General features: G+C 47.7%; 2 protein-coding genes across 2 annotated transcripts; one reads left to right on the top strand and one right to left on the bottom strand.

Annotated features, from left to right (window-relative positions):
* The first annotated feature begins 4,228 nt into the window (after positions 1 to 4,228).
* PPP2R5B (protein phosphatase 2 regulatory subunit B'beta) lies at positions 4,229 to 42,369 on the top strand. The gene is made up of 13 exons (XM_072984466.2): positions 4,229 to 5,907; positions 17,952 to 18,148; positions 21,165 to 21,266; positions 21,500 to 21,592; positions 26,739 to 26,869; positions 27,684 to 27,743; positions 30,659 to 30,767; positions 31,615 to 31,668; positions 33,341 to 33,391; positions 34,731 to 34,850; positions 35,964 to 36,091; positions 37,515 to 37,616; positions 38,861 to 42,369. The coding sequence occupies exons 1-13, from the start codon at positions 5,709 to 5,711 to the stop codon at positions 39,006 to 39,008; spliced, it is 1,494 nt and encodes a 497-aa protein (XP_072840567.1). The 5' UTR covers positions 4,229 to 5,708; the 3' UTR covers positions 39,009 to 42,369.
* A 1,887-nt stretch (positions 42,370 to 44,256) lies between these two features.
* Positions 44,257 to 51,446, bottom strand: GPHA2 (glycoprotein hormone subunit alpha 2). Its single transcript, XM_020814136.3, has 4 exons — positions 51,316 to 51,446; positions 46,955 to 47,063; positions 45,744 to 45,928; positions 44,257 to 44,556 (listed from the first exon to the last, which is right to left on the bottom strand). Exons 2-4 carry the CDS (start codon positions 47,049 to 47,051, stop codon positions 44,455 to 44,457), a joined length of 384 nt encoding a protein of 127 aa, XP_020669795.3. The 5' UTR covers positions 47,052 to 47,063; positions 51,316 to 51,446; the 3' UTR covers positions 44,257 to 44,454.
* Positions 51,447 to 70,548: the final 19,102 nt, after the last annotated feature.

Below are 70,548 nucleotides of genomic sequence, written 5' to 3' on the forward strand. Positions count from 1 at the left end.
GCAGTGGGCTCTTTAAAGTTCCTATAAGCTGAGAGAGCTGGGGAGGGCAGCCTCTCCCCAGGGAATATGCCACAGCACTGTTGCAAAAGGTGCCACCTTTAAACAAGGTGTGTGCTTTCTGCGTGTCTTATCTACATACTTCCGGAAAGCTTCCGGGAATGTGGTTCCACTTGTAAATAAAGCAAGCACAGAGAGCATGAAAGCAGCACTTCTTTGCTATGGTAGCAAGTGTGATGATGGGCACAGGAAGGGACCTGCAGAAGGAATGGGGATGGAACATAACCTGCCTACAGGCTGCATATGGCCCACAGAAGCCAACTTTTTTCCTTGCCATTATTTCCTACTTTCTTTCTTTTTTTTAACCCTGCTGCTGGCTGATGCCAGGTGGATTCACGGGTGAGGGTAGCATGGATCCCAGGCAGGAGGGAGTGGAGAGAAGCCAGTAGGAGCTTGTCCTGCACACTGAAGGTCTGCCACACTTCCAAAACGAAAGATGCTCTGTAATGCCGTCTCGCCCACTCCCGCAATTCACAGGTCTTTGAAACTGATTTGATGCCACGTGGGAGGCCAGCGATTCACAGGGATGGTGAATCCATTCCAGGTTTTAGCCCCAGAATTGCTGGACACTATCCAAGCTGTTAAACCCTAGGTTCAGGGTTAATCACGCTGGTCAGCACCCTTAAAGTTCACAGTAAAACAAGGAGTGAATTAGTAGCTGCTACTGGCAAAAGCAAAGTTGCCAGCCTCTGTGGCGGAGAAGCCTGCGACGGCCGGGTCATTTCACTGCTAAAGTGAGAGGAACTGGGGCTCACACCTCTTCCAGAATTAGAACAGATTTGGAATCCCTAAATATTCAGGGAGCTAGTTGTGCCTTAGTCCATAACAAAGGGAAATCAGGACTAACATTGCAACGTGCTCCATTTCGCTCCTCCCCCAATAACTTATCACAGAGCCAGAAACACATGCACACACGCACACATACCTATACATGGATCTCAGGGCTGACACAAGATATCAGCTGCCTGATGCAAATGGCACGCGCCCTCCACACAGAGATGCCAGGCAGCCTGTCGGATGCACCCAAGTGGTATTCCACCCACTGCCACATCAGGGCGGCCGCCCAGTTTACCTTCCCATCTTTTGTACCACCGGAAGCCGAGGCTCCCTATGATGAAACTGAAAGGCCACAGCAGCCACCGCTGGCCTGTTAGGCAAATGAGGTTCCGCCAATTTGGATTTATGGAAAGGGGGCATATTCAGATATGGCTGGTCAATGGGGGGGGGAGGCTACAGAATAGAACCACACAAAAAGCAGAGGTGACCAAGTTGTCTGTCGGGGAGAGGAAAGAAGGGGGATTGCTACCACCTGAAAATGGGGTTTACTTTTTTGTGGCCTCATTGCTTCCAGCTTAACAGCTATGGCTACTCCATTTGGCTTCTGACTTGATGTCTTTAATCAACCAACTGAAACAATTTCCAGTTGTGTCAATATGAAGGCCACCCTAGGACACTAATTGCAAAAGGGACGGACATCTGTGAACTTCACACAGGATAGAGGCATTTTACATGTGTGTTTTTCCCCCAAAAGTGGGGCTGTTAGTATTTTTTAAAATGGATAATTGAAATGTGTTGGTTTTTCTTGTTTTTCCTGTTCTAGCAAGCTCGGAGGCCCTTCAGAGTGAAACCTGATGACCGCCCGCAGGCCCTTTGCTGCCATTACCTCTGAAAACAGCACGCATACAACTGAGCGCTCTCCTTCACTGCCCTGTCTGTTGTGTTTGTAATTTGGATTACAACACATTTAATTATCCTCTTTTTTTTGCAGTCCAAAAATGGAGTAACATTTCCAGATTCCTGTCTTGTCCTAGAAGGACACCCCTCTTGTGTGCGATTTCTCTTTTTTAAGGCTTCCACTTTGAAGACCAGTGGTTGATTGACATTAAACTTACAATGTCAAAAAGCACAAGCGCTACACTTGGTGAAGAAATCCATAATCTCAAAAAAAACATGCACAGAGGAACTGCTGGATAACTCAGCGATTGAATTCTGTGGCTGCAGAGCCACAGGTCGGGAGCTGGATTCCCCCACTGGGCCTCCTTAAAACAGGTTGGATTTGATGATCCATAGGGTCCCTTTCAGTTCTGAGACAATGATGATGATTTTAGGACCTTCTGGGTAGCCTAACCAAAACTATGGCCACAGTATGGATTTTGGGGAAAGTCTCCAAAGTCATTGGGAACTAAGACCAAGACTTATCTACAGTCCTACATTTCTGATCACCATGTACGGGTGTGTAAGCTGGACCGCTAGAAAGGGAGAGGGATGATCTGTTTGAACTGAGATGCTGGAAGAGAGCTTTTCAGATACCCCAAGGCTGCCAGAAAGATCATCCTGGTGGGTCCAAGGTCAAATCAAGCCTGAACTATCTCTGCAGGCAAAAAAATGTTGCACCGGAGGCTGTTCGGTTTTGGCCACGTGATAAGATGCCAGGATTCTCTGGAAAAGGCAATGATTTGGGGAAAGACGGGAAAGGGAGCAGCAAAAGAGGAAGACAAAATACGAGATGAACTGACTCCCTAAAGGAAGCCACAGGCTTTGAAGTTTACAAGAGCTGAGTGGGTTGGTTGAGGACCGGACCTTCTGGGGAATCTCTCCTTCAGAGTGCCATTAGCAGGTGACTTGAGAGTACAAAGCAACAACTGCTGGACGGGTTGATTTCTCTACACTTTTACATGGTGGCCAACTCATCATCACCCTTTGGAAGCCCATTGAAGGCACCAGGGCCAGTCGAGTTGCCCCTTCAACAGGTGCCTAGAGAGATGGCACCAACTGCACAACCCTAACAGCCCCCGTCCAGGTTAAAATGCTCTATTACTTCAGGTGAGACCCCCTGCGGTTCCCTAGCTGAGTGGGGGGGGGGGTTGGAGCCACTGTTATCCATTCCAATTAACCATTTGCACCACAACCAGCTCTTCTCTTTAAGCCTCGCTGAACATCTAAGCGGGATCCGGCTGCCTGTCTCTCTCTCTCTCTCTCTGCCCTTCACCTGGGCAAGGCAAAGCAGCCCGAGTCCCAGCTCACAGGGCTTGGGTGTCGCTTCAAACTCCTTCCTTCTTTCCTTCCTTCCTTCTATCCATCATCTGCTCCTTCCTTCCTTCCTTCCTTCCTTCCTTCCTTCCTCCGTTCCTCTGATTGGGGAAGAAAAAAGAAAGAAAGAAAGACGAGGCGCTGGCATATAAACGGATTAGTCAGCGGCTGTTTACTTCTCCTCTTCTCCCCCGGCTTTACCAAAGACGCGCTCCGCTAAGCTCCCCGGGCAGAAGGAAGGCGCGCGCGCGCCCTCAGCACCCGGGCAGCTTTAAACCTGTCGGGAGCGCGGGCGCGCAGCTCCGATTCATTAATCCCCCTGACTATATTTACCTCCCTCGGATGGCGCGGCGTGGCCAGTAGTAGCACCTTTTTTGCGCGCGCGCCCCGAGGAGATGCGACTCGTTTCAATCCACCTGTGTTTTATTCTCTCTCTTTCTCTCTTTAAGGTCAAGTTCAATGTCAATCGGTCTTCAAGGTGGGCGCCTTCCACGCCAATGCACATCGCGCCCAAGAGGGGCGTCTTTCTAGGGCACGACAGGGCGTTGATGGGTTGGCATTATCAATTAATGTGTTGCAAATCCCGTTCATTTTTTCCCCCAAGCTATGGGGCAGGACGTTTTGCATCGGGCGGCCTGGAAAGCGAGCTGTACTTAGCCTGGAATCGTCGTGCAAGGGGGCAAACACTGGAGCACGTCTGAACCCAACGCGGGGGTGGTGGGGGGTTAGTGCAAGTGCAAATTTGGGGGCGACGGTGGAGGAACAATGAGTCAGTCAGCTAGCCAGGCTTGCATTGCCCGAGATCCAGGGCCCGCCAAGAGCGCCTCCATCCCCATCGCTAGACAGCCGGCCGGCGGGCCAGCCTCCCTGCTCTCCTGTCTCCGCCGCATTTCCTTTCCTTCCTTCTCCCCCCCCCGCTCCCCCCGTTCCCCGCGCTGCTCCGAAGGGGCCGGCGGAGATGACATCACCCCCTCCTCCCCCCCTCCCCTCCCCTCCTTCTCTAACACGGATGACGCAGGTTCTATTTTTAAGGGGCCAATCGGGAGGCCCCGAACGGCGGCGGGGGTCACGTGGGCGGCTCGGGGAAGGTTACTTCGTGTGAGCCCGGACGAAAAGGGAGAGGGAGCCACATCAAAGGGAAGGGAAGGAGGGAGGGAAGGAGGGCGGGGGGAAGAGGAGGAAGAGGAGGAGGCAGAGGCGAAGGCAGGCGAGCGCGCGCGCCCCCCCTCCCCTCCCCTCCCCGAGGAGGAGCCGGTGCGGGGACGGGTCGCGTCCGGCGCGAGGAAAGGTGCGCGCTCCCTGCCTGCCTGCCTGCTGCTGCTGCAAAGAGGGCTTTCCTCTCCTTGCCTCGCCTCGCCTTGCCCGGGTTGGCAGGGGCTGGAGCAGGTGCAACAGGAGCCCGAGGGGGAGGAGGAGGAGGAAGGAGGAAGGCTCTCTCGGCTCGGCGTCGGTGGTGGCTGCTGCTGCTGCTCCTCAGGAGGAGGAAGGAGGAGGACGGGGGGTGCGTACCTGCAGGCACCTGCCGCCGGGCCCGCCGCCAGCCCCGCTACCTACCTACCTAGGCAAAGGCCCGGCGCCCCTCCGGAGAGGCAGCCTCCCTCCCCCCCCAACCCTCCCCGGCGCCTGCCTTGGCTGCTCCCTCGGGCGCCCCATGGGAAGCGGTCGGGCGGGCAGGAGGAGCCGCCGCCACCGCCGCCGCCACCGCCGGCCTCCTTGCTCCCGGGATGATGGCTTCGCCCGCGCCCTCCTCGCCTTGCCCTAGTCCGGCCTGAACGGAGGAGGAGGAGGAGGAGGAGGAAGGCCCCGCCGTCACTGCGCGGAGCAGACCGCCCGAGGATCGGGGCCAGATTCCCTCCCCCAGGCCGGCCACCCCACCTACCCCCCCCCACGGACTCGCCCGTTGCGGGGCTAAGGACCCGGCCCTCGCCTTTCCGTCGGCTTGGCCCCGCCCGGGTCTCCTCCGCCACCCTCTGCCCTTCAAGCTGCTGCAAAGTTTTTTTGGGGGGGGAGGCTGAACCCCTCTGTTCAAGGGAGGGCCCCCCCCACCAGCACCTGTGGATTTTATTCTCTGACTGATGGGGGAGCCTCTGTCCCAGAAAGGCACCCGGGCCTCTTCCTGGTGAGCCAGGGGGGAGCTGTGCCCTCCTCCTCAGCCCCCATCATCCTCAGTGGGCCTGGAAGCAAGCCTTGGGGCCTGGATATTTGTGGGGGGAGGCCCTCCCTCTCCTTTTCGCTCCAAGAGGGCCGCCTCGGTGGAACTGACCGCTTTCTTGACCCATTGGGTACATGTGTTGGTTGGGATTCCTTCTGATACGGACGCTGAGCAGGCCACCGGTAGTCCTGGATGTACGTACAGCGCCTTTGGAGCTCTGAAGCATCCTCGCCGGCGCCGACGTGAAGGCCACCTTTCCGGAGAGGAGCTAGGAGCCCGAAGGTGGCCCACCCAACGAGGCCTCCCCCCTTGTCATGGGGTGGCTGCTGCTGCTGCTGCTGCTGCTGCACCCGACGAGGGGATTCTCCGGCACCGCTTTGGTGGGATATTAGGGGGAGTTGCCTCCTCCTCCTCCTCCTGGCCTCCCCCAGGTGAGGCGTCCACCTGAGCTCCACACCTGCTGCGGATCATGGAGACCAAGATCCCTCCTGCGGTGACCCCCACCAGCCCGTCCTCTCCGGGGCTGTCCCCGGTGCCCCCGCCCGATAAAGTGGACGGCTTCTCCCGCCGCTCCCTGCGCCGTTCCCGCCAGAGACGCTCCCACAGTTCTTCCCAGTTCCGGTACCAGAGCAACCAGCAAGAGCTCACGCCTCTTCCTCTGCTCAAAGGTAAGCCCTGAGGGGTGGGCCGGCCGGCTGGCTCACCTGGATCCTTATGAGTTCAAACATGCCTGGGTTTTTTTTTTCTCCTCCTCAAGAGAGCAGCAGGTTTGGTGTTTTTTTTGTGTTTTGTTTTAAGGTCCTGGAAGATGGTCTTCCTTCAGATTTCCTTTTCCTCCGATTTGGGACCATTGTCCTCCTGGTCACCTGTTGGGTCACCTGGCATCTTGGATCTTTGGGATCTGGAGTGAACCCCCCCCCCCCAATAACAAGGAAGGCCCGACTTTCAGAGTTTTCTGCTCCAGAAATACACAATCAGCCGTTGGCATCCCTGTGCAGAGCCAGTTTAAAAATATGACTAGAGTTGAGTTTGTCCTGTCCTAACCCAGGGTTGTGAGGATTTCCTTGAGGTGCCTTTGCTTTCCTCCTCACAGATCCTCTTTCTTGATCAAGCCTGTTTTGCTCAGGCTGCAGTGCTTGAATGACACACCAGTGCGATAAAACAGAATGAGAGGACTCTTGGTATGATGTGGCAGCAAAATAAATTTTTTTAAAAAGCAAAATGCTATTTTAGCTTGCATTAACAGAAGTTGATTCTCCAGATCCTAAGAAGTACTGTTCTATATATTCGCGAAGGCTTTCACGGCCAGGATCTAATGGTTGTGGTGGGTTTTTCGGGCTCTTTGGCCGTGTTCTGAAGGTTGTTCTTCCTAACACTTTGCCAGTCTCTGTGGCCAGCATCTTCGGAGGACAGAACTCTGTGCTCTGAATGCTGTCCTCTGAAGATGCCGGCCTCAGAGACGGGCGAAACGTTAGGAAGAACAACCTTCAGAACACGGCCAAAGAGCCCGAAAAACCCACCACAACCATAAGTACTGTTCTGTTCAGCACTCTTTAAGCTTCATTTGAGCGCTGTGTCCAATTCTTTAACAAGGATGCCTACAAACCGGAGCCGGTTACGAGGAAGGCAACAGGGGATGTTCAGGAAGCTGGAAACCAAGCCCTGGGAGGAAAGACAGAAAGAACTGGGCATGTTTAGCCTTGAGGGGGAAAAAAAAAGATGAAGTGGAGATAAGACCGGAATTTTCAAATACTGTACCCTAAAGATCGCCACACAGAGGAAGGGGCAGGAGGATCTGTTCTTGATCATCGCAGACTACAGGACATGATAATGGGCTCAAGTTACAGGAAACCAGGTTTCCATTGAGTATCAGGAAAAAAACCTCCGAACTGTTAGAACAGCATGATGATGGAACCAATTACCTTGAGAGGCAGTGAGTGCTCCAACACTGGAGGCATCCAAGAGAAAATCGGGATGCTATCTGTCAGATATACTGTACTTTGATTTGGATTCCTGCGCTGAGCAGGGGGTTGGATTCTGTGGTCTTATAGGCCAGTAGTACCCAACCTTGTGCTTCCAGATGTTCTTGGACTTCAACTCCCAGAAATCCTGGCCAGCAGAGGTGGTGGTGAAGGCTTCTGGGAGTTGTAGTCCAAGAACATCTGGAGGCCCAAGGCTGGGGACCACTGTTATAGGCCTCTTCCCACTCTGTTATTCCAGGATTCTGTGGCCACATTTTCTTATCATTTCTTTTCGTTTCTAATGCCAGGTAAGGATTCCAGGAACTGAGGATGAACCCATTAAGATAGCATTTTAAAGGGCGGTGAAGACAAATGAATGGTATTGTTATTGGTGTCCAGAAACACACACACCTCTGGACGTTTTTTGGGGGGACAACTTCATAGAGCAGCTCAACTGGAGCTGTAAACCTTCATTGCTGTAAACCTTCATTGTTATGAAGCATGCTTTGTGTGAAATCGTGGAAACTTGTTAAGCGATATCAGAAATGGGGTGGGGGCTTCTGATGTAGCTCAGTTTAACATGATGTTAACATGATCCAGGCCTAGTTGAAAGAGGAGTAAAAGCTTTTTTGTGTGAAGGTTTCTTCCTATTCCATTCATTAGTGTCGACCTTTCTGTGCCTGATTTTGGAGTTGTGAAGTCTACTCAGTCAATTACTCGTGAGAATTCACCAGACCTCTTTGGGTGTGAGTCACCGGTACCCCCGCCTGATAGGTGGCTTTCCGCTCTGGCATTGTCGGACTCTTAGGCCCAGCGACCTCCATGGTCTTGATTTCTGGTTCTTTGCCCTTTCTGAAAGACATGTTAACTTGACGAGTGGTTTTGTGAGTTCCACTGCCCCAGTGAGTTTGTGTGACAGAGCCGGGATTTGAACCGCCAGAGTCCTTGTCTGTTACTACACCACACTGGGCATCCGTTTTTCCTCCTACACATATAACAAAAACAGAATGGTTTTTCTTAATGAGGAAGAACCATAGCCTTTTCAGAGCGTAAGGCAGGGTGGATAAAAATAAATGATTTTTTTTTAAAAAAATCAAATAGGTTTAAAATCACAATTTAAATTTTTAAAAATAATTTTTAAAATATAAATTGTCAAAAAAATATATCCAGTATTGAAATAAATTTAAATTGTGAGATGAATCAATGTGATTTAAATAAAATCCTCCCTGGCGTGTAGTGTCATATTACATTCCTGGCATGTCCTGGGTTCCCTCCTCTTCCTCCTCCTCCTTTTTTTAATAGCAGGTGAAGAGAGAGGCCTGTCTCTGCACGAGAGGCGGAAGAGTTGGCAGCTCCTATGGAGAGCACTGAGTATAGTGGGGGAGCCCCTGATGAATGGCACCAGAATGAGGAAGCAGGAATCCTATCTTGCAAGCCGTTCCAGTTGAGAGAAAGGGCTACCTCTGGCGTGGCTTGTAAGACGGTCCAATTCCTGGCATTGCCAGTTAAAAAAGATGCCGAGGGCTCTTCTTGCTGAGGCCCCGGAGATACGGTTGCTCTCCTGTTAGACCACTCTACAGGCATTGGGATAATGGGCAGTATAATCTAGCATACCTGGAAGGCAGAGGATTAAAAAAAAAAAGACTGGAATAGGCAATACAGAGGTGGGTGAATCAAATTCATTCTCTTCCAGGGGTGGAAACAGTAGCTCACTGGTCGAGCGTCTTCTTAGGATGCAGAAGCTCCCAAGTTTATTCTTACTCCCTCTAGTTTAAGCAAGGTTCGAGTGGCAGGTGACAGGAAACCGGCTTCTCCATCTAAGATTCTGGAGCCAAGGGTTCCTAATCTTGGCTCCCCAGAAGTTCTTGGATTAACACTCCCCAAAACTAGGATTTCTTGGACTTGTAGTCCAAGAACCTCTGGGAATCCAAGGTTGGTTTATCTAGCCAGATTGGTTTGTTTGAGTTTTTTTGTCTCATCTATATTAGGGTAGCCCTAAGAGGGATGAGATGGTTGGACAGTGTCATCAAAGCGACCAACAGGAATTTGACCCAACTCCAGGAGGCAGTGGAAGACGGGAGGGCCTGGGGTGCTCTGGTCCATAGGGGTCACGAAGAGTCGGACACGACTTAACGACTAAACAACAACAAAGAGAGATGTGATACAATGAAGATACATGATACAGTGGTGCCCCGCATGATGATGATAATCTGTTCCACAGAAATCACGTTCTTGTGAAAACATCGTCTTGCGAAAACCGTTTCCCCATTGGAATGCATTGAAACCCATTTAATGTGTTCCAGTGGGGAAAAATCATCGTCGTTTTGCGAAGATCGCCCATAGAGAAGCCATTTTGCGAAGTGCTGATCAGCTGTTAAAATGGCTGTCCTGCGAAGCATTGGTCCCGAAAACACCCGTTTTGCAAAGCGCCGATCAGTGCCAAAATTGTCATCTTGCGAGAAATGGTTTGCGAGGCACGGACCCAAACATCGTCCAGCGAAAATCACCCATTGGAAACACTTTTGCGAATCGCTATAGTGTTCGCAAAACGTCATTGTCATGCGGATTTGTCGTTTTGCGAGGTCATCGTCTAGCGGGACACCGCTGTATATTAAAGAGTGGTTTTAACATTGCCAGGCCTGAAATGAGTTTCTGTGGCCCAGTGAAGATTTGAATCCAGAACTCCTGAGTCCCACCCTAGTGCTGTATCTTCTACACCACTCTGGCTCCCTTGTTTAGACCCAATATATGGCAGCTTCCCATATTCTTGTTATTAGAGGGGGGCATGCAGTGGGGAGAACAGTGGAGCCGGCCCTAACTGGATCATGAGAACAGAGCACTCTTCCAGTTACAGGTGTGTTGTGGGGGGGGGGGGAATAAGTCCTTGTAACCTGTTTTGAAACCCTTCTTCACCCCTCTGCTATTTTTAGAAAGTGTCAAATGTAGATGCAAAGAGCATGATTTGGCCAAAAATTGTGGGAGTCAGTGGGCAGGGCTTTTAAAAACGATACGTATCATTTTTTTAACTTGTATATTCAGAGTGGTTAGCACGAAACAATACTGAAAAAAAATGTGTGAAGAATCAGCAGTTAGCGAAACAACAGGGTTAAGACAAAGGGGGGGGGGGAGAGGCGGCTCTAATACAGTAATGATTGCAAGAAATTGAGACAGAATTTTGCTTCCCTGGTAAGTTAAACAACCGCACAGTTACCTTATGATTGAGTGAGGCATGTTTGCAGTTCCAGGAGTAAAATATCTGCTCGGGACTGAGACATATCCTGTGATTTTGTCTAGTACAGTGGGTAAAGGGCCACAATGGCACCTATCTCCCCCCACCCCATTTGAGGGCCAGTAGCTAGTATTGAGTGGAACAGGATCTGTGGACACTCCAGAGGTTTAATGATAGACAAGTCTTTGGTCTGCCATCATAGGACGAGGGGGGGCTTTGAGTTTCTGCGTGCGGGTGCAGGATTTCTCCAGACCTCGAGCTTTAATTTTTCTGAAGGATGAGAAGAACCTCTTATAGACAAGGCATCTCTCTCTCTCCCCCCCCCCATCAGCTCTTTATCTGCTTTGCTCCCTGAACTCCTAAGCTTTTCTCCTCTGCCTCCAGATGTGGCCAGATCCACTTTACAGCTGCCATGGTTACAGGTCCCTGGGGAGCCTTCCCCCCCCCCGAGCTGTTTCCTACTCCAAGGGGCACGAGGGGAGAGGCAAGAGGAGGCATTGCCAACATGGCTTGTAATGCCTCTGTCAGTGGCGCGGTTTCACTCGAGGCGGGGCTCTTACGAATGTAGGAAAAGTCCTGCTTAGATCTGTGCAAAGTTCCCTTGAGCTCAGCAATCTGTTTATCTCGTGGTCAGCCCGTTCCCCGTGGCAAGTATCCTAGCCTGGATCGCTTTTGCCCTTCTGGGCCCTGCCAGGCCACTAAGGAGAGACTATAGGGATGAAATGGGAAGGGCAAAAATTTTTTGTCAGAAAAAGGAACTTGTTAGCAAAACTGGCCTAGTTGGTTTGCTCTTGGAGGTGTCTCAGCATCATAACCCATTTTGTCCCCTGAACCAGAAAAATCCCACATGCCTCTCCCCACCAGTGGCAAAAAAATGCAGCAATAAATGAGTTCCGTGCTGTTCATTTACCTGCTGGTCAGTGTCTTCCAAGCTGTAAGGGCAGCTGCCTCACTCTGCCTAATGGTGGGGCTGGGCCTGCTGTCAGTATAAAGCTGGGGGTGTCCAGATAGGTAGGAGTCGTCTGAATGAGATGTATTCATTATTGGTAGATGGAGGGCCTGACTGTGCCCTGCCCACCTTCGGTTTCCCAAGGAGCTGAGAAATCTTAAGAAATTCCGCCATGCCTCTGATGAGCAACGAGGATTCAGTTGGAAGCTGCGTGTTGTTGCGTCATAGGTTTTCCGGGAAATTTTGGATCAGGAATGTTAGGACCTCTAAGTGGAGGGAAGGCTGATCGAGCTGTTTTGATCTGCATTTAGTGAGGAGCAAAAAGCACAAGCCGAAGAAGCACTTTTACAAAGTGCACCATGTCGGTTTCCCTCGGTGTATTAATAACGTCAAAGATACTGTTTCCCGTCAACAGCCACAGTATTGCAAAGGAAATATTTAATTGGCTACATTGGGACACTTTAGAAAATTTTAAGGCATCTTCTGCTCCACCTCCCTTTGCTGCCTCTAGTTGCGTGGAACTACAAGTCCCATAATAACACAGGTGGAGGGCGAGAAAGGATTCAAGAAAGTTCCCTTTCACTGTTCAGATTCTGTTTGCCCAGGAGGCATTATAAATGGTTAGCAGGCTGGTTTAGGAGCGCATGAAAAACAGTGTACATAAATGCATGTGTTTTCCAGAGATATTCAGCTCAGAAAAGTGAACAATATTTTAGATTGCCAGTGTGGGTCTAAACCAGGACTGTGGCTTAGTTCCCTTGACATGTTTTGAATTACAGTTCCCATAATCCTTGACCACAGGACATCCCATCTGGGTCTGATGGGCGTTTATTATTTAAGTGTATATCAAAGAGTAGTGTTCAAGATGGCCAACAATAACATTAAGTGAATCCTAATAAGCTTGAGACATAAGAATTAGGTTAAAAGCCCCATTAAAAGGAAATGAGCAGAGGAGAACACCACTTCAGCTATGTAGCCTGGCTTAAACGTCGGAGGGCCATCTGAGTTAAATAAATGGGAGCCAGGGTGTTTCTCTACGGGCGAAAGGACAACACGCAGCTTGGTCTTCTTCCAGCAGCAAGCTCTGGAGCCCGGAAGCAGTGTGCCTCTCTTAATGTAAAGATAGAGGGAAGGTCCCCCGTTTGAGGCATTTGTAAAGGTATAATGGGCTCTGTGATCACTGCAGATGGTGACAGCAGCCATGAAACTAAAATACGCCTGCTTCTTGGGAGGAAAGTGATGACAAACCTTGACAGCATCCTAAAAAGCAGAGACATCACCTTGCCAACAAAAGTCCACATAGTCAAAGCTATGATTTTTCCAGTAGCGATGTGTGGAATTGAGAGCTGGACCATAAAGAAGGCTGACCCCCGAAGAATTGATGCTTTTGAATTGTGGTGCTGGAGGAGACTCTTGAGAGTCCCCTGGACTGCAAGGGGAACAAAACCTATCCATTCTGAAGGAAATCAACCCTGAGTGCTCCCTGGAAGGACAGATCCTGAAGCTGAGGCTCCAATCCTTTGGCCATCTCATGAGAAGAGAAGACTCCCTGGAAAAGACCCTGATGTTGGGAAAGTGTGAAGGCAGGAGGAGAAGGGGACGACAGAGGATGATGAGATGGATGGACAGGGTCACAAAAGCCACCAACATGAATTTGATCAAACTCCGGGAGGCGGTGGAAGACAGGGGGGCCTGGCGTGCTCTGGTCCATGGGGTCACAAAGAGTCGGACACGACTAAACGACTAAACAACAATGGCAGTAAAGCATTCCCTCAGCTATTAGGGCCAAAACCTGGAACCAGAGGGTGGGTTGCTTCAGATATCACCCTTGGGATTTACCAGAGGTGGGGCAAACAAGTATTGGAGGCAGAGAAATTTCCCCCCTCCTAAGCTTTTTACTGAACGTAAAGCCACAGGCATTTTGTTTACTGGAGTTGAGCAGGGCTGCTGAGGACATGGCGTTTTGGAGATGGCTCATTTTTAGGGTCTCCCTAAGTCAGAAGCACATAACAACAACATGCGTTGAGCTATAACTCCTTGGCTCTTGCCGCCCCTCAGCCATCTGGAACCTAGTCTAACACACCGAGACTTGGCAGATTGGGTCCAGTGGCTCAGCGTGGATTGCCAGGCCCCGGGGCCAGGCATGTATGGTGTGCCCCCTAACGCATGGGCTACTCTACTCAGTTAGACAAATCCCCCCCCCTTGACACTTAACCTCTCAGAAGAAAACGAGGAGGACAGGAGAAAAGGCACATAGGAATGAAGCCACCGCCTCTCCCTGGGACCCCTGCTCCCCACCTTTCCTTCTTCATCTCAGTTACCTTTCGTCTTCCCAGCGGCCCCTCAGGTGCAAAGCCACCAGCTTCTCAGCAGTGGGCAGCCTCTGCAGCTTAGCAGCCGTCGCCAGCTGCAGAAGTTGGCACCTCCATGGTGGTTATCTTTATCCGGAGCTGCTTGCCAGCCTTTCTCCTTAGCTGGGTTGCCCTGGGATTTTGGGAACACCACGCCGGGGCTGCCAACAACTCCCAGATTCTCCCTGCCTGACCACTGGACTTGGCGTGACCACCTGGTGCCGCTTGCCCAGTTGGCACAATGGGATAATGCACCTCCACTGCCACGTCTTCTGGTCACCCACCCAAGAGGGCCATGACTCGTCTCCATGTTCCCCCTCCGGATTCAGCGCCCCAAAGAATTTGGCATCCAGGACAACAGCTCCTGTGTTCCCACCACCACCACAAATGCTACACCACTGGCTGGATCAGACCTTCCAAGGTGGTGGATGAAGTCCGCGTTCAGGAAGACTTGAGGGACGGAAGAAGTTTTGGTGGACACGTTGTGCAAAAGGCATCAGACAGATCGGCGAGTGAGAGGCGAAAAAACACAGGGCTTTATAAACTTGGCATATGTACGTATTTCTCCATTTAGACTTTCGTTCCCATTAGCTTCAGGCAAGGCTCTTCGTTAAGAGGATGCACTGATCTTGTTTGATTTCTAAAGCCAAGCAGGGTTGGGGGCGTTGACTCTCTGGAAAGGAAGGCCACTTGGAAGTCCAGTCTCCAGATAGGGCTAGGAAAGGATCGATTTAGGTGGGGCTAGGAAAGGATCCAAATGGAAAACGTTTCTGCTCGATGGACTGGCGGCCTCGCTCAGAATAAGGCCCGTTCCTTATGTTTCTGTGACAGGCATTAGCGCCCGGCAACATTGGGGAGTCCACAGGCCTTCTTGTCTTTCCTCCAAATCAACCGGGAGCATAATATCCTTTGCTGCTGAGTCTTATGAAGCTCACAATTATCCCACGGTCTTCCTGGAGCCAATTATCTTTAGTAAGCAGCCTTTGGGGGAGGCCTTTGCTCAGAAAAGGCTCTGGGTAAAGCACTTAAATTAAATTATTGTATCCATTCTGCTTGCCCAGTCTGATTCTGTAGTTTGAGCGTTCATTATGTTACAGAGTGATAGATTTCTTTTAAAAAAAATTAATGAGGTAGTTGTATAAAACTGGTCCTGCCACCGCCAGGTGGCTAATTACAACAAAATGGATGTTAACACCGCATGCCGCATCCACGCAAGTTGGTGACCACACTGGGGTTCAGTGATAAAGAATGGAATGTTTTTCCACTATAGCATTTTCCTCACTGGGGGTGGTGGTCAATGTGTTAGCCTGCATAATCAACCTGTAAACGACCCTGCTTTAAGCCAGAGGTCGTCGACCCCGGTCCACGGCCCGGTGCCGGTCTGTGGCCTGAGCCGGACTGGGTTGCAAAGACAGACATCCCCCCCGTACACACTCCCCTCCCCACAGCTGCTTTGTGCATGTGCGCACATGCCAGCACCGGCATGAAGAGATGGGCGTGCAGGCGCCCCTGCGCATGCACGAAGGGGTGGGGGAGTGCTCCCGCCGGCACTGGCAGGCACGTGGGCGCTCCCCCACCGCTTCGCGAATGCTCCCGAGAGCACGTGCGCACCTGTGGGGGGGAGTCCCCTCCTTCCTCAGAGGCTCAGCCAGTCCGCAGTCCCAAAAAAGGTTGGGGACCGCTGCTTTAAGCAGTATGGGATGGTGTATTAAGCAGCACGCTTTTGCTTCTTCTGAAAAATAGCAAGAGAGTCTTGTGCCCCGCCTTGCAGATTGCAAGAGGAATTGCAAGACCTTTAGTAGACAACTGAAAAATTAAATAATTAATGCTAGCTTTCGTGAATTAAATATCACTTCTTCAGGCATGCAACAGTAACAGGTGGACGGTGCAGAAACATTATAAATGAATATACCAAAAATTCATGGCAGAGGTTTTGCCAGGCATTCTCTTGAGGTGAGTTTAAAGCTGGTAGGGTTTGGGGCAGTGGTTTCATCCCTGGTGGGGTTTTTTTTTTTTTTTTTGCCAATCTTGTATTTACAGTGGTGCCCTGTATAGCGACGTTAATCCGTTCCAGGATTAACGTCGCTATCCGGATTCGTCGCTATGCGGGGGGGAAACCCATAGGAACGCATTATACTCCTATTGGGGAAAAACTCACCGGTAAGTGAAGATTCCCCCATCCGGCCGCCATTTTCGCTGCCCGGTAAGCGAGGGCAGGGCGCGAAAATGCTGCGGGCGGCCATTTTCTGCACCCGGTGGCCATTTTGGAACCGCCGATCAGCTGTTTTCTAAACATTGCAATGCGAAGATCAGTAAGCGAAACGCTTACCGATCATCGCAATGCGATGTTTAGCCTATCTACACATCGCAATGCGATCGCATTAGCGATCACAAAAAACGTGTCGCTATGTGCATTCATCATTAAACAGTGCGCTCATTAAGCAAGGCGCCATTGTATTCTGTGCTGAGTTGCTTCTAACTTAATGGCGATGCTATGAAAAGGTTAGCAGCTCAGATCTTGCTTCCTTCAGTGAATCCATTCCTTTCATATTAGGCCAGGTGGCATCTAAAAGGCTAACAAATTTACCATGTTTGTGTGGGCCGTGATACGTTAGATGCAACTTTAGGTTTGTGTGTCTACACATAGAGTTCCCCTCATTTAAACTTTTTGTGGAAGATGAGAAGTTCTGATTTAAGTTCTTGATGTAACTCCTGCATCTCCTTTGAAATTCCTTTCTTCCCAATGGCTGGCTGTTCTGAGGGGAATTACAGCTAGCAAACCCCAGGAGTAGCTGGCCCAACGGGGCCTGCTGCTGACGCAGGATTTGCACTCCGAGTTTTAGTCTGAACTTTACAGAATCTGTTCAAGATGCTGAACCTGTTTGGGGGACTGGTTTCAGCCCTTAGGGAGATCTCCTGTAAATTTCAGGGTAACCGCTGGAGTGGATATACTGCCCCACTGGCCCTCACGAATGTGTAGTCTCCAGCTCCCCCCCCCCCGACCAAAGTTAATAAGGCATTTGCCACAGTTTGTATTTTCTATATGTAATTTACCTCTGTTCATGTTTGTCCCCTCTCCCTTCCAGTAGATACTGGGTGTGTATCTGAAATTCTGAAGAAGGCTTTGATGCATCAGATGAAATGACCTGCCACCGTTTCTAGCATTTTAATTTGTTTTTAATGTTTACCTGTATTTCGTATCTTTCCATAATTTAGAATCGTGCAATGCTCTGATACAAACAGAGGGGAAAAAAGGCTTATGGAAGTTCCTGCAGGGACGAATGTGATTGGCTTTTAGTGGCAAACAGACTCTCTTTTTTTTTTTGCCTTTTGATGCAAGAGACTAACAGGGCCGTGGCGGCTGATGCTCCTCTGGAGAGCATTAGAAGGTCGGAACAGGACATCTTGCCATCCTCTTTTGTCCTTGAGGATTTTTTTAAAAAGCTGCACCGCCTCCTTTGCAGAGCAATATGTGGTTTGGTTTGTTGACTGTGTGTGTGTGTCTAGCCACTTTCCCCGACTGGGCTGACGTGGAGTTAGGTCTTGCTTGGGTCTTGCTTCATTCCCAGTCTTTGGAGCTTAAGCTGTGCCAGAACTGAACAGTAGGACACAGAGAGTCCCAGAAGCATCAGGAGGTGTTGGTCTCTCTGCCTCGGTGACTGCCGAATAGCTCCCCAGGTCCTTCTCCGTTGTGCCCGATGCTGCTGCCTGGAAATGAACTGGAGTTTTGTTCTGAAATGACAGCCTTTCCCCTTAAAAGACAATGGGAATCCAGTTTAGGTTGATCCACTGAACTACGAGTCCCATCAGCCTAGGCGGAGGCTGCAGTCGATCAGAACGGGAGGACGCCAGGCTGAATTTGGCTTCTAAACCCTACAGAGTGGCCACAGCCAGAAAGCCATACTTAAGACTGGACTTCAGAGCAAAAATTGGTGTATCTGTATCCTGGTCCATCTATATCCTGCCTTTCTTCCAGTGAAGGGAGGTGGGGTGTGTATGGCTCTCCTCATTTGATCCCCATTTTAGCTGCACAACAGCCCTGTAAGGTAGATCAGGTTGAGAGGGCGTTGACTGTCTCGGGGTTGCCCCGTATGTTGGGTGGCATAGTCAGGATTCGAACCCGTGTCTCCCGACCGCAGCGGCTTCACCACAGTGGCTCAAAGGTAGTGGCTGTCGGAGGCTATATATGACCATGGCGTTGCCCCGCTCCCTTTCCCTGCAGATGCTCCCGTCTCGGAGCTTCACGATCTTCTCTGCAAGAAGCTCCACCAGTGCTCCGTCCTCTTTGACTTCCTGGACTGCGTGGCCGACCTGAAGGGGAAAGAGATCAAGCGAGCGGCCCTCAACGAACTGGTGGAATGTGTGGCCACCAACCGTGGTATCCTGATCGAGCCGCTGTATCCTGAGATCATCAAGATGGTAAGCAAGAGGAGTTGGGGGAGCGAGACGGAGGAGGCTGTTGGGTGGGGGTCAGTGGAGGCGGGAGTCCGAAAGGCGAACAGAACTTGAGAATATTTACTGATTGGTTCTCCGTATTGGGATCCAAAATTTACTTTTTTTTTCCTGGGAAAATCCACCAGTCAGCACAAGCAGCGGACGTGTCATTGGGGACGTTGGGGCTTGTAGTGCAGAAAAAGTTCACGTTACTGACCTCACATTACTGGCTAAACCGCAGAAGCCTGTGCTGCAGGGTCAGAAGACCAAGCAGTCGTAAGATCGAATCCACGCAACGGAGTGAGCGCCCATCGCTTGTCCCAGCTCCCGCCAACCTAGCAGTTCGAAAGCATGTAAAAATGCGAGTAGATAAATAGGGACCACCTCGGTGGGAAGGCAACAGCGTTCCGTGTCTAAGTCGCACTGGCCATGTGACCACGGAAGACTGTCTTCGGACAAAACGCTGGCTCTATGGCTTGGAAACGGGGATGAGCACCGCCCCCTAGAGTCGAACACGACTGGAGAAAAATTGTCAAGGGGAACCTTTACCTTTACCATACTGATCTCTGGGGTGCGATGAGAGCTCCTAGGCAGCTTTGCCCATATGTGTTCTCCGGAGACGGGCGTGGAGAGGAAAAAGGGGGTCCCCAGGTGCTGTAAAACTCTCCTGTGGCTGGCAGGATGCCGCTGAGAGGGATCGCCCACGGCAGCCTAGACTGGAGGCGTAAAGCTGGCATTTCTGCTTTTGCTCCTCTGGGCTACCATGGGACAGGTGTGGACGCGAGATGGATCTAAAGCACAAGGGTAAGCGAAAGGGCCAACGTGGAATATCCATTTTTGTATCTTTGAAGGATGAGCATTTGTATGTTGTAGGAAAAGTGGGGGGGCCCCTCCCTCTTGTCCTACTGGCATCGGGGGAAAGCGTCCCTTTTCAGTTCTAAGGGTTGGGGGTTCTTAACCCGTTGCCTGCACAGTGTCCTCGCAGGGGGTTCGGGAAGGCTTGAAGAAATGTTACGATATTTTGCAGTTAAAATGGAAGGAAGGAAGGATGGATTCAAGATGGAAGGAAGGACAAATTCTCAATTTCTTGCTTGTTTGCCTAAAACTTGGCTTTTCTAACCTACCAACTCCATTAAAAACAAAATCAAAATTCAGTTATGAAAATAACTATTTGATAGCAAATAACTGTTTGATATTTCAGCACATGGTGAGAACGTTTTAAATTTCTAAGGAATTTTTCCAATAAAAATATTATAATAGGTGTGCCTTTAACAGATTAACTCATTTCTCCCTTCTCTCCAAAATTTGAAGACCCTTCAAATATTTGATGCACTTTAGGTTTTTAAGTCTTGAGTTAAGTCTTGGAGGTCTACAGCAACAAAAATATTGGAAAGGGGGTCCATGGTAAAGAAAAGGTTCAGAACTGCAGATCTAGAGAATGCTGTATTAAATGGTTTTTAATCTTGGTTTTAATGTTGATTAGCATGTTCAAGGTTTGGGTTCTTATCTATAAAGCCCTTGATTGTCTGGGACCTCATTACTTATTGGTGCAGCTTTCCCTAAGAGCATCCCCCCCCTCGACCCGATCTTCGTAGACCATGATCTTACAAATGACCACAGTAAGGGAGGCTAAGAAGACACACACTAGACTTCTCGCCTCCTTAGTTGTGGCGCCGTCCTTATGGAATGGGCTTCCAGTAGAGCTACGTCAGGCCTCCTTCCTCCCAGCTTTCAAGAGGATGCCCAGAACAAGGGTGCTTACAGAAGTTTTTAAGGACCCCGCCCCCCAGGGTACAGTCCTGACCCAGTGCTTTTCAGCATTTTTATTAATGGATGCAGAGAATGCTAATCAGATTTGAAGAAGACAAAAAATTGGGTAGAATAGCTAATAACCTGGAAGACAAAAACAAAATTCAAAATGATCTGGATAGGCTTCAGCGCTGGGCTGAAAACAACAGAATGAAATTCAAAAAGGATAAATTCAAAGTACTGCACCCAAGGGGGGGGGGGTGGAATCAAACACACAGTTTCAAGATGGGGGAGACGTGGCTCAGTAATACTACAAGCGAGGAGAATATTGGAATTGTTGTAGATCACAAACTGAAAATGAGCCAACAGTGTGATGTTGCTACAAAAAAGGCAAATTCTATTTTAGGTTGCATTAACAGAAGTATAGTCTCTAAATCCCACAAGGTACTAGTCCCCCTCTATTCAGCACTGATTAGGCCTCGTCTTGAGTATTGTGTTCAGGTCTGGACACCACACTTCAAGAAGGATGCAAACAAATTGAAACAAGTTCAGAGGAGGGTGACAAGGAGGATCAGGGGGTGGAAGCCAAGCCATAGGCTTGAAAGAACTCAGGATGTTTAGCCTTGACAAGAAAAGATTGAGGAGAGATATGATAGCACTTTTTACAAACTTGAAAGGCTTTCATACAGAGGAGGGGTAGATGAGTTGCCGGAAGCCTAATTTCGGTTGAATATCAGGTAAAACTTCCTAACTGTTAGAGCAGTACAGCAATGAACCTATGACCTTGAGAGGCGGTGGCGAGTGCTCCAGCCCTGGAGGCGTTCAGGAGAAACTTAGACAACCACCTGTCAGATATCCTTTGGTTTGTATTCCTACATTGAGCAGGGGGTTGGACTTGATGGCCTCATAGGCCCCTTCCAGTTTGATTATTCTGTGATTCTATGAACATCCCCTGAGCTGCCATGCATTTGTGGGTGGTATACTAGATAGACAGATACTGTAGATAGATAGATGGATAGACGGATGGATGGATGGATATGTTTTTTTAAATACATGTTTTTGAATCTAGGGTTTTTTTTTACTATTTTAAAACTGTGAGTGTTGTATAGTTTTAGTGGTTGTGAGCCAATTTGGCTTCCCTGGAGGAGAAAGGGGTGACATCAAAATAAAATAAAAATTTGTGCACAGAGGTTTCGGAACGGGGAGCTTGAAGGCCTCACAAGCAGAGCTAATACTTTCGCCTTTCTCGCAGATTTCGGTTAACATTTTCCGGACACTCCCACCCAGCGAGAACCCTGAGTTTGACCCTGAAGAAGATGAACCTAACCTGGAGCCGTCGTGGCCACATCTCCAGGTGAGATGCTTCCGGGGGCCACAGCAGAGAAGACAGGGCTTGCTTGTCTGGCCCGTTTGGGCCCCTTTGCAGGGATGGGAGCCATTTCCCAACCTCCACCTTTCGAAGGCTGGCATGGCTTTGACGATCTTTGCCTTTGTGCTGGGAGGGGAGGGGCAGGGAGGACGGGAACATCTCTGGGGAGTTGTTGAGGCTGGTGGCAGCGGCTTCATGGAGCATCTGTCTATCCCCAGCTGGTGTATGAGTTTTTCCTCCGGTTCCTGGAGAGCCCAGACTTCCAGCCCTCGGTTGCCAAGCGCTACATAGACCAGAAATTCGTGTTGATGGTAAGTCAAGGAACGGAAAGGGGAGGAGGGTGAGCGGGGGGGGGACGATTAGGCCTTGCACCAATGTGTGATTCTCCAGGCTTTGGTTTGGATATTCCAAGCCGAGTCTTCGGTTTGGAGTGCTCATGCTTGAGCTGGTCTCACGTGGAGCTGACAAGGCTTGTAGCGAAGCGTGTGAGACGAAATGAAGTATCGTATTTTTCCGTGTACAGTATAAGACGCCCCCATGTATAACACACCCCCACTTTTCTAACCCAAAATTAAGAAATCTAAGTGGGGCTTAGCAAGTGGAAGGGGAAAGGGATCTAAGCGCTGCAGGATCGCTTTGATCCCTGCTTTCCCCTCCACTTGTTTTTGTTCTCTCCTCAGCTTACTCCTGTGTGTAAGACGACCCTCAATTTGTAGTCTAAAGATTTTAGACAAAAGTATAGTCTTATACATGGAAAAATACAGTAGCTAAAGCAGCAGTGGGAAAAATAACATAGAATGCAATAGTATTTATTTATTTATTTATTTAATTTTTATACCCCCTTCTGGCCAGTATATAAGAACTGATTTGTTCGCTGTCAGGTTAGTTCTGACTTAACAGCAACCGTTTCCAGGGTTTTCGAGGTATAGAATATTTAGAAGTAGTTTCCCATCCCCTTCGTCTGTGGGGCGGGGGGGCAGTATCCTGGGACTGCAGCTTGCCCAAGGCCACCACCCGGGCTAGCTATACTCCCAGGAGGTCCAGTGGGGGAATCGAACTCATAACGTCTGGGTCCACAACCAGATACCTAACTCACTGAGCTATCCAGCCATCTGTAGAATGCATTAGTGACAAGGAAATGAAGAAGCATGACGATGTAGATATAAGGTTTGGGTGCTGCTGACCTTTTCCTCCACAGGTCTCCCTCTCTGTGTTTCCCTTTCCATTTGTTTTGTATCTGTGCGCTAGGCTTCATAATTTATTCACCAATGTCATTCATTTTATTCATGAGTTTTGTTCATCAATTGTTAATTTCATTAATATTTTGTTCATTATTTATGCCACCACAAAGCTCACGGGTTGGAAAGAAGCTCCACCGCCTCACCCTTTTTTGAACTGAGGCCTGGGTGATTCCATCCCAAATCAGTTGGTGGAAAACCTTATTCCTAAAAGAATGTAAAAGAAATACAATGGTGCCTCGCTAGACGATGATAATCCGTTCCACTGAAATCGCTGTTTAGCGAAATCATTGTCTAGCGAAAAGCATTTCCCCATTGGAATGCATTGAAATCTGTTTAATGCGTTCCAATGGGGAAGAATCATCGTTGTCTAGCGAAGATCGGCTATAGGAAAGCCGCTTTGCGAACCGCCGATCAGCTGTTTAAATCGCGGTCTTGCGAAGCTTAGGTCCCGAAAACACCTGTTTTGCGAGCGCAGAGGAAGCTGTCAAAATCGTCGTCTAGCGAAAATCAGTTTGCAAACCAGGGACCAAACATTGTCCAGCGAAATTCCCCCATAGGAATCACTGTTTCGCGAATCGCTATAGCGATCGCAAAAAGTCAATGTCTAGCGAAAAAACTGTCATGCGGGTTAACTGTCTAGTGAGGCACCACTGTACAAGTTTTGCCAAGGAAGCACAACACTGTTTATGCAAGAGAAGCCCCATCTTGCTTGTTTTCCTCATTTCTTAGCAAAATGTGAATCTGAATTTAGTGTTGTGACCTCCAAAGTGTCCATTAACAGTCCAGCTCAGATCTTGTGAACTGAAGTCTGGCTTCTTTTATTGAATCAGTCCATCTCTTACACAGTTTTCCCCTTTTTGTGTTGCCTGCCACTTTGCCCGGCATTATACTGTATTTTTCCATGTATAAGACTATACTTTTGTCTAAAATCTTTAAACTAAAAATTGAGGGTCGTCTTATACACAGAAATAAGCTGAGGAGAGAACAAAACAAGTGGCGGGGAAAGCAGGGATCAAAGCGATCCTGCAGCACTTAGATCCCTTTCCCTCCACCCTTGCTAAGCCCCGCTTAGATTTGTTAATTTTGGATTAGAAAAGTAGGGGGGCTTCTTATACATGGGGGCGTCTTATACACAAAAAATATGGGTAGTCTTCCTAACTGTTAGAGCAGTATGACAATGGAATCCATGACCTTGAGGGACGTTAGAGGCGTTCAAGAGAAATGTAGACAACCACCTGACAGATCTGCTTCGACTTGGTTTACTGCATCGGGCAGGGGGTTGGACTCGATGGCCTTATAGGCTACTTCCAATTTTATTATTCTGTGATTATTCTATGATACAGTGGTGCCTCGCATAGTGAGGTTAATCTGTTCCGGATTAACCTTCGCTATGTGAAAACTTCATTAAACGGAAAGTAAAAAGCCATTGGAACGCATTAAAACTCACCATTTAGCGAAGTCTTCCCATAGCCGGCAGCCATTTTCGCGCCCTTGGTAAGCGAGGGGAGGGTGCGAAAACGCTGCGCGTGGCCATTTCGGCTGTTCTGGTGGCCATTTTGGACCCGCCGAACAGCTGATCCGCGGGTCGCAAAGCGAAGGTCGGTAAGCAAAACGCTTACCGACCTTCGCTATGTGAGTTTCGCCCATTGGGGCCATCGGTAAGCGATCGCATTAGCAATCGCGGAAACCGCATCGCTATGCGATTTCGTCATTATACGGTGTGCTCGTTAAGCGAGGCACCACTGTATCTTTAAAACCCCATAATGAAACAGTCCAAAGTGAAACAAGGGATAACACTGAAAGATGAGACTCGTAATGGTGTTGCTCCATCCAAATGCAAACTGGAAAAGTGTGGATCATGTTTGGAGAAAGGGTCAGATAAAAGTATCTCGGGTTGGTGGTTGGAGATGAGTTACAACAGTTGGTGAGCCTCTCATTGCTGGATTCACTTTTTGAACAAGGCATGTTGGCGATGGCTTGGGGAGCTAAACGGGGTAATCTTCCAACCCAAAGTTGGCTGACGCTGTGGTTGCCTGTACATTTCTGGCTACAGCAGAGGCAAAAACAGTGAGTTGGACGTGGAAGGTATAAAAAGGAGAGTATAGTTTTGTCCACTGATTTTTTTTTAAAGTTGTGATTCGTAAACTTCCCCTCGTAAGAATAAATAGCCCAGTGCTGTATTAAAGCCTAACAAATCTATTTCAGCAGGATCTCTTATGGATTGTCACTCACTTTGTGAGATGCAAAAGGGTGGTCATTCCAAAAGTACATACGTGTACAGTACATGTGATTGGGAGCTAAGGATTACCGACAGTCTGTTGGGGGGGGGGGGAATGAAAGCCAAGGTACTGAAAGTAGCAATTGTGTTATTAATAGCAGTCTTCACGAAGCAGTTACTGATAACATACGTAAACATGCTAGAGCTAGGTAAGCCAATTAGTTTATGGAGATAAGCCAATTGATGCTGTAATGGTGACGCATTATCGGCCATAGTTTTGTGAATGGCCAGCATCAAGGATGGTGTTGACGGGTCACAATGTTTTGTGTTAAATTCCTTGTTGAGATCACAGTTTCCAGATTTTTTTCCCCCTTTGGTTGCTGATTGCACTTCTTTGCTGCCTTTCTCACAGCCGTGGGACTCAAAGTGGCCTTTTAAAAAGACAAGAATTGAAAACAACAGACAAAAAGTGATTAAGGATTGCTGAATAGCTCAGTGGTCTAGGTATTGGCTGCAAAGCTAGAGGTTGGGAGTTTGATTCCCTCCACTTGGGCCTCCCTGACGGGCTGGACCTGATGATCTATGGGGTGCCCCCTGGCTCTGCAATTCTAAGAGGGTGATGATGATTAAAAATTATTTAAAAAGGAAATTGTTAAACAAATTCCACCAAGAACTATGCCTATACCTGGAATTCTGAGTAATATTTTCCCTATCTAATTAAGTAGATAATAGTCCCTCCAAATCCCAAATAACAAGATTAATCTCTTACAAAATTCTTGTTTGTTTTTTTTGCTTGTAACAGATTAATGTGACTGCCTCTTTGGAATCCTTTTTTCACCCCTAGACTATTTGAAGTTTGTAGTGACATCTGCCGATGATTTACATCAAATTCATTTTTGTTTTAATAACATTTTTTTCCTGCAGTGTTGTGGGAACCATTGAATGAGGATCCTTGGACTTGAGCCAGACTGGGGTGTTTTTTTAATCAGTTAAACATCCAGGGCAAAACTTGCAGAACAAGGACCTCCTCTGCTCCAGTTTTTTGGGTTTGGGGGCAGTTCTTTCTCTTAAAAGGATTTTGTTGCTTCTGAAAGAAATGGTTTGCAAGTTGAAGGATGACAAAGCCCTTCCCCTTTTTGGACTACAACACACAGCATCCCCTGAGGCTTCTGGGAGGTATAGTTGAAAAGAAAAAGGACAGGCTCTTTCCTGGCCTAAGTTAGGCTGCTTGATCAAATGTGCATTGGTATATCTCTGACTGTTTGTATTGGGATGCTATGCTTTAGATTTTAGAGGGTGAAATCCTGTTGCAGTGTTGTTGTTTTTAAATGCACACAGAAAGCAAAGGGAGCACTTTTCACTCCCTTCAGACCAGTAATAAAAAATTCACCGTCATGATTCTTGAGGCGGCTCACACCCACTGGCTTGGGGGCTTGTTAATTGCCGGCCTGAAGCAAAGTAAATGTTACACTTTTTGCCTCCCACATATGTAAAAAAGAGGATTTCAGTCATCGTGTTATGTTCAAATCGTTATCACCTGTCAGCGTTTTGGACTCCTTTGTTAACTAGTACTATATGATAATAATCTGTAACAATGTATTCGCGAAGGCTTTCGCGGCCGGGATCTAATGGTGGTTGAGGGGTTTTTTTGGGCTCTTTGGCCATGTTCTTAAGGTTGTTCTTCCTAACGTCTTGCCAGTCTCTGTGGCCGGCATCTTCAGAGGACAGCACTCTGTGCTCTGGTGCAGTTGGCTTGGGAGTGGAGTATTAGGGCTGTGAGATAGGCTTTTGTCCTTTTCAGGAGATGGGTGATTGTGGTGATCAGTGTAATCTGTAATATTAGAACTGCAGAGCTAGAAGGGATTCTGTGGACCATCGAGTCCAGCCCCTGTCAAGGAGGCGCAGCGGGGAATTGAACTTCCTGCCTCTGGCTCCATAGCTAGATACCTGAACCCCTGAGTTAAACTGCTACTTCTTCTCCCCTTCCCTTCCCTTCAGCTCCTTGAGCTCTTTGATAGCGAGGATCCCCGGGAGCGCGAATACCTCAAGACCATCCTCCACCGTGTCTACGGCAAATTTCTGGGCCTGCGAGCTTATATCCGCAAACAGTGCAACAACATCTTTTTACGGTGAGCTTTCTGGTCTCCCCCACTTTGTGCTTGGCTCTGGAGGCGTGGACTGAAATCCCATCGCTCCGTTTCTGCTCCCATCGCATTCTTAAGTCAGAAAAAGAAAAGGGGTTGGAGGTACATGGGTGGCTTGATCCAGAGCTAAGAAGCAACCAGTTGCAAGTGTAATTAATTACTCTTTGCACTAACCAGATCAGAATAAGTTTGCCCTTTGCTTTTTCTCTTCTTCCCAAACTAGGGAGAGGTTATTTTCCTTTTCTTAACTTATCTTAGGGAGAATTAGGCGTTAGTTATATTTTTCCTTGATTTCGGTCCTTGGTATCCATGCGCTTTCTCGATCTGCAAAAGGGAAGGAAAAGAGTGTTGGTAGCAGGGTGGTACCCAGTGACTAAATGGCGTCAGGACTCACAGGGTGAATTTCTTTTTTCTGAGGAATAGGGACAGTGACATCCTCCAGCACCTCCTCAGGTGGCGGAGGAGAATGCCCTTTCTGCTTAGCAGAAGTCCTTGCAATAGCTGGCACAAAACTGGGTTTTCCTTAGTGCACCTGCAAAGTATTTGGGGGTGGTTTAGTTTTGATTGTGTAGTAAAGAGCCATTAACTGTACAAAAGACCTGCTCCTCATTTCTTGTATCAGTTGATCCAGCAGCCTATGATTTTGGATTCTCCTTCGTTTCGCAATGCTGTAACCAGGACTGGCCAGGATGAGCACCTGCGGCACCAGAGGATGCTTTGATGATAGTGGTGATGGTGACGATAGTGATGACATGATGATTCATACCTTTTATCTTTCTTTCTCATCCCATATGGCCAGATTTATCTATGAGACAGAGCATTTCAACGGAGTGGCAGAACTGCTGGAGATCCTGGGAAGGTAAACCGCATTTTGATATTGTGGGAGTCAGAGTCCTACAGTGGTGTTTAGGGGATGGATATTCACAGACAGTCCTGTGTATATGTTTTTTAATGTCTGCCATGCCCCGCTGTTGCCATCAGTCCACAGAGGTGGCTTAACATTCCCTTGCTAACGCTCACCTGGGAAAAACCAGGCCTTACCTAGGCCTTACTCTGCCCAGCTTCCTGTGCAGAAAGAAAGCTCCCAGCTGCCACCGGGGCAGGAGGACGAAGCGTGGGTGGAGCTAGGCCTAGCTCAGCCTCGGAATCTTTGGGCGAAGGCCTTTCTCCCAGCTGTCCGTAACATGTGTAAGTCAGGTAGAACTTCTAAAATGAAGAAAGATGGGATTTGTGTTCTGAGAAATAAAAAAAAAATCCTGTTCCTTCTGAGAATCGTATTACAAAACCCAGAAATCGCCTATTCCTAGATTAATTGCACTCTGATTTGTTTATTAGTCCGGGAATTGGAAATTACGTAAATGCTTCTTTTAAAACTGTGAAGGAAAGCCTTGAGCTCTCGAATCATAGAGTTGTAGGGCTGGAAGAGACCCTCCCAAAGGTCATCTAGTCCAACCAGGACAGATTTCCTCTGCTAAAGCATCCCTCATCATCTTTCCCTGTTGCCATACGCTCTTCCCACTCCCTTTAGCCAAGCTGTTGTCTTCAAATTGGGCTTCTTTTTAGGTGCTATGAGTGCAAATCCAAAGTTTAGACAGAATGGCAACAGGGGAAGGGGAAATCATCATCACTTTGCCCTGAGTGTGATCACCTCCCACCTCCAGGAACTGCAAACAGGAGCCTGTGGCTTCCTCTTCTCAGGAGAGGGAGAAGGAAGTCTTAGGATTATTCCAAAGCTTATGTCTTGTGACCTCTGTAGAGGTAGGAAATCTGCTGCTGCTGCATCATCCTTGACAGGAGGCCAATCAGCCTCTGCTCTGCTTAAAAACTGGCTTCACTCCCCATGTCACACCTTATTGATTTCTCTTTAGCATTGACACGGAGACGGGCCTTCCCTGTGGTGGAACACACTCCTCAGAATTATCTCCCTTTGGCAGTAGAATAATATCTCACATAGCACAGCCCAGTTTAGTGCTGTGTCAGGAAATTGGATTATTCCTGCACTTTCTATACTCCCATGAGTTTGTTTGTTTTTTACTTGAAACCTGGCAAGTTGCCACTATGCTGATAACTAGAGGGGAGGGTTCCTTATGACGTTTCGCATTTTCTCTGCAACCTGCATTTGAACCCATAAACAAATTCAAACATGTTTATGAGTAATCTGGCCTTTCTCACCAGATTACTCATAAACCTGTTCAGACCCACCCATAAGCTCAAATGTAGGCTGCAGGGGAAAAAAAAATACATGTCAGAAATCCTTCTCCTACTGATAACATTATTGTTATGACTAACATTTTTACAGAGTTTGGAGGAATAAAGGCTGGTAGCATAAAAGATCTAGATCCTCCAAAACCTGGAAAACCAGGACATTAGAATTTTAAAGAGTGCAAGTTATAAAATCTGTATCCTTCGTTTATGTTTGGTTTTATTTGCAAACAAGTTAAACTGGCAGGATTGTTATGATGAAGTGACCTTGCTCAGCTGGAACGCACTCACTGTTTTCCAATGGTTATGGTAAACTGTTATTCAAATCTCAGTTTTAAAAGTACTTAAATTCTCAGGTCTGATTCTCCTATAACGGCCTTTATTATTTTAACACTATATCCATAGAAAAATTTCATATCTTGACGTCTGGTTTGTTATCGTGTGCATGGTTGGGCATCTGTTTCGTGGTGCTTGACCAGAGGCCCAGTAGTGTACTTGAAGGAGGTGGACCGGGCCTCTGGAAGGCCTGTGGCCCAGTCTAGTCACTCTGTTGCAGAGGGAGACTTATGCCGTCAGAATACCATTTCGTGGAACATACCCTGAGCCCTCACTGGGTTATGGCTGTAGACACAGGGATGTTTCAAATGCCAATTTAAAACACACCTCCTCACTCTGCCTCCCTGCTTTGACAGTCATGAGCTGTTTGAAAATTTCTTTGTTGCTGTGTTTTTTTAAAAAAATAATATATATTAAAAGGGTTTCTTTGTCGAATTTTTTGGTATTTGTTCCAATGAAAAGTGATACAGAAATATTTCTAAGAAAAACATACATCATAAAGTTACTTATTTTCACTCCAGATCTCCTACCCAGCATGGTCAGGACAGGATTTTGGAGAACAGAGTAACGTTTCTGAGTTCTGGGCTTGTGGGATTTTAATTAGTTACAGAGTGCTTTTAAAATTAAGCCAAGCGGTGCCGTCTGCCCACCATGAGAGACAGGTTGCATACCATCGGGATGGCTGACCTGAGGCAGCCCAGCAACTCAAATATATTGTTAGATTACAACTCCCATCTCCTCCACGCACATACCATGGGCTATTTTTCCGTGGGCTAATAGGGGTCCAACCTCATCTAGAGGGTGGCAGTTGCCCCCCTCCCCATATTGGGGTTAGCACAATTAGTCCTGTGATCAAGGGGCGTGGTCTCGATTCAATTCTCCATTTGGCCCTTGAAACTGGCTTGATCTTAGCCGGCTTTGCAGTAAAGCCATCCATACCTCCCTGGAAGAGAGGCAGAGTCTATGCTGGCTGGAGAGCTTAACGACAGAACCGGAGGTGGGGAGTTCAATTCCCGACTGTGGAAGAACCGGCCCATGGGCTCTCTGCGTCAGTGGTTTCCCAGCCTTGCATCCCTAGGTGTTCCTGGAATTAAACTCCAGGAATTTAATTTAATTAAACGAGACAAACTGAATTTCACTGTTTTGCAACTGGTGCTGTCGGGACGGTTCCTTACCCAGCAGGAACCCAGCGTTGCCAATTTCTGGGTTTCTCTTTGCTTTCTTTCCTTCTCCCAGTATAATCAACGGCTTCGCCTTGCCCTTGAAGACCGAACACAAGCAGTTCTTAGTGAGGGTCCTCATCCCGCTTCATTCGGTGAAATCCCTCTCCATATTCCACGCTCAGGTGAGCTACGCGCAGAAGCATCGGCCTCTCAGGCTGCTAACAGTCACAAAACTATTTTCAGGGTGGGGAGCAGCTGGGGGTGGAATGTCTACAATAGGGTGGTTTAGGGCTGGGTCCTGCAATTGGGGCTGCAGAGGGAAACGAGGGGGGCAGGAGAAGTTTTGGGAGAAAGGCAGATTTGTGGGTCCTGCTTTTTCAGACATCAGAACGTCTGGCTTCTTAAATTCTTTCCATCCTGGATATGTGATTTGCAGGTTTAGGTAATTCAAAAAACAGACGGAAATGATATCCCCCCCCCCATGTGTGCCTTTCAAAGTCAATAGATCTCAATCTTACAAATCTTTAAAATGAGGAGCCTCTGAGAGAGGGGAGGGGAGAGGTGAAAATCTTGATTTGGAATGGAGAAAATGTACAAATGCTGGCCAATTCTTTTGAAAGGCGTAGAAACAAAAGCTCTCGGCTTGCACTGGCCAAACGCAAGAACTGCAGCCATTTTCAGCACCTGGAGGAGCAGTGGTAGATGTTTTTTTCCATATCAGGGTTAACTATGAGGAGCCTGTAAATGGGGTGGGGGAGGTGGTAACCCTAATTCAGTATCATCATGGTTCAACCCCAGACTTTTAAGAATTAAAAGACCAAACCCCTCTGTGGCTGTCCGGATTGATCAGGTTACTCTTTCTTTGGAAATTTTCGAAATCTTGAATTGTTTTCATCCTGAATAGTAAGTAGTTTACATGTTTTGATTAAATTCTTGTGCAAAACGAATGGGAATACAAATTCTCGCTTAATCTCTAGCTATGGCTTAATCTGGTCTCCAGTTATCACTCTGTTTTCTTCTCTCTTGCAGCTGGCTTACTGTGTGGTTCAATTCCTGGAAAAAGATGCAACTCTGACCGAGCATGTGAGTTAGCGTTTGCCAAAGAGCAGTGGCATGATGCCTGTGGGTTTGGTAGTGCTGGCCATCCCTGCCTCTGGAGGGGAAGGGGTTGAGTGCAGGGAAAGGCTTTATATCAGACTAAGCTTAAGCCAGTACAGTGGTACCTCACAAGACAACGACCCCGCTAAATGACGAATCTGCATAACGATGACTTTGTGATCGCTATAGCGATTCGCAAAATAGTCATTCCAATGGGGGATTTTCACTTGACAACCATTTGGTCCGTGCTTTGCGAACCGTTTGTTCACAAGACGACGATTTTTACAGCTGATCGTCGGCTTCGCAAAATGGCTGCCCTGTGTTTTCCGGACCCATGCTTCGCAGGACAGCCATTTTTACAGCTGATCAGCGCTCGCAAAATGGCTTCTCTATGGGCGATCTTTGGTGGACGACATGGTATTTTCCCCATTGGAACGCATTAAATGGGTTTCAATGCATTCCAATGGGGAAAGGGTTTCGCATGACGACGATTTCGCTAAACAGCTATTTCAATGGGATGGATTATCGTCATCATGCGGGGCAGCACTGTATCATGTACTGCACTTCCAGCTTGCCCAGTGTAATATCCTGTAGATGTGTGGGGCTACCCCTACCATCCTCCCTATTTGGTATAGCTGAGGGTAATGGGAAGTGGAAATGGCTAGTGGAAGGCTGGTCACATCCATCTAACATCAGGTCTCAGAAGTCTTGGGCAGAGAAGGGTTTTCTCCATCACCTACTTTCTTTAACTCAGCACGTTGCCAGGCAGCATGGCCTATTGGTGAATCTGGAAGTGCAGAAGCCCATTGCAATTGCCTAAGGGCCTGCTTGCTCAGTCCATAAGAGTGGATGGAGAGCGGGTCTTTTGCAAAGCCCATGGCTCTTAATTGAACATTTGGGAGCAAAACTACTTTGCATTAGAGGGATTCGTATCTGTGTCTTTTGGACTACAAGTCCCAGAAATTCACCAGGAAAGCCCTACCCAAGTTTCCATTTTCTGGGAGCTTTCTTTCTGAGCAAGTCGCCCTTGGAGGAACCAGTCCTAGCTAAGCCTCAAAGCCTTTCTCCAAGGTGCACCATGTTCAGGTATTTGCAAGGTGCCTATAAGGTAGGTAGAATGCACAGGATGGAGAATTACAATATTTGTAGTCTGGAAAATTTTTTTAAAACATCCTATTCCTGGTGACAGGTGCTGGCATAGTCCCTGCTAATCAGAAAATCCTGCCGTTTTGACCCCGCCGGCCCTGGCTCCATCATGCCATTGAGGCTGTGGACCAGACCTGGGTGGTTTTCCATGGTAAGCAGGTCCTCTGGCCACCGGACTATCCTCCTTCCCCTAGAACAGGCGCTGTATCTCGTCCAGCCCGGCCGGGTACTCGTGTCGACCATCGTTGAGTCCATCTTAACTGGAGGGCTTTCGTACTACCTTATTGCCTTAACTGGAAGATGCTTCTAGATTTTGGGCAGATTCTGTTTCTGCATATCAATAGAGAGGCTGTGGCGTGCTTGGGAAGGGCCCCTTCACCTCTGTTAGGATGGAGGCATAGCAGAGCAGCAGGAGTGACTGCGGACAGGAGCCACCCACACTGGTGCCGGATTAGGTTTCTGACATATTCCTCTTCTCTCCTTCCTTCTGTCCCCATCCACCCCACACCAGGTGATCCGTGGTCTACTGAAATATTGGCCAAAGACTTGCACCCAGAAGGAGGTACGGAAATGCTGTGCTTTTGTGGGGAAGAGAAGATGTTGCTTGTATGAAATAGTCATTAAAGCAGCTGAAGTTTGGGAGATCCAGGTTCTGTCCCCTCCCTTTCCCACAAGACATGGGTGACCCAAGGGCCTGTGGGTTTTTTACCCTTTCCTTCTACAGGTTTTGCCTACCTTACAAGGTGGTTGTTGCATCGATAAAATGGGCAGAGGGAGATACACAGGGAGAGTGACATAAAGTAAACAGATCCTATTGGGGCAGGATATCAACATCCTCTTAGCATTGCAGTGCTGGAGGCGACCCTCTGGATCATCGGGTCCGGTCCCTGTCAAGGAGGCCCCATGGGGGATTCAAACTCCCAACCTTTGGCTCCATAAATAACTAGCCAACTAAACGGGGTCAAAAATAGTCACATTATCTTAGCATTTTAATTTGTTTTCAGTTTTACCTATGTTTCATTTATGTTCCTAATTTTAAATTGCGCAGCACTCTGATATGAATAAAGGAAGGAAGGAATGGGGATACCTAGTAGTGTGAGGTGCTGGGTAGAGCAATGGACTACATCTTTGGAGGCCTGGGTTCAGAACGTCAGCTCAACCATGGAAACACACATGTCCGGGCGTGCGTGGAGAGACACAAACACACACACCACACTCCCCTGCACATGTTAAAGCTCCCCTGGCAGGCACAGTTTGAAGGGCTGCTTCTAACCTATAAAACCCTAAACGGCTTTGGGTCCAAGCTCTCTCAGGGACGGCCTCTCCCTTTATGAGCCAGCTCCGGTGTTGAGATCATCAGAGGGGGCCTTTCTCTCGGTCCCGCCACCTTCGCGGGCGCGTTTGGTGGGGACACGGGAGAGGGCCTTCTCTGTGGCTGCTCCCAGACTGTGGAACTCCCTCCCACTGGAGGCCAGGCTGGCCCTGCCTTTGCTGTCCTTCCGCAAGCAGACAAAGGACCTTTGTCTTCAGGCAAGCTTTCCCTCAGGGACTGACTGCCTGAATGGGATGTTTTTGGTGTTGCTTTTGCTTACCATCTTTTAGTGTGGTATTTGGTCCTTTTTAGTTATTTACCGGTTTTAGCTTTAAATATTGTCTTTTAATTATGTAAGCCATCTTGAGTCCTTTTTAAGGAGGAAGGTGGGTTTTTCTTTAAAAAAATAATTTAGTAAATAAATCAGTTCTCACCTGAGGTCTCATAGCAACAAGAAATTAAACTAAACAGATAGTAGATAATTAATTTGTCGAGCGTAATACGTGCAACTGCATTTTGTTCCAGCCGCTTGGTGCCTTCCCTCTGTCTAACCCTTTCTCTTCCTTCTACCTGCCTCTCACCTGAGCAGGTGATGTTCTTAGGAGAAATAGAGGAGATCCTAGATGTCATTGAGCCCTCTCAGTTTGTGAAGATTCAGGAGCCCCTCTTCAAGCAGGTGGCTCGATGTATTGCCAGCCCCCACTTCCAGGTACTCCTCGTCGGGGAGAGGCAGGAGTCTCGTTACGTTGCTTCGACTGGGGAGCCACTCTTCATGAGGGGGAGGGAGAGACAGGGCATGGGCAGGCCTAAGGGACTTTTTTACTGCCTTGCGGAGGGGAGGTACATGCCGCCTTGAAGGCAGGCCCTGCTCGAGGTGAGTGAAATGTGGTGGTGGGGGGTTGTCTTTGGTTAAAACTCCAGGACATCTGCCTGGGAAATTCTTGGAGAATTTTGGGAGCTGAAGATCCCTAAAACCAAGGATCACATTCCTAGCTGGCCTTGTGTTCTGAGAGATGGGGAGCCATTATTTCTTCGGCTGCATTTCTTCTAAACATGGCCTCCCCCCGTAGCTGGGCACTCCATTTACCAACCTCTAAAGGGTGGAGTGCTGAGCCCCCCTTGAGCCAGCCACCTGAGCCCCTTCAGATTGAACTCGGATGATGAGCAGAGGCTTGACTGCAGTGCTGCATCTTAACCGCTGTGCCACGAGGCTCCTGCCGCTCCCCTGCCAGCCGGTTTGTCAAAACTGCAGCCTTCCTCTTGGAAGATCTTTGGACCTCTTTATCCAGATCTTTGGACCTCTGTGCTTCCCGACTCCCATCACAATCGGGTTTTAACCATTTCGCCCGACGAAGTGTTTGGGAGAATCGGACAACTTGAACGTTACTATGGAATTGCAGTGGTGGACCCAGAGGGATCGGCGGCCTGCAGATTTTGAATCTTTTTGTTTTTGTCCACCTCGACCTGCGGTTCCCTTGCTGGGCTGGTCAGGATTTCTGGGAGCTGTAGTCCGAGAACACCTGGGGGACCCAAGGGGCAGGAAAGCCGTGCGGTACAAACGGCTCCCCCTCTTTCGTTTTGGTTTTCAAAGTTATCTGCGACGCAGATCCAGTTGCTTGGTCCAAACTGAGTAGACCCCAAAGAATCGATAGGATTTACAGAAGGGTTGACTTAGAGTTACGCTGTTGATTCTGTGGATCTGCTCTGGTTAGAGCCAGCAGGCGGATTGGGGCTCCCTGGGAGTGAGAGCAAGGACTTGTCCCCCCACGGCCCCCCAGCCACGTCTGTGACCCCGTCCTTCTTTCCCCCCACCCCTTGGCAGGTTGCAGAGCGGGCTCTGTATTTCTGGAACAACGAGTACATCTTGAGCCTGGTCGAGGACAACTGCCACACGGTGCTGCCCACAATCTTTGGCACGCTCTACCGCGTCTCCAAGGAGCACTGGAACCCGTGAGTTTTTTCTGCCCGTGTGGGTTGGGAGGCAAGAGGAAGGCAAGGAAAAACCTGGTGGGATGGCGAGGTGCAGGCCAGGTCCCTGATGGGCCTCAAAAAAGGAGCACAAAAGCCGCCCTTGAAAGGGGCTGATGTGCAAGACAAATATTTGCAGAGAACTGCCGGGGGGGGAGGGGAGAGGAGGAATAGCCAGTTTAATATGCAGGATTGGCACAAAGACATGTGGAACATGGCTATCAATGATAAATTAATGTGTGAATTGAAAGTTCAAAAAGAAATATTGGAAACAAATTGTTTTAAGGAGATGCAGAATGCTTTCTTAACAAACGTATTTGGTAAAAAAGAAGAATCATATTTCTGGATAGAGATGGGATGTGCAATGTAAAATGCATGTATGCATGCATACACACACACACATACATACAGTGGTGCCTCGCTTAATGGGTGCTCCGTTTAGCGACGAAACCACATAGCGATTAACTTTTTGCAATCACAAAAGCGATCACATTGTGATGTTTTAAATGGGTTTTTTTCGCTTTGCGATGATCGGTTCCTGGTTTCGCTTACCGATCATCGCAAAGCGATGATTTTTAACAGCTGATCAGCGGTTCCAAAATGGCTGCCAGGTAAAAAAATGGCTGGCCGCTGTGTTTTCGCACAGATTCCTCGCATAAGAGGCAGCGAAAATGGCTGCCGTATGGAGGATCTTCGCTTTAAGGTCAATTTTTTGCCCATAGGAATGCATTAAACAGGTTTTTATGCATTTTTATGGGCTTTTTAAAATCGCATAGCGACGAAATCGTTTAGCAGTGATTTTTGCTGCACGGATTAACGTCGTTATGCGAGGCACCACTGTACGTACGTACGTACGTACGTACATACATACATACATACATACATACATTCCAAGGGTGGCGGGGAACACTTATTTTGAGTTACGATTGTATTTTAGTTTATGTTTTTGCTGTCAATTTTTGTTTATTTTGTTTTAATATAAAATAAATTTTGGAGGGAGGGAAGGAAGGGTCAACGTGGCTTAATAAGGCTTGGGAAATCCTGGCCCTGGTCTGACTCTCCCCCGATGACCTTGGGGTTGGCCATCCTTTCTGCTTCGTATCTACCTCACAAGGTGGTTGTGAGAACTGAGTGGGAAGGAGGGGTGCTCCTCGTCCTGCTACGATTACTTCAGCAGAAGACATGATTTGAGCGCATAGCTTAATCAATCAATAAACTCTCTTCTCCCTCTGACCTATGACATGGAAGCACAGCTTTGCATAAACTGGAGGGTGCCTGCCTTATCTGGGCTCGCTGCTGGCTGTTTCCGATGCCTTCTCCCTGTGGTTTGGCCAGGGTCAGCGTAGCTGCCGCAACGGGTAATGTTTTAATCTTTCTCCGTATCTTGTGTCCCCCTGTCGCCCAGGACCATTGTCTCTCTGGTCTACAACGTCCTCAAGACCTTCATGGAGATGAACGGGAAGCTCTTTGACGAATTGACTGCCTCCTACAAGGTGGAAAAACAACAGTAAGTGCATTAAGGATGGGTTAGATCTCTTCCACCATCTGGATGTGTTGGACCCCAACTCTTGTCGTTACCAGACCGCATAGTCCGCAGTCATGCTAGCTAGGGGGTGATGGATAGGAGTTAAATTCGGAGACATGGTGACAGTTGCAGAGACACAGAAGACAGCTCCTAGCCAGTAAGGGGTGGGATTTTTAAAAAATTTTATTTTTTGGACCACACAACTCATAATTCTCCGTCTTAGGAGTTCTACATCACAGACAAGGCTCGCCTGGGGAAAAAAGAGTCCTGAACTGGAAGGCTTTGAGGCCTAGCTCAGCCCACATTTCTGGTTCCTGCCCGAAGTGCCAGTTAGGTGATTCCTTTCTGCACAAGAAACGAGGTGGGGTGAAAACTAGCTGGACATCAGAACCTTTGGATTTGGGCCTTTCTTCCCCGATCAGCCACATTGAGGCGTCTGGTGTGTTAAGCGGAACTCTCTAGAATAGAGAATTGTGGTAGGCCTAGTTCCAAAAATATGAAAATCCCACTCTTTCTGGGAAAATGCTGAACTCGGCCCCCACCTCCACCCCTGGACAAAGTAGCAAAAAGAAAATAAGATGAAGTGAAACTTTTTACTTTTTACTTTTACTTTTATTGAATTTATACCCTGCCCCTCTAGACAAAGTCTACTCGAAACAAGAGTTTGATGGGGAAGGAAAAGTTGTGAGAACTTGGGCTTAAAATCAGGACGGAGGGGAATAATAGAAATGTCATTTGGACGTAGGGGACACTTCAGAAGAACGGCTCTCTCTAGCAGAGCCCAAAGACACAAAGAACCCATCCGGGGCCGCAATGTTTGCTGGTCCACTTGATGGAATGGCCATTTCTCTGGAGGTGGCCTGGCCCATAATGGAACCTGTGGGAAGCAGACGCCAATAGGTCGGTTGTTTGGCTCTTGGGCTTATTTCTTTCTGCAAATCCCTTTTAAAGAAACCCCAAGTCACTACATCCTCATCCTACATTTTACAATTGCACTTTTGCTGGGGTTGTCTGTATGGTTCCCCAGCGGTGGTGTCAAACTGCTTGTTTGCATTTGAGAACATGATACAGTATAGAAATAGCGACAATGGGCACGACAGCAATGTCGGAGGGGCTGCGGACCTCGAGCGGCACAACTCAGCCACCGGCAAGCTTCACACCACCTCCTCCTTCCCCCCCCCTTTTTCCCACCCCCTTGTCTCTTCCTTTCTCTCCCCCCCCCCCAGAGAACTGAAGAAAGAGAAGGAACGCCAAGAGTTGTGGCGACAGCTGGACGAACTGCAGCTGCGGAAGCTGCAAGGACTGGAGGAGGCCAAGATGAACCGCCTGAACCTGCAACACAGCCTGGTTGTGCAGAGCGGGGGGGCCAGCTAGGGGCCCCCCTCCCTCCCTGGGAACCTCCCGCCCTCCCCTGCTGCGGCATGGGAGCAACACACACACTGGTGCCAGTACCTGTCTTGAGACAGCTGGGCATCCCTCCCCTTCCGCTCTCCTCCCCCCCCCAGCCGAGCCTGTGCGAAACCTTTCATACCTTCTGCTCCCCCCCCCCGAACGTTTGGGGCACGACTCACTTCCCCACTGTTCAACCCCACTGGTTGTGGCTTGCGAGGCCCTGGTTCCGAGTGCACGGCTGTTTGGGGAGGGGTGGGCAGAGGGGTGGAGAAGACCCCCCACCTCCATGTTGGGTGTGTGTGTGCCCTGTAAAAGTGGGGTGGTGTTGGCCGCTGGAAGCACAGGGGAAAAAAAACAGCTTTCTTCCTTCATTGGGGAGACAGGAGAGGCTTGGGACTCGGTGTCTAGGCTAGCTGTGGGTGGCATTGGGGGGGGGGACACAGAGAGCCCATGACTGTATAAAGCAATAGACCTCCTTATCCAAAGCTTTTGTCTGTGTAGGTGTTCCAGGAAAGGGGAGGGGGGGTCAAAGCAGGGGAGGAGAGAGGAAGGGAAAAGGAGTTAAACAGAATGATCCTGGTGGAGAGGGGGAGCCGGGTTGTGCCTGCGGTGACCCTTTGCAACTGGGTATGGTGAGGAATACCCCCCCCCCCGCCCATCGGAAGTATCCAGGGAAAAGACTCCTGTCCTTTTTCTGGCAGCCACACACACACCCCGGTTCACGCGCTGCTCTTCCCCTCGTCCAGAAGAACTGGGGTCCAGGCTCCTTCCTCTCTCCACAGCCAGCTCTTGAGAGAAGTAACATCTTCATCGAGGGGGAAAACGTGAACTGAGAGGATGGGGTTCGGTTTAAGCTGCCCGATGGTGGGCACAGGACTGGCAGCTTCCCATTCCCCCCCTGTCAACATGTGGGGTTCAAACGGGGGGGGGGGGCGGCACAGGTTGCTTTTTTCCTTCCCTAAACGTTTTGTCGATCTGGTTTCCAAACATTGGCTGACTTCAGATGCGGGAGTGGTGGACATATATGTGTGCATGAATAACAGAGAGAGGAGAAGACACTTGGGCGCACTTTGCTTAGATTTCTCACAACCCTGAAGTGGAGCGTTGCTCAAGATTTATGTGTTTCTCTCCCCCCCCCCGGCCGCTCCCCCCCCCCGGCCGCTTCCACTCTAGGTTGTTTGTGGGCCACAAGTAGAAGTTGAGAGAGAGAGAGAGAGATCAAATAGAGAAGAGCATTAAAACTCTTGGCACTTTAGAAAGGGCTGTTGGTTGCACAGGTAGAAACAGGGACGTTTGGGCTGGAGCCGCTCAGCATTTGGGGGGAGGGAGGGGAGGAAAGAGTGGGGTGGGGTGGGGTGTGTGTGGGGGGGAAGCATGGCATGAAGAGGGCATTCAAAAGGGAAGCTTAGATGAGGAGGAGAGGGAAGAGGTGGGTGCTGTAATCCAGGAGTGGGCCCGTCATGGCTCTCCCGATGTTGCTGCCGGACCGCAGCTCCCGTCACCTCGCTGGGCGGGCCAGCAACATCAGGAAGGCGGCCAGCGGCCGACCTCTTCTTAGTGTTGAGTCTTCCTTTTCCGGAGGATTCCTTGGAGACACTGGGAAGTCTGAAATCCAGGGTGATGTGGACTGTTGGGAGACTTTTTAAAAAACCAGAGACACCCTGCAAGCCCTAATTCTTCCCTTGGTTTTTAAGCATATGGTTTTTCCGTCACGACCGGAGGATGTTTCTCTTTGGGGAGGGTTAGGGTGGAAGTTAGAAACAGCCCCCATTGCTTCCTATCCCTCTTTTTCTGGGCATGATGACCTCAAAAACATTCTCTGTAACAAGAAATAGTCACTAGGTGGTTATTTGGGGAAGGGGAGGGTGTTCATGTGTCTTACAGGTTTTTATTTTTTAGCAAAACACTGAAGCCGATCGGGCCACTGTAGTAAGCCAGGCGCACTTTTTCTCTGTAGTTCCAGGCTTCCCCAATCCCTGAGGGGCTACAACTCCCCCATGTTGCACGGTGGGAGTTGTAGTCCAACACACATGGGTGAGCGCGTGTCCACGTCGGGGGGGACGCTGTTGTAGTGTGTCTAGATGCCGCACTGGTGTAGTTTCCACACAAGAAGGCTCTGAGGCATGGGGTGGGGGCGGGGTGGGGGTGGGTGGGGCGGGGGGGTATCGGGACAGATGTTGAAGAAGAAAGCTATTTTATTGGAGGATAGTTGGTGGGCGGGGGGGTTGGCATTGGTCTATTTATTGAAAAATTCACTACCATGAACCCTCCTCCCCCCCTGCCCTGTGTTCCTTTTGCTGGACGAGTCTGTATTCAATAAAAAGAAACTTTCATGTCACAGCTTATTTGCTATGGTATTATTCAGGAGCTTCGCGGCGGGTGGGTCACTGACTCAGCCGTCCTCCCATCGATGAAACTGGTGTCGGCGGTCTGGATTGCTAGAAGAGCAATAAAATATTTAATTTCGACCCTCGACACTCCTCGGCGGGTCATCAGCCCATTGTTTCTCGATCGGCGGGGCGGTCTAAGCAGGTCACCCCCATTTCCTACCATCCCTTCCTGCCCGTGGCCTTTTGGAACGCGAGAGGTGGCTCGGCTGGCTGGGTAGCTCAGCGGTTTCGGTGTCTGGCTGCAGAGGCAAAGGTTGGGAGTTCGATTCCCCCCACTGGGCCGCCTGGGAGAAGGGCCAGCCTGTGTAGCCGTGGGCAAGCTGCACCGTCCCAGGACACCTCCAGAAGAAGGGAAGGGGGGACCACTTCCAAGTACTACCTTAAAAACCCTGAAAAGGGTCATCATAAACTGGAATCGACTTGACAGCACACAAGTGGTGACATTTTTGTGTGCGTCTTGCTCTTTTCTTCTGATGCCCCCCCCCCAATTTATGTCTTATCTTTTCTAGAGCTGTGTTGGTCCCAAAAGCTTTCCAGATAGTAAGACCTAGAAACCCAGAATTTTACACAGGTGCTGCTGCTTTCCCAGTTGAAATAACCGGGCGGGTTGTATCTCGGGATCGGTGGGCGGCAGCTCGGCGTAGCTGTTGGCAGGACTTTTTCTTCAAATGCGTCAGATAAAGGCCAAGTATGAGATTCATTTCCCCCAGTGGTGTCTCTTCATTTATTTCGAGAGGTAATTGGAAACCCTGCAGCTGTTTCGGCTGGATGGAGCTCCAAATCTCGGCATCCAGAACTTAATGCTTACTATCTTGTTGCCTTGTGGGAATGGGCGAGAATTACACTTCTCATTTTTGATCAAACTTTACCCAGTTTTGCACAAGTCAGATGTGAGAGAAAGCAGAACTGATGGGCCTTTCTTTACTGCCCTTCTCTCTGAATTCATCTAATTTTTTTTTTAAAAAATGAGCAAAACTATTTGAAGAAAGGCGGGTGCCTCTTGTTCTGTTTCTCCACTTGTATTGTTCAATGAGTGAAAAACTCTGTGGCTTTTTATCTCCACAAAAGCTTGCAATTCGTTTGATTTTTTTTAGTCCTACAATAAAAGCTATCACTTGCTCTTACATTTGTGTAACCTTGTGTAACCGCACAGCCCTTTCCTGGTTATCTCTTTAGCTGGGTGGACAAACCGAGCTAGTTTATTTAGACAGACAATTTCTTATAACCTTACAGTGTCTTCTAACTTTTGAAAAGCTGGTAGGGTGGAGTGCGTTGACTGGGGCCCTTCCGCAGCCTTACTGTGAGGCCAGTCTTTTAGTAAAACACCCGTATTTTTGATAATTTCTCCTTTGATTGCAGCTTTAACAAACTTGAAGTCTTAAAACCTTCCAAAATGTGCATTCCAGATGTGTGTGATGCCCTTTCTAAATGTTAACATTAAATCAACAGCTAGGCAGTGTGTAAGCCCTTCAGATGCTGATGGATTCCAACTCCCATCATCCCCACCAGACTATGCTGGTTAAGACTGATGGGCATTCTAGCCCAACAACAACTGGCGATCCATCAGAGGCTCACATCCAATGGGTTATCTGCCAAATGATAACAGATGATGGGAAATTCTATATGGAATATATGGTAGAAATTCCATGTTGCAGCTCACTCAGCCTGGCCTTTGGGTTCACTCAGACTCGCTCATTTATGTGATACAACCAAAGTCTGAAGTTAGGCTCAAATTCTCTAATGCATTAGCATTAGACATTACAGTGGTACCTCGCAAGACGACGACCCTGCTAAATGACGAATCCGTGTAACGATGACTTTTTGTGATCACTATAGCGATTCACAAAGTAGTCATTCCTATGGGGGATTTTCGCTGGACGTCGATTATGTCCGTGCTTCATGAACCGTTTGTTCGCAAGACGACGATTATTTCCGCTGATTGCCAGCTTTGCAAAATGGTTGCCCTGTGTTTTCCGGATCCATGCTTCGCAGGGCAGCCATTTTTACAGCTGATCGGTGCTCGCAAAATGGCTTCCCTATGGGTGATCTTCACTGGATGACGAGGTATTTTCCCCATTGGAACCCATTAAACGGTTTCAATGCATTCCAATGGGAAAGGGTTTTCGCACGACGACGATTTCGCTAAACAGCGATTTCAATGGGACGTGTTATCGTCGTCATGCGGGGCACCACTGTACTTTGATTTCTAAAAAGAGCATTATGTTAGCACTACCATATTTAATGAGTAAAATCAAAGCATATCTGCCAGGTGATTATCCAAGTTTTCTTTGAATGCCTCCAGTGTTGGAGCACTCAACAACTCCCGAGGTAACTGGTTCCACTGTCGTACTGCTCTAACAGGAAGTTTTTCCTGATATTCAACCAAAATCTGGTTTACTTGGTGCGTGTTGAAATGTGGGGAGATGGACCTCATTACCCCCAAAGGTAATGACATATTAGTTCATGTTGTAAAGAGGGATGGGATTTTAGGATTTGATGGACTACAAATCCCATAGGTCACTATTTTGGGCTAAAACGTCCATCAGTCTGGTGGGGATAGCGGGGGTTCGAGTTTATCAACTTCTGGAGGGCTCCACACCGCCTGGCAGACCCTTACGTGGCCTAGCTCCACCCAAGTTCCCTGTTCAGAAAGACGGCTCCCAGCTAGCACTGGGGCAGGAACAGGAAGTTGGAGCAAAGCTAGACCTAGCTAAGCCTCAAAGCCTTCTAGATGAGGCCTTTTTCTCCCAGGTGTGCTATATTTAGGTATCTGTCAGGTGTCTCTTGGTCAGGTAGAAATCCCAGAGCTGTGCCATTCGTAGTCCGATAAATCCCATTCCTTGTTGCGACTGCTAACGTTTAATTTCCTTGATCTGGAACAGATTACTTTCAGGGGAGGTGAAAATCATCATAATGCGAATAGGAGTTGGAGGTCTGAGACCTTGCCTTAAGGAAGTCCCAGAAGCCCCGAGGAGGAGATGCAGGCAGCCCTCGGAGAGGCTGGGAGAGCAGGGGACGGGCTGTTTCCTCTGCCCCTGCTAATATCTGGAGAGGCGGCACATGTCACACTGGCACGCTTTGGCTGTGAAGAGCTCCATGGTCTCGGGCCGACTGCCTCCACAACGCAGCTGCACCTTGACCTGGAAGAAGAGAAAGAGAGAAAGCGTTGCCTCTCCCCACCTGGGCAGTCTGTTCCGTAGCCCCTGGCTTCTGACCACGGGTGCAAGATTATGCTATGATTTAGGACGGCGGAGGTGATATGTCCTGTTTGGGCAGACCTGGCTAGAGTATCATCATCATCATCATCATCATCATCATCATCACGTGTTGTCAACGTAATTGTAGTTTTCTGAGAGGCCCCTTTTATGGAGACTACAGCACCCCTAATACTTTGCAGGGCAACAAAGCTTAGGGTTGATCCCCCCCCCCCCAATATTCTAGCTAAGGCAATTCCAGAAGACCGTCTGGTTGTTGTAGTTCAAAAAATACAAGAATGCAAGAATGTGCGGATTAGTACCACCAGATGTGATGGCATCTGGCCTAGATGCCTTTAAAAAGGGGATGGGGCAGATTCCTGGAGGAAAAGTCCATCGCAGGTTGCAAGCCACGATGGGGATGTACCATCTCCAGGCTTAACAGGAAAAGACCTCCAAATGCCAGATTGCAGGGGAGGGGGATCAGGAGACAAGGAATCTAGTGGGCTCGTGGGATCCCAGAGGCATCTGGTGAGCCCATGGTGAGATACAGGGAGCTGGACTGGATGGGCCCTTGGCCTGATCCAGCACAGGGCTCTTCCTAGGTTCTTATGTAATAACAAGCTAACTCTCTTCCCAGTTTCTTTCTCTCTATTGAACTGGTTGTTCAAAACTTCCATATAGTGGGAAGGAAGGTGATCTCTCCTGCTTTCCTCAAGACTTCTAGAGCAGTGGTCCCCAAGCTTGGGCCTCCAGATGTTCTTGGACTACAACTCCCAGAAGCCTATACCACCACGTCTTCTGGCCAGGATTTCTGGGAGTTGAAGTCCAAGAACATCTGGAGGCCCCAAGGTTGAAGACCACTGTTCTAGAGGATGTCGTTCTTTGGTGTCTTCTCCCGGATACCTGTTCCTTGTCCTCAGGCCAGATGGCTTCCAAGGCTGCTGGAAGTGCTACAGATATTCTAAAGCCAAGTGTTCGAAACTGCTGTGCCCCTAAAATGAAGAACGGTGCCTGCCCCCAGAGTCAGGCAGCCACGGACCCTGGACATCCCAGCTGTGGGAGAGGCCCCTCGAGAAGAGGGCCACGTGCCCCTTCCCACCCTGCCTCTGCTCCCCTGTGGGCTAACTCACCTTCTGCATTTTGCTGATGGCGCAACACTGGGAGACGGAAGTGACGTTGTGCTTGAAGCCGCTGGCCCGGAGGACGGAATACTTGGAAGGGAAGGCGCTGGACTCACAGTAGCCCACGCAGGCCTGGAGGGTGTGGGTGCTGTGGCAGCTGCCCCCGGGGTCCCTCTTGATGGTGACATTGAAAGCTGGGGAGGAGAGAAGCAATCCAAGATGGAGTGGAAACTTCTGGAAACAAATGTGTGGGTTTTTTTAAAAAAACAATTTTAATGGAATCCTACCATTTGGAATTGTTACGACATTCTCTTCACAGTCCTGAGTGCCAAGGAAACTATTATTTGGTTGGTTTGTAATATTTTTTTATATAAATTTTTATTTTTTTATAAATCTTCCTGAGGGGTGTGTGTTATGTACCATCAAGCACGAACCAATTTGCAGCATAGGGTTTTCGAGGTAAATGAAATACAGTGGTGCCTCGCTTAACGAGCGCCCCGTTGAGCGATTAAATCGCTTAACAAGGGGCTCTGGGCCATCGCTGGAGCATTCGCTCAGCGATGGCCCCTATGGCATTTTTTCGCTTTGCGATATTCTCTAAGCGATTCGCTTAGCGAATATTGCATAACAAAGCGGGGGAGAACAGCTGATCGGTGGTTCCAAAATGGCCACTGGAAGGTCTGCGCCGCATTTTCGCGCCCTGCCCTCGCTTACCGAGGGCGTGAAAATGGCGGCGCTATGGAGGAAGATCACTTAACAGTGAGTTTTAAAGCCACAGGAACGCGTTTCTATGGCTTTTTTATTTCCGTTCAGCGATGTTTCGCTATAGTGAAGGTTAATCCGGAACGGATTAACCTCGCTATTGGTTTCACCAGTGATGCCACTCCGTGAGTTTCAATGGATGAGGAGAGATTTGAACCTCCTGAGTCCTAGCCCATCACTCTGTCCACAACGTAACACAGGTTATCCCTGTGTCTAAGGTACCACAATAGAAGGAACCTGAGAGCATTGTCTATATTCTTCCTCACCTATCAGTAATGGGTGACACAAGAAATTACCTCACCTATCAGTAATGGGTGACACAAGTAATTATTTGTGGGATCAGAGCAAAGATGATAAAGATCACGCCAGCCTGGCTTCCAAGAGGGGATGAGTAATGCAATCCGTTCCTTTCAAAAAAAATAACATTCAGAGTGCTGCCCCCAACCCATGACGCTTACAGTGTAGGTGGCAACCGATTCCGGCAGGCTCGTGACTCCAGCACGCAATAGCCAAGAGAAGACTGAGGACGAGAGCAAGGACGGAGGCTGCCATCATCTCCCAGAGTCTCTGAAAAGACACAGGCTTGGCATTTGCAAAGATATGACATGACAGCATTGTGTCTAAACACGAAGCAACAATGCCAGCATGGCACATGTTAAGTGTGTTAGACTAAAAAACATGAGACACCCCCCCCCCCAGATCAAATCACAAACCTCACTGGAGCAAATGGAGCTAGTCACTATTTCTTAGCTTAACCTAAGTAGGAGAGAAGGAGAACAATATATATATATATTCTTTAGTTCCTTGGGGCTTATCGAGACAGAATATTGCAAGTACTGGGTTTTACACTGAAGGTTTGGCTATTTATCCTACCACCTATACCACATAAGGCTTGTCTCACTTAATCCAGTGCTTTCCTCCCATTATTTTCCATTCCTTTACATACCTTCTTTTTTTTTTAACCTTGTTTTGTTCCACAGAATGGTGAAGTTTAGCATTGTTGCGCTTCTCATTCATGTCAGCAGCCAGAGCCTCCTGGCCAAAAAGTGTTCAATTATTCAGGTAGCACTCAAAGATTCTAACACAGAAGCTCTAGCAGTCATCAGTGGTTTATATTGCTTATAAATACAACTTTTTAAAAATTACTAAAAATAAGCAGGTCCCTTACAGAGAAGTGAGGTGGATTTTTTTTAAGTGTGTTTGGATGTAAATCCTGATGACCTTGTACTTTTTTCAAGTAGTGGAGAGAAAAAGGGTGGAGACCTTTTTATCTGTCTGGAGGAGCGTATGGGACAATGGTAGAATAAAAGGACAATTTTCAAAAAATAGAGTCCATGGCAGCAAACTTTCTCACCCTAGGCAGAGGAGTACCATATTTTTCCATGTATAAGACACCCCCATGTACTGTATAAGACTTTTCTAATCCAAAATTAAGAAATCTAAGTGGGGTTTAGCAAGTGTAGGGGGAAAGGGATCAAAGCGCTGCAGGATCACTTTGATCCCTGCTTTCCCCTCCACTTGTTTTTGTTCTCTCCTCAGCTTACTTCCGTGTATAAGACAACCGTCAATTTTTAGTCTAAAGATTTTAGACAAAAGTATAGTCTTATAGAAGGAAAAATACGGTACATTGAAATGAGAAGAAAACAAGTTCAAATTCCACATGAAGGTGGTACTTTTATAAGAATAAATGGATGGATAGATGGATGTTGTTATGTGCCATCAAGTTCACTTATGGCTACCCTATGGATGAGCACTCTCCAAACTGTCCTGTCCTCAACAGTCCCGCTCAGCCCTTGTGAACCCAAGCCTGTGTCTTCCTTCATGGAGCCAGTCCATCTCGTATTTGGCCTTCCTCTTTTCCTGCTGCCTTCCACCTTTCCCAGTATTGTTATCTTTTCCAGATAATCTTGCCATTTTACGTATGATGTGCCCAAACTAGGGCAGCCTCCTCAGTTTCAACATTTTTGCCTTCAGGCTTGATTTGATCTAGGACCCACTTGGATGAAGACACAAAATTGCATGCAAGCTTTTGGAGTTTCCGTCCCTTCCTTTGACACAGAGAAGAGGGACGGGAAAACTAGACGCCATTTTTATTCACAAAGAAGGATGCTTGTGAGGATTTTTCCATTTCGGTGTTAGGAGAACCTGCTTGCTTTTGCATCCTATTGCCTTGGTCGGTGAAGAAAGAGGGATTGCTGTTCTGCCCTACAGAGCGCCATGTCTTGGCGCAGCCTGTAGGTTTCCATGAACTATAGCTGCACATACGTGCACAAAGCATGATCTATATATGACTCTTGGGGGAAAGAAGGGAAAAGTATGGCTCTCTCACTGCCATGAAATGCAAGGGTACTCAGTCAGAGGGTAAGTCAGTCAGACAAACATCTCTGCACATGTGTGCAAAATATGTTCTCCACAAACAGATAATAATCTGGGTGTCGGATTAGCGCAGCATAAAAAACGATTGTAACCACTGATGACTGTGGTGAAATGAGACACACTCATTTCACCGCATAGAATTTGCGAAGGAAAGTCAGAGATGATACTTTTTGCATTTCATGGTGTTTAGTTTCAACTGAAAAAAAACACAACAATATATTGGCCATATAACATAAATATACCCCTGCGTTAACACCATCGGCCACCATTGGCGTCAATTTCAGCAGCCAATTGCTGCCAGCTAAGAAGTTGGCACAGTTTTTTTTTCTGGTTACACAGCAAGACACACAACTGCTGAGTGACAAGAAAGAGCCACTTTCTTAACTGGTTCTAATTTGCAGCTGAGTGGAGTTACAGTGGCAGGATTTTGACCCGTGTCAGAGATGTACAAAAAAGCTCAAGATGTACAACTGGGAGTTGTAATCCAGAAACATAAATCTACACATCTTTTAAAGTTATAATGATGATTGGGGGATACAGTATTTAATAGTAATAACATATATTGTTTTTAAAATGAAAGTATAATGAGTAGCAGCACAAAGTCTATAAAACACACACACACACACACACACACACACACACACACACACACACACACACACAAATTTAAACATGTTTAGAGTGGGATAAATTTTTAAAAAAGTTTTTCTCTGGTGCCGAAAAGACACCAAGGTAGCTGCCTGGTGTGCTTCCCTGAGCAGGGCATCCCATAATCTTGGAGCCACCACTAGTAAGTCCCTTTCCACAAGAGCGACTGGCTTTGTGTCATTTGAAGCTGCTCATTTACTTCACTTTGATGGTTCCACAAATCCGTTGGGTCACTTCACTCTGCTTAAAACACTCAAAGCAACTTAGCAATTTTGCCAGCATGAGAATAAAATAGCGTCAAAGCAAGGAAGAGGGGGAAGGCTGGCAGGGTGAGAAGAGACCAATGGCAAGCCACTGGGGACTTAGCTGTATCATTTATTTAATATTTACCATATTTTTCGGTGTATAAGACTATACTTTTGTCTAAAATCTTTAGACTAAAAAATTGAGGGTCGTCTTATACACAGAAGTAAGCTGAGAGAACAAAAACAAGTGTAGGGGGAAGCAGGGATCAATGCGATCCTGCAGGGCTTTGATCCCTGCTTTCCCCTCCACTTGCTAAGCCCCACTTTGATTTCTTAATTTTGGGTTAGAAAAGGGGCGTCTTATACATGGGGGTATCTTATACATGGAAAAATACAGTATATGCTGCCTTTCCCCCAGTATTGGGACCAAGGTGGTTTCATCGTCAGGTTTCATCAAGTGAAACCTGACGATGGCAACCCTTATGGACTTTTCAGGGATTTCTAGGTAGACAGAACGGATTTGCCCTTTCCTTCTTCTGGGGGACGGTGCAGCTTAGCCAAGGCCACCCAGGCTGGCTCTTCTCCCAGGAGGCACAGTGTGGGAATCGAACTCCCAGCCTCTGGCTCTACAGCCAGACACCTAGCTCACGGAACTATCCAGCCAACTCCAAGGTGGCTTACAATACAGTTACAATACACTGTGGTGAGGATCTGTGGAAGACTCTCATAACAGCCTGGAAAAGAAGAGTGGGAGCTGTGTAAGGCGACTGTGGACAGCTCTGGAGGTCCCTGCCCTTCCACAGAGGTGACCTGCAGGCTGCCATCTTTCATAAATCGTCCCACTGAATGGCCAGACCAGGTTTTCCTAATTCTCACAAGGCCTTTCCTTCCTTTGGAAGAGGAGGCAGGCAAGTTCTAAAAGCGGTATTCAAAATCCTTTGTTGAAGTCTTAGGGGTTATGACAAAGCAGCAGCTTAAAAAACAACACCTTTGGCTTATTTAGTTTCCATCTCTTTACAGTCTAGAAGGCAAAAATGCAAGGAATCAGCAATTCTACAATTTATCTTACCATCTTGAATCCCTTCCTTCCTTCCTTCCTTCCTTCCTTCCTTCCTTCCTTCCTTCCTTCCTTCCTTCCTTCCTTCCTTCCTTCCTTCCTTCCTTCCTTCCTTCCTTCCTTCCTTTCATTCTTCCTTCCATCCTTCCATCCTTCCTTCCTTCCTTCCTTCCTTCCTTCCTTCCTTCCTTCCTTCCTTCCTTCCTTCCTTCCTTTCATTCTTCCTTCCATCCTTCCATCCTTCTACTTGTCCTCTTCGTGTTGGGATTTCATTCTTTATTCTCTGTTGACTTTTTCCTCTCTTCCTTCCTCTGTGAAGTCTCAACAAACCTCCCTCCCTCTGGCAATATTTTAAAAGCAATCAATTAAAATAATAAACTCTGGCCACCCAAAATCCATTTCCCGGGGCCAGCTGCTTCACTCTGCTTCATGGGCAGGCCAATCCTGACCCTAACCTTTCTGACCCAGACCACTGCCACACCTCCACACTCACCTGCACGCTGGGAAGAAACGCCAGCAACTCCTAGGTCTCCAACAGAGGAGCCTCTTAGCTGCCCAGACTAGTCGCCTTTGTTCCTGGGAGGGCTTCTAGGCAAGATTCTTGCTGCTCCTCACCTGGGCTCAGCCCTTGGCAGTTCCCACCTTCCTTAACTCTCCACCCACTTCTTACCTGGGAGGAAGAAAGCCGTAACACAGTCTTGCCCCCCCCCCCCCGGTTTCTGGCAAGGTCCACCAGCTGCCCCACATCTGGAAATTTTGCACCCTGTTGACAACTAAGCTGGCTGTTAACACAATTTTAAAAAAAAGGAGAGGAGGCAAAAGAAGGCACTGAAGCTGGACCTATGTAGATCTTTATAATAAGCTGCAACAAAGATACTTATTGTGCATTAGCTGGAAACAGGCACAACCCCGCATGCAACAGTCATCCTGTTTCACACAATGCTCCCTGTTAAAGGATGTGCAGTCACCAGCTGGCCAGTGTTGGGAGGGTTCTTGGCTACCTCAGCGTCCCCTCATCATGCAGCTGCTGGCATCACCACAAATTCAGCTGTTGTTTTTTTTCTGGTGTGTTTTGTTGTGCGGCCTGATTGCACAAAATCGCACCTGCTGTGATTTGCAGATGCAAAATTGTAAGTGATTTTTATAATTTATACAGCATTATAGTCTGGGGAGCTGGCTGTATAGCTCGCTCGCTTAGGTATCTGGCTGCAGGATCAAAGGTTGAGAGTTGGATTTCCCCCCCACTAGGCTTCCAGGGAGAAGAGCCAGCCTGGGTAGCCTTGGGCCAGCGGCCCAGTCCGAAGGATGCCCCCCTAGAGGAAGGGAAGGGCAAAGCACCTCTGCGTACATATTCTCTACCTAGAAAACCCTGGAAAGGGTCAAGAACTACCTTGATGGTTATTAAATGAGAAATACAGTGACCAGGGGACCTGTCCCTTCGTGTGCCACTGCCCAACTGTTGCTGTTTGTGTAACATTAAGGTCCCCGATATCCCTCTTCCTGGTTCTCTATCTTTCAACCGGACTCAGACTGCATTTCATAGATGATGACATCAAAAACAGAATTGTTGTGTGGAGCAGCCCTTTAAACCAGAGGATGCTCCTCTGTAAACAAAGACAAGGGCCACCCTATGTATATATCGTTCTGTGGCCAGCTTCCAAAAGCTAATTGACATCGAATCTGCTTTCTAAGCATCTGGAATTCACCCTCTGCATAAAAGAGAACAATTAAGAACAATAAGCCTGCTTTTATAGCGGGGTTGTGGTTCCCATAATAGAGGGGAGAAGTGTGTCTACGCTATACAGTTAAAGCAGTTTGATTATTACTGTGATTTTCCATTCTAAGCGATCCTATGTTTGGCCAGGTTCGAATTCTCTGCCATAGTTTATGGAAGGGCATGCCGATTTCTAGCAGATAAAGCTGTGTGTCTTGTCAGACAGCAAATATCGAGATGCCCTGGGAGAGAGCCATGGGAGTTTTTGTACCCCACGGCAATAACATCCATCTGTAAAACTGGCTCACAGTCTACAGATGCTGCGTAATGTCTGATTAAAATTGTTGATCTTTGAGGTGCCATGAGACTCCTCCTTGCTTTTGTAAAAACTGGGTGGGGCAGCTACCCTTTCTTTCTTTCTGTCTACTCCAGGGTTGCTTGCTCTGACAAGGAGCAGCTTTCCCATGACGTACAGGTATCTTTTCCCCCCAAACTAGAGATGCTGAAGATTGAACCTGAAGTCCTCGTTCATATATGTGCATGCCTTATAAGAACAGAAAGAAGAGCCCTATTGGAGCTGATTGAGATGCTCACCTGGCCCTACGCCCATTGCACTTCTCCTGTAGAGGCCAAATATTAGAATCCTCTGTGAAGTCCATATACCCGTATTTTTCCGTGTATAAGATGCCCCCATGTAATAAGACACCCCATACTTTTCTAATTCAAAATTAAGAAATCTAAGTGGGGCTTAGCAAGGGTGGGGGGGAAGGGATCAAAGCGCTGCAGGATCGCTTTGATCCCTGCTTTCTCCTCCACTTGTTTTTGTTCTCTCCTCAGCTTACTTCCACATATAGGATGACCCTCAATATTTAGTCTAAAGATTTTAGACAAAAGTATAGTCTTATACACAGAAAAATATGGTAAGCATCACCTTAACAGAACTGCCCACTTTTCTCCTTGTATCCCCAGACACCAGCTAGTAAGAGCTTGCAAAAAGCACTCTGTTTGCGTTTAGAAACTGACAGTGCACTTTCCCTCCAGAGGCAGGATTCCTTTAAAGCTGGCTGGCTGGGCAGAATCGCCAATTTGGCCCCTGCCTACCTCCCAGTGACCAATCACAAAACAAAGGTAGTGAAGCTGCAAGACACAGAGGTGGGAAAACCTTGAGTTAGAACGGGGAGTGTACAATGCAGCCGTGGGGTCGCACACTACCCCAGAAGGCCACTTTGCAGTGCCTGTGGTCCCAGTTTGTCAAAAAAACAAAACAAAACACCCCAGCAAAAAAAATGGTGCATTTATATTTCTGGAAGGCTCGGACTTGTTAAATTTGCCCTCTTCGTGATAAGCTAAACTGACATCTTGTATTGCTGAAGACAGTTCTGTTTCTAAATATTTGCTGAACATTTCATCTAGATGTCCCTGCTCACAACACTGGCAATAATATACAGCTATTGTACACTTCAGACATAGATACATGATACAGTTCTCTGAATTTCTTTTAGAGACATCCAAGCTGGAGGCCCGCATAGCTCATCATCACCACAGGCCACTGAATCAATCTTGCACGCTGCGCTTCTGTGATTCCGAAATGTTGAGGCTTGGCATGAAAATACTTTCTTCTCAGCTGGAGAAAGTGGGCTTCCTGTGGTTAAAGATGAGATTGGAGGCGTAGAATCGCCGTAGTGCAGAGTTGGAAGGGGTTCTCGAGGTCATGTAGTCCAGCCCCAAGATCGTCGTCGTCGTTTAGTCGTGTCTGACTCTTCGTGACCCCATGGACCAGAGCACGCCAGGCCCTCCTATCTTCCACTGCCTCCCGGAGTTCTGTCAATTTCATGTTGGTTGCTTCGCAGACACTGTCCAGCCATCTCATCCTCTGTCGTCCCCTTCTCCTCTTGCCGTCACACTTTCCTAACATCAAGGTCTTTTCCAAGGAGTCTTCTCTTCTCATGAGATGGCCAAAGTACTGGTTCCTCAGCTTCAGAATCTGTCCTTCCAGTGAGCACTCAGGGTTGATTTCTTTTAGAATTGATAGGTTTGTTCTCCTTGCAGTCCAGGGGATTCTCAAGAGCCTCCTCCAGCACCACAGTTCAAAGGCATCAATTCTTCGGCAGTCAGCTTTCTTTATGGTCCAGCTCTCACTTCCATACATCACGACAGGAAAAACCATAGTTTGACTATTCAGACTTTTGTTGGCAAGGTGATGTCTCTGCTTTTTAAGATGCTGTCAAGGTTTGTCATCGCTTTCCTCCCCAGAAGCAGGCGTCTTTTAATTTCGTGGCTGCTGTCTCCATCTGCAGTGATCACAGAGCCCAAGAAAGTAAAATCTGTCACTGCCTCCATATCTTCCCCTTCTATTTGCCAGGAGGTGATGGGACCAGTGGCCATGATCTTAGTTTTTTTTATGTTGAGTTTCAGGCCGATTTTTGCACTCTCCTCTTTCACCCTCATTACAAGGTTCTTTAATTCCTCCTCACTTTCTGCCATTAGAGTGGTATCATCTGCATATCTGAGATTGTTGATATTTCTTCCAGCAATCTTAATTCCGGCTTGGGATTCCTCCAGTCCAGCCTTCCACGTGATGTATCGTGCATATAAATTAAATAAGACGGGGGACAATATACAGCCTTGTCATATTCCTTTCCCAATTTTGAGCCAATGAGTTGTTCCCTATCCAGTTCTAAGTGTTGCTTCCTGCCCTACATATAGATTTCTCAGGAGACAGATAAGGTGGTCAGGCACTCCCATTTCTTTAAGGACTTGCCATAGTTTGCTGTGGTCCACACAGTCAAAGGCTTTTGCATAGTCAATGAAGCAGAAGTAGATATTTTTCTTGAACTCTCTGGCTTTCTCCATAATCCAGCGCATGTTAGCAATTTGGTCTCGAGTTCCTCTGCCCCTTCGGAATCCAGCTTGTACTTCTGGGAGTTCTCGGTCCACATACTGCTGAAGCCTACCTTGCAGGATTTTGAGCATAACCTTGCTAGCGTGTGAAATGAGTGCAATTGTGCGGTAGTTGGAGCATTCTTTGGCACTGCCATTCTTTGGGATTGGGATGGAGACTGATCTTTTCCAATCCTCTGGCCACTGTTGAGTTTTCCAAACTTGTTGGCATATTGAATGTAGCACCTTAACAGCATCATCTTTTAAGATTTTAAATAGTTCAACTGGAATGCCATCACCTCCACTGGCCTTATTGTTAGCCAGGCTTTCTAAGGCCCACTTGACCTCACTCTCCAGGATGTCTGGCTCAAGGTCAGCAACGACATTGTCTGGGTTGTCCGGGATATCCAACTCTTTCTGATATAATTCCTCTGTGTATTCTTGCCACCTCTTCTTGATGTCTTCTGCTTCTGTTAGGTCCCTCCCATTTTTGTCCTTTATCATGTTCATCTTTGCACGAAATGTTCCTCAAATATCTCCAATTTCCCTGAACAGATCTCTGGTTTTTCCTTTTCTGTTATTTTCCTCTATTTCTTTGCATTGTTCATTTAAGAAGGCTCTCTTGTCTCTCCTTGCTATTCTTTGGAAGTCTGCATTCCATTTTCTGTAACTTTTCCTATCTCCCTTGAATTTTGTTTCCCTTCTCCTCTCTGCTATATCTAAGGCCTCGTTGGACAGCCACTTTGCTTTCTTGCATTTCCTTTTCTTTGGGATGGTTTTCGTTGCTGCCTCCTGTACAATGTTACGAGTCTCTATCCAAAGTTCTTCTGGCACTCTGTCCACCAAATCGAGTTCCTTAAATCTGTTCTTTACTTCCACTGTGTATTCATAAGGGATTTGGTTTAGATTATACCTGAAGAGCCCAGTGGTTTTTCCTACTCTCTTCAGTTTAAGCTTGAATTTTGCTATGAGAAGCTGATGATCAGAGCCACAATCAGCTCCAGGTCTTGTTTTTGCTGACTCTATAGAGCTTCTCCATCTTTGGCTGCAGAGAATATAATCAATCTGATTTCGGTATTGCCCATCTGGTGACTTCCATGTATGGAGTCGCCTCTTGTGTTGTTGGAAAAGAGTGTTTGTGATGACCAGCTTGTTCTCTTGACAAAACTCTATTAGCCTTTGCCCTGCTTCATTCTGAACTCCAAGGCCAAACTTCCCTGTTGCACCTTTTATCTCTTGGCTCCCTACTTTACCATTCCAGTCCCCTAGAATGAGAAGAACATCTTTCTTTGGTGTCAGTTGTAGAAGGTGTTGTAAATCTTCATAAAATTGTTCAATTTCAGTCTCCTCAGCAGTGGTAGTTGGTGCATAAACTTGGATTATTGTGATGTTGAAAGGTCTGCCTTGGATTCGTATTGACATAATTCTATCATTTTTGAGATTGTATCCCATTACAGCTTTTCCCACTCTTTTGTTGACTACGAGGGCTACTCCATTCCTTCTACGGGATTCTTGCCCACAATAGTAGATATGATAACCATCTGAGCTGAATTTGCCCATTCCTGTCCATTTTAGTTAGCTGATGCCCAGGATGTCAATGTTTATTCTTGCCATCTCCTGTTTGACCACTTCCAGCTTCCCAACATTCATAGATCTTACATTCCAGGTTCCTATGCAGTATTTCTTTTGCAGCATTGGACTTTCCTTTCACTTCCAGGCACGTCCACAGCTGAGCGTCCTTTCGGCTTTGGCACAACCACTTCATTAGCTCTGGAGCTACTTGTGCTTGTCCTCCGCTCTTCCTCAGTAGCATGTTGGACACCTTCCGACCTGATGGGCCCATCTTCCAGCGTCATATCTTTTAGCCTTTTGTTTCTGATCATGGGGCGTTCTTGGCAAAGATACTGGAGTGGCATTGCCAGCCCCAAGATACCCACAGGAAAAGGCTTAAAAAGCATCCGACTGGATATGTTGTGTTGGAGTTATTTCAGCCTTGCTTGCTGCCTACAGTAGGTTTGGCTGAGACATTTCTAGGCTGAGAAGAGTGTCAGTCAATTAATTGTTCCTTCTCTGCCTCTGATTTCAAAGAGAACCGCACCTCTCTGTTTAAGCTCCTTTTGCTCTCTCTTTTCTGTCAGTTAGCAGTTGGTGCAGCTATGTGAATGCAGTCTGTAGGAGTCTGCTGGAAGCAGGCTAAGAATCTGCTGAGGCCTGTTGCTGCAAAGTAGTTATGTTTTGTATAGTATGCTGGGTTTTTTTAACCTCTTTAGAACTGGGAGTAAATGAAACCCTCTTGCCTATGTCTCAGAGTCAGCTATTGTGAGTAAGTGCCAGATGATGAGAAGCAAAAGATGTGGTCTACTCCGAGGAGACTTGAAGCTAATTCTGCTTTGTAAGTCCCCTGCACTTCTGCTACGCAGCTAGATGATTGTTTTTCTTAACCGAAATTCAAAACTCAGCAACATGTTGTGGCCAAGACCGTGGCTTGCCTGGGCCGGACATGTTAGCAACATATTTAACATGTTTAAAAGACCTTATCTATCTATCTATCTATCTATCTATCTATCTATCTATCTATCTATCTATCTATCTATCTATCTATCTATCTATCTGTCTGTCTGTCTGTCTGTCTGTCTGTCTGTCTGTCTGTCTGTCTGTCTGTCTGTCTGTCGTCCTTTCTTTCATCCTTTCTTTCATCCTTTCTTTCGTTCTTTTGTTTGTTTGTTTGTTTGTTCTTCCTTCCTTCCTTCCTTCCTTCCTTCCTTCCTTCCTTCCTTCCTTCCTTCCTTCCTTCCTTCCTTCCTTCCTTCCTTGGATGCAGGAAGCATCCCAGGAGTAAAAGGAAGATGGGGTGTCTACCAACATATTGTAGCTTGAAACGTACTGCTAGTATCGTAGGAGAGACATTGCAACTTGAGATTCCTCGGCTCTCCCTCGAGCAGAGATGTTTGTGGAGGGGGGGGAGCAAGCAAAGGTAGTAGCCGAGAAGCTTAAGAACTTTGTGCTTTCAGGCAGTGGGCAGACGACCAGACCATCCATTTCCTTGCCAAGCCATCTGACATCCTTCTGGATCTTAAGTGCATTAAGGAGACAATTATGTTACCTCCTGGATAAAGGACTATTTGAAAGAATGATTGCATTTTACAGAAGCAATTAGGTTGCTTCTACGGAATGCAATCATTCTTTCAAATAGTCCTTTATCCAGGTGGGTGCTCAGGTTATTCTAGGACAGGACGGGCTTACTCTGGACGGATTCTAGCAGGAATGCTCACAGCCGCAGGAATGACTGTATAGTTAAGCATGCCCACTCTCTCTGTTCTAATTCTGCCTGAAAGTCAGAAATTGGGTCCCAAAGAGGGAGCCGAGGCAGAGGGAGATGGAACAAGTCAGGAGTCGGGAACCCAAGGGAGAGCCAAGAAAGAAGGTTGACGAGAGAAGTCAAGACCTACAAGGGAGCGAAGGAGCAGCCAGAAGACAGAACTGAACGGGGCATTAAGAGATAAGGTCAAAGCATTAACGAACAGCCAGGACTGAAAGGGGAAGGCTGGAGAAGGCTGGTGTAAGGTCTCCACTGAGGAGGTGCCACCTACAATGCAATGGTTAATCACACCGGATCACTGCAGACCGATCCAGTAGGTCCTGATACACGCAAGATCTAAGAGGAAGTCAAGACACATTCCCAGGTCATGGTGCTCCGGAAGGCCCGTAAATTAAATAGCTCCTATGCGCCTCCATGTTCTTTCTAGCGGGAATCTGCTCTAGCCCACGGCTTGTGGCGACGTCCAAGCAGCCATGGAACTGGGTAACCAGTTGGAAGGACTTTTGGTTAGCTTCGTTGAGTTGTGAAGGGTAGGTGTTTTAAAAGTGGTACACACGTTCTCATCACGACGATCCTCATAGCTGTAGTGCTAAGGGGTCTCAGTGATCTGTTCAAGACACACACACACCGAAAAAAAGCACACATGAAAAAAATGACTCCAGTGGCAAATTTGCTAAAGAAAAGGGACAATTTTACTCAATTTATTTTAAACAACAGTAATAGATTTAAGTTGCATTTCAGCATTACTATGTCTCCAGAGTTACATTACAGTGGACCCTCAACTTACAGACGGCTCGACTTACAGACTTTTTGAGTTACAGACTTCTCTGGCTGCAAAATTTAGATTCGACTTGCAGCCGGAGAATCGACCTACAGACCAGAAAAAAACCAAAATGGAACAAAAATAGAATTAAAACTGCCAGTTATGGGATTAATCGGTTTTCAATGCATTGTAGGTCAATGGAGATTCGACCTACAGATTTTTTGACTTGCAGCCACCGTTCCAATATGGATTAATTCCGTAAGTAGAGGGTCCACTGTATTATTATTGGCATTTCTGGCTGATTTCTTTAGTCATGGAAAGTCCTAATTGCAAAGTTGGGAGAGACTTCACAGATGACGTAGCAGTGACAGAGTTCAATTGACCTGGAAGGCCCAGGATCAAGTCCTCTGGAGACCCCAGAAACTCACACTTTGACCTTGAGCTGATTCCCCAAACCTTACAGGGTTGTTTTGAAGACCAAATGAGAAGAAGAACAGCAGCACATAGTACAATAGCACAATGGGGGGGAAGTGTGATATAAATGTAAAATACATCTGGAAACCTCTTAGTATTCCTGTGTATGCCACATAACTTGCTTTGGCTAATTGCAGGTAATTGACAAGGTGCCAGCGTGCTTCTCCGTGGCACTCAAGGGCTCTTGACTATGTGTGTGACTGAGATAGATACATGTCTGGCACCTTGATAATTAGCTACCATTAGCTGTGGCGATATATATATATGAACACTAACTGGATTGCGGTCAAATGGTAGTAATTTAATAAAAGCCATTCAAATTTAGTAGCAAATGCACATTTAAAACCCAGGTTTGATTTGGAATTTAATAGTGAAAATGAAAAGGAGTAAAATTGTAAATGGCATTTTTCACTCTCAATCTGGTAAATCCATTAATGTTGTCATACAGAGCAAAATCAGGGATCTGGACAGGGGACAGACTGGATTTGTCTTCCGTGTGGAAGGGATGGTACCTCTCGAATCAGCCTCCTCAGCCACACTAGACACTTTTCCACGTCCTCCATTCAGAGCACATTACCATCGTCTCTCAAGACTGAAGGATGCCTACATAAAATAAAAATAGACCAAATTAACTTAATTGTTAACAATGTCCCCCTTTTTGTATAAATATAATTAAATTAGGCTTTAATGATTCATTTAAGGCCAATCCTTTCCCAGTAACGTTCTCACTTACAAAAAATACCTTGCATTACAACTGAAACAGAAAGCCAATATGGTGAAGTGGATGGAGGGGTGCACTAGGACTCAGAAGACTTAGATTAGAACTCTGTACTTGGCCATTAATACTCATTGGGGGTTGGCTCTAGCAAAACTACTCTGTAAATGTCTCACATACCTCAAAAACCCTACTAGGGTTGCCGTCAATCAGATACAGTACAGTGGTATGGCACATAACAAACAACTGAGGTAGCTCACTAGAATGCACTGGTCAAAATCTGGTTGCAGGACTCTGCTGTGTAGCAGAAACGACCAGCAATTGTAAAGAGTCGCCAGTGCCAGTAAGTTAAACAGTCCCTGCTTTGGTTTTGGGTCGGCCATGACGTCTTCTCATTGTGCATCAGTTGCGCCCAATGCAAAGTTAAAGCAGGGACTCTTTAATTGGCAGCAATCTGTTGCTGTCAATGACAAAGGCTGGGGCCGGATGATCCATGGGTGTGTGTGCGTGTGTGTCCCTGCCAGCTCTGCAGTTCTAATATGATGCTGAAGGTGGTGGATATACTGTATATTGATCAGTGGAGCTATGCAAAAATATACAAGTTCCTGCTCCTGAAAAAGTGCTGTCACTGCCACTGTAAAACTATTGCTCCGTTCCTCTGTATGTTCTGTTGTACCTTACTCCATTTTCCAATCAATTATCCTGAATAATCTGACCCCTTTAGGGTGTTAGCACTGAAATTCCTGAGAATGAAAGGCTCCTGACCTGCCACTTCCTTTTTTTCTGAGCCTGGCGATGGCTGGGCTCTTAAGTCAGATAGAACACCTTTTCCTCCACTGCCTCCAGCACCACCTCCTCTTCCTCCTCCTCCTCTCGCTTTCCTGGGTCTTGGGGGATTTTCTCTCCCTCTTCCCTAGGCAAGATTGGGCTCCCTGAGTGCCAGAGGATTAAAAGGCTTTAAAAGGGGTGGGGTGAGCAGGTATCTGCGCCAGGTAGCATATTTTTCCCCAAGACACTTGAAGACACAAAGCAGCTAATTGTTGGGCAGCTGAACATTTCTCACTGATCCGTGCAGCTGGAAAAGCTGAGAGCTTTCAAATCCTCCAGCTCGGTATTGCCTGCAGGGAGGAAAGGCCAGGTTGTAACATGAACTGGGCCAGCCTGAGACATTTTGCTGCCTACGGTGCCCCAGTCTTCCAAATCCATCTGAGTCGAGGTGTGTAAGACCCACACCTGGCCAAATTATTCTGGTGCATTAGAGAGCAAGCCCTTCTGTGCAAAAGAACCTTGCAAGACTAGGGTGTAGCAAGTCTGTTTCCCTTCCTCACATGTCAGGAAAGCAAGCATAAGGAAGAAATCTTCTGCTGTTTGGGGGGCACAGTGGCGATGGCTGTGGGGTCTGCTGCCATCAGTAGGTGGAAGTGGGATGGGCCATAAAATGCGCTTGTAGGACCTCTCATGGCCCACAGCCACCGGTGTTGGCAAAGAACAGTAGCCTCCCCACCTTGATTAGGGGCAGTTTTCTCGTTTTCCCCTTAAGCTGTTCGTTCAGCATGGAATATTTAGTGGTTTAGCACCTCATGTCCCTGCCATGAACTCGTATAAGCTCAGTGGGTTGGAGCACCCATTGGCAGAGCCCCAGTGGTGAGTTTGAATCCCGATTGTGCTTCCCAGGACTGGAACCAGCCGAGATCTCTGGGAGTGTGTGGGGACAATGGGGTTGCGCTCCCTGCCAGCAATGCAGCCTTGGACAAGCTGCATCGTGGTCCCTGAGCACCCCCAGAAGGCATGAAACCACATCTGAGTACCTTATACCTAGAAGATCCTGGGAAGGGTCAAGAGAAGTTGAAATTCACCCAATAGCCCATAATTATTAACCATAACATGAAAAAAGTGTCAAACGCACATTCTGGCTGAGCTTAAATAAGGAAATGGACTATTACAGTGGTGCCTGGCATAGCGACGATAATCCGTTCCAGAAAAATCATCGCTATACGGATTCATCGCTATGCGGAACAAAAAAGCCCATAGGAATGCATTAAAACATGTTTAATGCGTTCCTATGGGCAAAAAACTCACCATTATGTAAAAATCCTCCATACGGCCGCCATTTTTGCTGCCCGGTAAGCGAGGAATCCGGGCAAAAACACAGCGGGCAGCCATTTTATTTACCAGGCGGCCATTTTGGAACCGTCAATCAGCTGTTCTAAAAACATCGCTATGCGAAAATTGGTAAGCGAAACAGCAAAAACGATTGCAAAAAAATCATTGCTATGCAGATTTGTTGTTAAACAAAGCAATCGTTAAGCAAGGCACCACTGTAGTTCCATTTAGGCATCTTGCAAATGGTTTAGAGCAGCCAAGAAAGATGGGGAAGATCCAGACCCAGGATGGTTTCTTGTGGAAACAGGCATAGTGTGGGTGTGGGTGTTGCACAATCAGTATCCGTCTATCTGGGAACAGGGCTTGCACAGAGCTCACCACTAGCCAGTTGCGGGTCGTTTGCCCCCTCAGGACCTGCTCAAAGGCCGCCAGGACCTGTGGCGCACTCCCGGCCTTGCCTGCAAACGGTGCCGTGGGCCCAAGTACCTGGACCAGGTCAGCCTTCTTCACCGTTTTCTCCCTCGCACAAGTGCCGCACACTTCCAAACGCCGCCTTCACGCTGCAGTCAAGACTCTCTCTGCTCATCAGCTGAGCTCCATCCTGACGGCTCCAATGGCCAGTCCAAGGTTGACTCGACCTTTCATCTTTCCAAGGGTAAATGAGTATCCAGCTTGCTGGGGCGGGGTAGGGAGAATAATGACTGCAAATTGTAACTCGCTTTAAACGCTCTGAGGCAATATCTAAGCAGCACACTGTTGATTTGGCTTTCATGCTGAGCTGGGAGTGGATGGAGACTGGTGGCCAAGTTTTTAAGGCTGCCTCACTAAAAATTAAATGGAATTTAATTCATTAAAAACACAGGCTTTCCCCCTTACTCAGCACTGCTTGTTTCACAGATTTGCTTTCTCGTCTGGAGACATGGAAGTCAAAGCCATCTACTGAGAGTTGTTGTGGGTTTTTCGGGCTCTTTGACCGTGTTCTGAAGGTTGTTCTTCCTGACGTTTCGCCAGTCCGAGGACTGGAGTAGGAACTCTGTCCATGCTCTGTTGCTGTTTGTTGTTGAGTATTTATAGCTGTGGGAATAGCTTTTGTCCTTTTCAGGAGATAGTGTGCTCAGCCTGTTTTTGTTGTGATAAGGGGGGGGGAGATTATCTGTCACTGTGATTGATGAGTGTCGTTAGCTGGTCTTTTGTGTGCAGAGACCACCGGTCCTTGTGGCTGGGTAGTTTGTTGACCTTTTGCAGGCTGTATTTTTCAGTATTGGGAGCCAGGCTGTGTTTAGTTTTAGGCCTTCTTCTTTTTTGTTGAAGCTCTGTTGATGTTTATGGATGCCTTCGAGCATGGAAAGCCTCCGAGAATACTATCTACAAAGAGCTTAACCAGTGCCTTTAGACTTTGACTTTGCAACCTCCACGGTGTCTCACGAAGGGCAGAGTAGCCCGGGCAGCTCCGTCCTCCAAGAGATGGGAATGGGAAGGAAGAAAGAGAAAGGGGGGACGGCCACTGTTCCTCCCTCCCTCCCTCCCTCGCTTTTTCTTGTTCTCTCTGCTGACCCTCATTTCAGCTGCTACACAAGACAGGTAAGCCGTAGGACCTGCTCAGTCTGTCTAACGGTCAGGCCGGCCCTGACTCAGAGACACAAACCATCTTAGCAGTTTTCATGAAATGCTTCAGTTTGTGACCCTTCTGTGTTTTCTCACCATTTTTTTTAAAAAAAATCATTTTCTTATTGAGGAAATGGAAAACCTGTTAACAGAGAGATTAAATAGAATAATTGGCGAATGCCTTTTGATTGGAAACGTTAGGAGCCTTCTCTCTAGATGCTTTTTTAAAAGAAGTGTTGGGGAGGTGAGAGAAAATCTGAGGTACCTGGAAGGCTGAATCCAGCCTCCGGCTACACTTTGCTCACTCTTGCTCCGTCAGCACTCGTCTTTCGAAGACGTCACCAATCTCTTCCCATAGTTGGCAGAATATTATCTGAAAACAAGGGGATGTTGCGTAAAAGGTGTCCTAGTTTTTACTACCTCACATGCTGCCTCACATGACCAACATCAGCTCCACAAAAATTATTGTAGACCTCTGCCAGCACCTGGTCAAAGAAAGCCCCAAACGGAGCGTGGACCTCCTGAGAAAAACGGCAACCTATTTCTCGAGCGGCCAGGATGAGGTCCGGATGAAAGCTCTGGAAATTTCAGGGGCCCTTTTACAGAGCATCCCAGTGACAGGGATAGAAGATGAGACACTGCATCTTCTTCTGACTGGGCTGGAGGTATTGCAGGAGAGGGCCGGCCCAAACCTGCCGAGGGCAGCCGCCGCCACGGGGGCTCTGGAAGCCACGATCCTGAAGAAGAAGGCCGATCTTCTACAGGCTACCACCAGCACCACTCCGAAAGGTCGCACCTGACATTACGTTAACTCCAGCTTCCAGGCCTATTTGCCTGCTTGGGTGAAGGGAAGGGTGGAACAGGAGCAAATGCAGGGGAAGGCGGGCCCAAGATGTTTTCCTCTCTGGGCCAAAGACCAAGACCGGGGTCCTTCAGTTGAGGACGGGGGCTCCAATGTTGCAGAGGCAGTTAAGCCACGTCAGCTATGGGTACAAACTGTAAGGGAGCTATCCGATGTGCCGAATCTCTTTTGGCAATCTTGAAGAACTCCTGTAAAAACCACCATCAAATTCACCAGCCTCTGCTGGTTCTCCACCCATTTTGTGAACAAAACAGCCAGATTTTGTTCATAGTTAGCAAGGGGAACAATCCTCCCCACCATCTGAAGACAGCAGGCTAGCTCTGTGTATGTGCCTCTGTGTGTGTGTGTGTGGGTGTGGGTGTGGGTGTGCGCGTGCATGCGTGCATGTGTGTGCCTGGGAGGATCCTGGCACACAGCTCTCTCCTCCACCCCTTTGGTGCCACCTCTCAGCTTCTGGTGTTACTGAGATGCTCACTTCACTTAAGCGGAGGGATGGCTGTGGTCCAGGCAAATAAAGTTTGCATATACAGTGGTGCCCTGCATAGTGACATTAATCGGTGCAGCAAAAATTGCTGCAAAGCGATTTTGTCGCTATGCAGTTTTAAAAAGCCCATAGGAATGCACTGAAACCCCTTCAATGTGTTCCTATGGGCTTAAAACTCACCTTAAAGCGAAAATCCTCCATACGGCGGCCCTTTTCGCTGCCCGGTAAGCGAGGAATCCGGGCAAAAACACAGCGGGCAGCCGTTTTTTTTAACCCGGCAGCCATTTTGGAACCGCCAATCAGCTGTTGGAAAATCATCGCTATGCGATGATCGGTAAGCAAAACAGGGTACCCATCATCGCAAAGCAATTTTTTCCTATTTAAAATGTCGTAATGCGATTGCAAAAACAATCGCAAAAACATCATCGCTATGCGGATTCGTCATTAAACAGGGCGCCCGTTAAGCGAGGCAGCACTGTATCTTGGCTTACTGAATCAGAGTATGATTGCCCAGACTGGGCTAACAATGAGCCAGGTCAAGGAAAGCTTAGCCCAAAAACTGCTACTGTATTTGTCCAGCCATTATCAGCGGTGGTAGCACCTGTCTGTCTAATGGAAGGTACTTTATTACATCAAGAGTTTTGCAGAATCAGGGCCACCAAATACAGCAATGTTTTTTCCTTCAGCCACCGGCCACTCAGAAGCTCATAGGGACTGAGGGCAAGACAGAAAGCTCAGCTCTGCTTTTCTTCCTCCCTTCCTTCCTTTTTTTACCATGCCTTTCTCTTTAAAAAGGACTCGATGCAGCTTACATAATGAAAAGACAATATTTAAAGCTAAAACCAGTAAGTATACAAATACTAGAAAAGAACCAAACAAGCATCACAGTAAAAGATGGTAAACAAAAGCAACACCAAAAACAAATTCAAAACAGTAAGGCACAACCATCCATTTAAAAACCACTCTCAGGCAGCCATTCGCTCAAGGAAAGCTTGCCTGAAGAGAAACATCTGTGTCCGCTTGTGGAAGGAGATGAAAGATGGGACCTGCCTGGCCTCCAGTGGGAGGGAGTTCCAGAGTCTAAAGGAGCAGCCACAGAGAAGGCCCTCTCCTGGGTCCCCACGAAACACACCTGTAAGGGGGTGGGACCGAGAGAAAGGCCTCTCCTGATTACAGTGGTGGCTCGCATTGCGACGTTAATTCGTTCTGCAAAAATCGCTGTTGAACGAAAACGTCGCAATGCGAAATAAAAAAGCCCATAGAAACTCATTAAAACCTGATTAATGCGTTCCTATGGGCTTAAAACTCACCGTTCAGCGAAGATCTTCCATAGTGCGGCCATTTTTGGTGGCTGTAGAGCAGAGGTCATCAACCCCTGGTCCGCGACCCAGCACCGGTCCGTGGTCTGAGCCACACCGGGCCGTGAAGAGAGGCCTCTTCCCCCCCCACACGCACTACCCTCGCCACAGCTGCTTTGCCCACGCACACACATGCCAGCACCGGCGTGAGCGCTCCCTCAACCCTTCACGGGGCCAAGCTGAGACCATTGCTATTGGGTCCGTGCCGCCTCCTTCTCTGCCGCCGCCACCACCATGAACTTCTTGTTCTAAGTGTGAGGGCCGCCCGGTCGGTCGGTCGATGAGGGAAGGCAGGCGAGCAGGCAGGCAGGCAAGCAGGCGGCCAGGGCCACGGCGCAAGCCTCTTGCTGTCCCCATGGTCTCCTCAGCAGGTTGGGTCAGGAGGAGGCTTTGCCCACCCGCCCAGGAGCGACACCCGAGCCAGCCGGGGCTTCTTCGTGAGGAGAGAGAGGAAGCCCTTCGGCCTCCCTTCGCACCGCCCCGGGCAAGCCTCGTGTGAGGGCTGCCTGTGCGATAGCCTCCACAGGCAGGGCTGGCTGGAAGGTCGCGGCTTCCTTGAGGGGGAAAATCGGTGGGGGTTTACTTGGGAGTAAAAGGCTCCTGGGGCCTTTTCAGCCTCTTCTCGGGGTTTCGCCCGACCTCTCCGCGCCTTGCCCCACCACCCGTCTCCCCCCTTCTCACTTCCATGTTTGCACCTTCTGCTTCTTTCCCTCATCTGTGTCTCCCCCTCATCCCTTTCCTGCCTTTTCTCCTTCTTCCTCTTGACTTCCTCCCCTTTTTTCCTTTCTTGCAGGCACCCCCCCCCACTCTTCCCACTCTTCATTTCCTCCTGCCTTATTTCCCCCTTACTAGGCAAAAGAAAAAAAGAGAGAGAGAAGCGCTTCTTTACTTCGGAGGGTTTACTTTGCTAGTTCCCCTTCAGCATCCCTCACTTCTCCCCTCCCTTGCCTGCTAAGAGATTTTTTTTTAAGACTAAAAGAACTAGGAAAGGGATTCTGGATTGTGGATTCCTCTTGATCAAATGGAAGGAACTGAAGGTATGGGGGGGGGGTCAGGAACCTTTTCTGTTACCATATCCTGTTGTAAGCCGCCTAGAGTGGTCTTAATCGACTAGATAGGCGGGATATAAATAAAATTAATAATAATAATAATAATAATAATAATAATAATAATAATAATAATAATAATAATAATAATAATAATAATAATAATAATAATAATAATAATAATAATAATAATAATAATAGTGATCAAAATCGAGATGGGGGGGTGTTCAGCAAGTGTGTTTCCTTCTGCTGAAATGGTTAGTTTTGTTGCCTTCAAACCACATCCTTTCTTAAAAGTTGGAAAGACTGTGCATGTCTGTCTGTCTACCTGTCTACCTGTCTACCTGTCTACCTGTCTACCTGTCTACCTGCCTACCTGCCTACCTGCCTACCTGCCTACCTACCTACCTACCTACCTACCTACCTACCTACCTACCTACCTACCTACCTACCTACCTACCTACCTACAAAGTAGCTGTCTGTCTCTGTCTACCTGTGTGTATACATATGCATTTGTATATGTACATTTGTATATATTTGCCTCATGTGTGTGTGGGGGAGGGGGTTATATGAATATCTGAGTGATCCTTACAGCTGAGTTGGGGGAGAGTGGGGCCTTGGAGGTTGTAAACTAGTCTGGTTCCCCATATGTCTCTGTGCTATTCCCTCCATTATAGCTGCTTGGAACGCCCTAATGTTTTTTTTTCTTTCTTTTTTTTTGGTAGCCATAAAATGAAATTTAATCCCTTGTCTTCAGTGCCTTCCCAAGCTTTCTCAAGGGAATACAGAAGGTAATGAATCGCCCCTTTTCCCCAGTATTCTTTTCTTCGAGACTGATCTGTCCCAGGTAGTACTTATAATTAAGCAATGTATGGGGTATCAAGGGGCGTGGTGGCGCTGTGGGCTAAACCGCAGAAGCCTGTGCTGCAGGGCCAGAAGACCAAGCAGTCGTAAGATCGAATCCACGTGACGGAGTGAGCGCCCATCGCTTGTCCCAGCTCCCGCCAACCTAGCAGTTCGAAAGCATGTAAATGCAAGTAGATAAATAGGGACCACTTTGGTGGGAAGGTAACAGCATTCCGTGTCTAAGTCACACTGGCCCTGTGACCACGGAAGATTGTCTTCGGACAAAACGGTGGCTCTATGGCTTGGAAACGGGGATGAGCACTGCCCCCTAGAGTCGAACACGACTGGACAAAAATTGTCAAGGGGAACCTTTACCTTTTTACTTATGGGGTATCAAAGAGATAGGATTTTTGGTTTTTGTGTGTGTTGTTCTTTTGCTGAAGCTGACAGATTACACAGCTAGTGCTGTTATGTCTATGCATAGGGGGCATCCAGGACAATAACCTTGAGCAATTTCTCATCCTCCTTTTGTATTCTTGTCACTGATGCCAACATTGTGTTCTTAATGTATGTTTTGGGGGAAAAACTGGAATGGAGAGGCAAACATTGAGTTCTGTTTTAAAAAGGCATTTTAGAATCTTATGTATCTAAATTTAGCAATCAGCTGCATAGTACTTAACATCCAACAAAGTTCCTCTCTTTCTTGTTGTTTAGTCATTTAGTTGTGTCTTAATTCTGGCTTGGGATTCCTCCAGTCCGGCCTTTCGCATGATGTATTCTGCATAGAAGTTAAATAAGCAGGGAGATAATATACAGCCTTGTCGTACTCCTTTCCCATTTTTGAACCAATCAATTGTTCCATATCCAGTTCTAATTGTTGCTTCCTGTCCTACATATAGGTTTCTCAGGAGACAGATAAAGTGGTCAGGCACTCCCATTTCTATAAGAAGTTGCCATAGTTTGCTGTGGTCCACACAGTCAAAGGCTTTTCCCGTAGTCAATGAAGCAGAATTAGATGTTTTTCTGGAACTCTCTGGCTTTCTCCATAATCCAGCGCATATTAGCAATTTGGTCTCGAGTTCCTCTGCCCCTTCAAAATCCAGTTTGTACTTCTGGGAGGTTTTGGTCCACATACTGCTGAAGCCTGCCTTGTAGGATTTTGAGCATAACCTTGCTAGTGTGTGAGAATGAGTGCAGTTGTACAGTAGTTGGAGCATTCTTTGGCACTTGCCTTCTTTGGAATTGGGATGTAGACTGATCTTTTCCAATCCTCTGGCCACTACTGAGTTTTCCAAACTTGCTGGCATATTGAGTGTAGCACCTTAATAGTGCAATCTTTTAAGATTTTAAATAGTTCATCTCGAATGGCATCACCTCCACTGCAGTTGTTCTTAGCCATCCTTTCTAAGACCCACTTGACTTCGCTCTCCAGGATGTCTGGCTCAAGGTGAGCAACCACACTATCAGGGTTGTTCGGGACATCCAGATCTTTTTGGTATAATTCCTCTGTGTATTCTTGCCACCTCTTCTTGATGTCTTCTGCTTATGTAAGGTCCC

The sequence above is a fragment of the Pogona vitticeps genome, chromosome 15 (assembly GCF_051106095.1).
Source record: "Pogona vitticeps strain Pit_001003342236 chromosome 15, PviZW2.1, whole genome shotgun sequence".
NCBI lineage: Eukaryota > Metazoa > Chordata > Lepidosauria > Squamata > Agamidae > Pogona > Pogona vitticeps.

Coding starts and splice junctions, on each gene's coding strand:
- GPHA2 (XM_020814136.3), bottom strand. CDS start 47,051: ATGATGGCAGCCTCCGTCCTTGCTCTCGTCCTCAGTCTTCTCTTGGCT. Junction 45,929..46,954: donor AATCGGTTGCCACCTACACT/GTAAGCGTCATG, acceptor TCTCCTCCCCAG/CTTTCAATGTCACCATCAAG. Junction 44,557..45,743: donor CCATCAGCAAAATGCAGAAG/GTGAGTTAGCCC, acceptor CTCTTCTTCCAG/GTCAAGGTGCAGCTGCGTTG.
- PPP2R5B (XM_072984466.2), top strand. CDS start 5,709: ATGGAGACCAAGATCCCTCCTGCGGTGACCCCCACCAGCCCGTCCTCT. Junction 26,870..27,683: donor TGCAACAACATCTTTTTACG/GTGAGCTTTCTG, acceptor CCATATGGCCAG/ATTTATCTATGAGACAGAGC. Junction 33,392..34,730: donor AGACTTGCACCCAGAAGGAG/GTACGGAAATGC, acceptor TCACCTGAGCAG/GTGATGTTCTTAGGAGAAAT.